The 72,089-nt window shown below is 36.3% G+C and overlaps 2 pseudogenes; both read right to left on the minus strand.

The window, feature by feature from the left end:
- Window positions 1-819: 819 nt before the first annotated feature.
- On the minus strand, window positions 820-1,919 carry LOC140532140 (protein FAM50A pseudogene; annotated as a pseudogene).
- A 13,654-nt stretch (window positions 1,920-15,573) lies between these two features.
- LOC140531597 (splicing factor 3A subunit 3 pseudogene) lies at window positions 15,574-17,138 on the minus strand (annotated as a pseudogene).
- Window positions 17,139-72,089: the final 54,951 nt, after the last annotated feature.

The raw sequence follows: 72,089 nt of genomic DNA on the forward strand, positions 1-72,089 counted from the left end.
TAGTTCTGACAATGTGAGCATCAACCTTATCGTCAACATGCACATCCCTGGAAAGTACGCTACCACAGCTTTCAAAACTTCTCCGTTTGTTGTAACCAATGGTTCCAAGTATAGGGAAAGCTGTGGAGAAGTTCATTTACCTTGGTAGTTATTTTGTACTATATGATTTATAGTATGTGGTATATGATACATACCATTGGAATATATAGCACATGTGACTGGACTGGGACCTAAATAAATTGTACAAATAATTGGAACTTTATGATATTATAATAATTAAATTTTTTTGTTTTTCTTTGAAATGACTGAGGTGATGACAACAACTACATTCAGTGAAATATGTATGGGAGAACAAATGTTAGATGTGCTCTTATTTTGAAAATCTTGGCAAATATTAGTAGAAATGGTGGGAAAGAAGCTCATATTAGCTTTTTATGACCTTTGCCACAGGTATACTAAAGAGAATATGTTCAGAATGTCTTTCCTTTTTTTCTCACACAAAATATTATTTATTCTAAATAAGAAACATTTAAATTACAGTAGAATTAGGGAGTAGAAATCCAAGGACCAGTTCTGCCACAGCCTCACCTGGTCTGTGCTAGTTCCAAGTTCTGCTTCTTAGTTGGATGTGTGGACCCAGGGGGCCCAAGGTAAGGGAGGGAAGAAAGGTTAGGTGGAGTGAGGGCAAAGAAAGGATATCTAAAGGCAGCTGCTAACTTTCTCTGTCAGGCTTAACAAATGAGAAAGAGTAGGTGGGTAGATAGATGGGAATGGAGGAGAGGTGAGGTGACAAAGATCACATACTGTCTTTTACAGGTGCTAAGCAGATCTTGTACTTGTCTCACTTTTCTCTGGGTCATGGGGCTCCCAGTAGCTGGCTGGGAAAGCATGTTTGTTCTTCTACCAACTCCTTAGCACCACTTTTCCTGCATGTGACTCATCCTTCTCTATTTTCATCAAAGAGCATCTGAATATCATCATGGACATCAGTTAAAGAGTGGATCATTCTTCTTTCTGGATTTGGTGATAATGAAATCATAGAAGCTGTGATGATGAGGTATAATCAAATCCTCCTTGATGTACTTGAGCTGCTTCACTCCTGCCAACCTCAGTTCAATGAAATGTTTCCACAGGATCTCCAAGGCATTCTGCAAGAACTGTTGCATAGTATTCCCCTTCTTCATTTTTATTGTCCTTTGGTGTCTCGAGTCATCCTAGTAACTAAACGTGAATACACTTCCTTCATTCTTAACCTTCTCCTTCTTGACCTCCCTTTCCTACCAAAGTTCCTCTCAGAGCCTTTTTCCCTCTTCCTCTCAGTCATGGTCCGGAGGAAAGCTTGTGTTCACATCTGAGTTCTTCCCTAATTTTCTCTTCTTTGAAGGGATCTTTCTTCCAGTTAGACTGCTAACTGTCTGAAGGTAGCAACCACATCTGTTCTTGTTCATGTCTACATTACCTTCCCATTCTAGATTTTCCTCATCCATACCTTCCTCTTCTTCTCCCTCAGGTTTCTATTCCTCATCCAAGGTAAAGGATAAGCTTTACCTTATCCAAGGTAAAGGATAGATTTTCTGCTTCTCTTCCTTCTTGTGTTCATTTACTCAAAGTTTCTCTAGCTTTATCTGGTGTTCTTTAGGTTGCTCTTTTTTAGCCAGCTACTTTTCCCCCTCTTTCACCAACTCATCCTGCTTGGCCTTCATGTCATTCAGGGTTAAAAGACCCACACTATTGGACTTAAGCTCATCCTCTACTGAGTCATAATGAGCTGAGAATTTCTTGTCAGTGTTTGACTTTATAATGTTATCCTCAGTAATCTTCTGATACCTCTACTCCATTTGCTCTGACTGCTTCTCTCACTTCTTTATGAGATGCATGGTGCATCCAGTCTCACTGACCCAGCCTTTGTACTGAGCCATGGTGGTAGTGGAGTTGCCCTGCTGCAGGAGGCTGAGGAAGAAATCTGGTCTTCACCTACTGAAGATGACCCAGGAATTCAAGAATGGGGCTGAAGAGAAGGTCAATAATTTCAAAGGAACTAACAAAAAGTGTAAAGAATGAGATTTAACATTATGAGAGCTTAAACTACATTATAGGACAGTGGTTATCAAAACTATGTAGTAGTAGCTAAGAAATAGATATGTAAATCAGTGGAATAGAATAAACACACAATTTAAAGCAGTAAATGATCATAGCAACCTTGTGCTTGACAAGTGCAAAGACAAGTTTTGGGGATAAGAATTCAGTATATGGCAAAAATTTATGGGAAAGCTGAAAAACATTCTGGAAGAAATAGGGCATAAATCAATGTGTACTTACATTGTATCAAATAATATTCCAAATGAATTCACACATTTCCATTTCACTGAAATACAGTACCAGGTCACGATTTAGCAAGATAAAATCAAAATGGAGACAGAACTTAGGTATAAAGAAAACTATTATTAGGAAATTCAAAGAACATGGAACGTATTACCCATAAGACATATGGATAGGCAAAAAGTTTATGAGTAAACAAGAGATAAAGAACAGTATGAGAGGAAAAATTCATAACTTTTAATACATTTGATTAAAAATGGATTTTATTTTATTTTACATACAAAACAAATATAGTTAAGATCAGTAGGAAATCAGAAAATCAGGGGAAAAGAATAAAGGAGAGTTTCTTTTTTATGTCTCTACACTTTTTTAAAAAATATATTCATTTTATTATTTTTAATGTTCTACAATTACTACCATAAAACTTATATTTTACCCCTACCTACCAGCGACCACCTCCCCTTCCCAAGACGACATACAATTCTATATAGGATCTACACATACATTTCAATTGAATACATTTTCATTATAGCCATGCTGCTTAGAAGAACTATAATAAATGGAAGAAATCATATAACAAACCAAAACATAATACACACACACACACACACACATACACACACACACACACACACACTGATCTGCTACATTCTGCGATTGAATTCCATAGTTCTTTCTCTGAATTTGGAAGGCATTTTGCCTTGGAAGACCATTGGGAATTTTTTTTTTTTATGTCCTTGCATTGCTATAAAGATCCAAGTCTACCAGAAAAAAATCTCGCACACTATGGTCGTTGCTATGCACAAAGTTCTCTTGGATCTGCTCCTTTCACTCAGCATCAGATCTTATAAGGCCTCTCTGAAGTCTTCTTATTCATCATTTCTTATGGCGCAATAGTATTCCGTTACATTCATATACCATAATTTATTCAGCCATTCCCCAGATGATGGGCATCCCCTTGATTTCCAGTTTTTGACCATTACAAAGAGTGCTGCTATAAATATTTTTGCACATATGGGTCCCTTTCCCATTTTTATGATTTCTTGGGGATACAGTCCTAGAAGCGATATTGTTGGGTCAAAAGGTATGCACATTTTTGTAGCCCTTTGGGCATAGTTGCAACCTGCTCTCCAGAATGGTTGGATGAGCTCACAGCTCCACCAACAATGAGTTAGTGTTCCAATTCTCCCACATCCTCTCCAACGTTTATCATTTCCCTGTTCTGTCATGTTTGCCAGTCTAATAGGTTTGATGTGGTATTTCAGAGTTGTTTTGATTTGCACCTCGCTAATCAAAAGTGATTTAGAGCATTTTTTCATATGATTATAGATGTCTTTAATTTCTTACTCTGAAAATTGCTTGTTCATATCCTTTCACCATTGATCAATTGGGGAATGAGTTGTACTGTTGTACATTTCACTCAGTTCTCTATATATTCTAAAAATGAGATCTTTATCCCCGAGATTAGCTGTAAAAATTCTTTCCCAATTTACTACATCCCTCCGAATTTTGGTTGCATTGGGTTTGGTTGTGCAAAAATTTTTCGATTTAATGTAGTCAAAATTATCCATCTTGCACTTCATAATGCTTTATATCTCTTTTTTAATCAAAAATTCTTCCCTTCTCCATAAATCTGATAAATACACCATCCCTTGATCCTCCAGTTTGTCCATGGTGTCAATCATTATATCTCGATTGTGTACCCATTTGGAATTTATTCTTCAGTAGGGTGTTAGGCAAAGGTGTATGCCTAGACTCCGCCACACTGTTATCCATTTATCCCAGAAATTTTTGTCAAACAGTGAGTTCTTATTCCAGAAGCTTGGGTCCTTGAGTTTATGAAAGAGGAGATTGCTATATTCCTTGACTACCGTGTCTTGAGTACCTAGCATATTGCACTTGTCTATCCTTCTGTTTCTTAGCCAGTACCAAGTGGTTTTGATAACAGCTGCTTTATAATACAATTTGAGATCTGGTAGTGCTAGACCACCTTCCCTAGAATTTCTTTTCATTCGTCCCTTTGATATTCTAGACCTTTTGTTCTTCCAGATGAATTGTTCTATTATTTTATCCAGCTCTAGAAAATAATTATCTGACAGTTTAATTGGCATGGCACCAAATAAGTAAATTAATTTAGGTAGAATTGTCATTTTTATTATATTGGCTCGGCCTACCCATGAGCAACTGATGTTTTTCCACTTACTTAGATCTGACTTCATTTGTGCAAAAAGTGTCTTGTAATTGTGTTCATATGGTCCCTGGCTTTGTTTTGGCAGGTAAATTCCCAAATATTTTATATTGTCTACCATAGCATTAAATGAGATTTCTCTTTGTATCTCTTGTTGTTGGACTTTGTTATTAATACATAGGAATGCAGAAGATTTATGCCAGTTTATTTTGTAACCTGCAACTTTGCCAAAGTTGTTGATTACTTCAAGTAGTTTTTTACTTGAATTTCTGGGATTCTCTCAGTATATCAACATATCTTTTGCAAAAAGTGATACCTTCGTTTCTTATTTGCCTATTCTTATTCTTTCAATTTCTTTTTCTTGTCTAGTTGCTACAGCTAACATTTCTAGTACCATCTTGAATAATAGTGGTGATAATGGGCATCTTTGTTTCACCCCTGATCTTATTGGAAAAGCATCTAGCTTAACTCCATTTTATATAATGCTTGCTGAAAGTTTTAGGTAGATACTGCTTATTATTTTAAGGAAAATTCTCTTTATTCCTACGTTCTCCAATGTTTTCAATAGGAATGGGTGTTTTAGTTTGTCGAAAGCTTTTCCTCCATCTTCTGAGGTAATCGTATGTTTTTGTTGGTGTTGTTGTTGATGTGATCGATAATACTGATAGTTTTCGTAATACTGAAGGAGCCCTGCATCCCTGGTATGAATCCTACCTGATCATAATGTGTTATTCTCGTGATAAGATACTGTATTCGTTTTCCTAAAATCTTATTTAAAATGTTTGCATCTATATTCATTAGAGAAATTTGTGTATAATTGTCTTTCTCTATTTTGTGTCTTCCTGGCTTAGGTATCAAAGTTATATTTGTTTCATAAAAAGAATTTGGGAGGACTCCTTCTTCCTCAGGTTTCAAAAATAGTCTATATAGTGTTGGAATTTAGTGTTCTTTAAATGTTTGATAGATTTCACTTGTAAATACATCTGGTCCTGGAGATTTTTTCCTAAGGAGTTCATTGATGGCTTGTTCAATTTCTTTTTATGAAATGGGGTTGTGTAATTATTCAACTTCCTCTTTTGTTAATCTGGGCAATTTATATTTTTTAACATACTCATCCATCTTATTTGGACTGCATAATTTATGGGCATAAAATTTGGAAGAGAATTTGTAATTATAGTTTGAATTTCTTCCTCGTTGGAGGTGAGTTCACCTCTTTCATTTTAGATATTGCTAATTTGATTTTCTTCTTTCTTTTTTTAAATCAGATTGGCCGATGATATATCAATATTATTACTTTTTTTCATAAAACCAACTATTGGTTTTATTTATTAATTTAATAGTTTTCTTAATTTCATTTTTATTAATCTCTCCTTTGGTTTTCAGTATTTCTAATTTGGTATTTACTTGAGGGTTTTCAATTTGTTCTTTTTTTAGGTTTTTCAGCTGTATGCCCAGGTCATTGATATTCTCTTTCTCTATTATATTTATTTAGGCATTCAAAGATATAAAACTTCCCCTAAGTACTGCTTTTGCAGTATCCCACAAGATTTGGTAGGTTGTCTCATTATTGTCATTCTCTTGATTGAAGTTATTGATTGTTTCTGTGATTTCTTCTTTAACCCACTCCTTCTTTAGGATTGGATTATTTAGTTTACAAATGATTTTTGGTTTATCTCTCCATGACCTTTTATTACATGTAATTTTTATTGCATTAGGATCTGGGAAGGATGCATTGATTATCTCTGCCTTTCCGCACTGGAGTGTGAGGTTTTTATATCTAAGTACATGGTTGATTTTTGTATATGTGCCATTTACTGCTTTAAAAAGGTATATTCTTTTCTATTCCCATTCAGTTTTCTCCAGAGATCTATCATATCTACCTTATCCAGAGTTTCATTTACCTACATAACCTCTTTATTATTTATTTTGAGGTTAGATTTATCAAGTTCAGAGAGAGTGTGGTTGAGGTCCCCCACTAGTATAGTTTTGCTGTCAGCTTCTTCTTTCAGGTCCCGCAAACTCTCCTCTAAAAATTTGTTTGCTATACCACTTGGAGCATACATGTTTAGTAATGATATTCCTTCATTGTCTATGGTACCTTTTAGCAGGATGTAGTTTTCTTCCCTATCTCTTTTGATTAGATCTATTTCAGCTTTTGCTTTATCAGAGACTAGGATTGCTACTCCTGCTTTTCTTACATCAGGTGAAGCAAAATATTTTGTGGTCCATCCTTTGACATTTACCCTGTGTGTATATCCCCGTTTTAAATATATTTCTTGTAAGCAATATGCTGTTGGATTATGGGTTTTAATGCATTCTACTATCCTTCTCGGTTTCATGGAAGAGTTCATTCCTTTCACACTCACAGTTATGATTATAATCTGTGTGTTTTCCTCCATCTTCTTTCCAACCATTTGTGCTTTTAGCTCTCATGTCTCCCTTCTGCTCCTCAATGGTTTTCCCTTTTCGCCACCACCTCCTGCAGCCTTCCCTTCCTTCTTTTAGCCCCCCTTCATTTTACTCCCCTTTGCCCTTACTGCTTCTTCCCTCTCTTTTAGCTTCCCTTCCCTTTTCTTCATCCTTCTCCTCCTACTACCTGGAGAGCTACTTGGAATTATATACTTAAGTGTGTTGTTCCCTCCTTCAACCAAATCAGATGAGAGTACCTCTCAATGCTCATCTCCCTCCCCTCTTTTCTCTACTGTAATTTTGTACTTCCTCCTGTGATGTAATTTACCATTTTCTGCTTCTTCTTTTTCACACCTCTTGTTACAATCCTTTCACATGCTTAAATAATATTTTAACATGACATCATTTACTTTATACACATTCCCTCTATGTATATCCCTTTTTTATTTCATAATAGATATACAATTTTCAATATTAACAGGTATCATCTTCCCTTATAGGGAGGTAAACGATTTGCCTGAATTGAGGAACAAACTTTTTGCCCCCTCCCCCCCCCTTTTACCTTTTTATGCCTCTCTTGAGACCTGCATTTGAAGACTGAATTTTCTATTATGTTCTGGCGTTTTTGTTAGGAAGGTCTGGAAATCCCTCACTTCATTGAATGATCATCTCCTTGCCTGAAATGTTATTCTGAACTTTGCTTGGTAGTTCATTCTTGGTTGTAGGCCCATCTCCTTTGCCTTATGAAGTATCAGATTCCAGTTCCTTTGATCTTTTAATGTAGAAGCTGCAAGGTCCTGTGTGATCCTGATTCTAGCTCGTTGATATATGAACGATTTCTTTCTGGCTACCTGTCATGTATCCTTCTTCATTTGATAGTTCTAGAATTTGGCAGCAATATTTCTTGTGGTTTTGAGTTTGATATCCCTTCGGGAGGTGAAGGGTGGATTCTTTTAATGACTATTTTGCCCTGTAGATCTAGCACTTCTGGCCAGTTTTCTTTGATGATTTCCTGGAAGATATTGTCCAGACTCTTTTTTACATCATGGCTTTCTGGCAGGCCCGCAGTCCTTAAATTTTCTCTCCTGGATCTATTTTCCAGGTCTGTTGTTTTTCCAATAAGATATTTTACATTTTTTCCCATCTTTTCATTCTTTAGATTTTGTTTAACTGATTCTTCCTGTCTCATAGAGTCATTAATTTCTACCTGCACAGTTCTTATTTTTATGAATTTGTTTTCTTCAGTTAAATTTTGCATCTCATTTTCCATCTGTCCAGTTGTTCCTTTTAAGGAGTTGTTTTCTTCAGTTAATTTTTGTACTTCCTTTTCGATTTGTCCAATTTTCCCAATTAGGTGTTGTTCTTCCTTTTCCATTTGTTCAGTTTTCCTTTCTAAAGAGATGTTCTCATCAGTTAATTCTCTTTTCATACTTTTAAACTCATTGGCCAGTTTTTCTTGTATTTCCTTCTTCAGCTGTTCCAGGAGAGCTGTTTGTGCATGGGAGCATTTCATAGTTCCTTCTTAAGTTTCAGGTGGAAATATAGTCTCACTAATGACCTCTTTGGTATTTTTGTTTTGGTCCTTGTCCCCATGGAAAGATTCTATGGATTTTTCATGCTTGTTTTGCTTTTTCTTATTCATGATGTTGATTTTGTGTTGTGGCTTCTGGTTCTTTCAGTTAGAAGCTGCAGAACTTGGTGCTGAACTGACTTATGTGATAAAGCTAAGAGCAAGTGTCTTTTTTATCTTTTTTGTGTGTGTTTCCCTGATCATCCCTGGAGTTAGCTTGTTAAGTGTGGTCACAGTTACTGGTCACAGGAGATCTCCTCAGCTGAACTGAGGCAAAGGCAAGATCAAGGCGTTATGATCCCTGCTGCCCTATTTTCTTCCCCTTTCCCCTGGAGTGCTGATGAATGGCTAGATCCTGGTGATAGTTTTCAACCTTCTTAGGGCTCCTCTCCTAGTGCTGAGGCTCACCTGGGTCTTAGTGCAAGTTTCTACCACCCTGGGGTCCCTCTCTTTCTGGTTTGCCTCTGCCACAGTAAGAGGAATCTCCCTTAGCTTTTATCCTAGCCTCAGGTGTTATGAGACTATTTGCCCCTTCTGCTGTTCCCACTGATCCAGAATGTGGAAATACTTTATGATTCTCTTGAGGTTATCAAGGGGGGAGGAGAAAGCATTTATTGATTACTCCACCATCCTGGTTCCTGGATGTTCAAGTAGGTGACTTGCAGAGGTTTAATCTGCAGGCTAAAAGTCTCAGGAGCTGCTGTGGCTGATATTTGGTGCTCAGTTACTGTCACTTGCTTGTCTCTGCTGGTCTCTCACCCTGGGCTGCCACTCAGTTGGTTCCTCCTGCTGCTGTCTCAGGTCTCCCCAGGGCCCTCCTGCTCTGCTGCACTGGATGCACTGCACTGTGCGCTGTGGGCTCACTCCCACAGAACAGATCCTTCCCGTCAACCTTCCAGTCTGTCCTGGGCTGTGAATCAGCCACAGTCTGTCTCCTATTGAATTCTGCACCTCCAAAATTTGGTCAGATTCTCTTTTTAGAGGTACCTGAAGGAGTTTGTCTAAGAGCTTAGGAGAGTTGCTGCTTTCACTCCACCATCTTGGCTCTGCCCCTTGTCTCTACACCCATGGGCAATTTCTTAAAGGCCTCATATCTTCAATATGTGAAGAACTTTGTCAAATCTATAAGAATTTAAGTCACACCCCAATTGATAAATGGTCAAGGGATATGAATATGTAGTTTTTTTTTATGAAGAAATCAAAACTATATATAATTATATAAACAATGCTCACCCCTCTCTTCCTCTTGAGTTACTTTGGTTACAGGTCACAGTTTCTAGTTCAGGGGTGGGGAACAATAACAGTAAGCACCTCAACATACACAGAGGGGCCTGCCATCACAGGTTCTTAGATTGCATTACTAAAAGGAAAGCCACTTTCAAGAGGTTAACAATCACTTTAATCAAGCTCCTGTATCATTCCTTTAACCAAGCACATATATCGTTCACAGAGCGAAGGGGAATCAGCACCTTGAACTCCAAAGAAAATGTGCAGAAATCAAAGATCAACGAGCATGACTTCCTCTGCGTGAATTCAACAGGCAATCCTACTGTCTGACCATAGTTATCAGAAAGGGAAGCACTGACATCTGGGTTTTCATAGCAGGGGTTCTATAAAGTGGCTTTCCAGAGTCCTCATCTGCCTCTCACACCTTCTTATAAAAGCTAAACTCCAAAGTAATACCTCAAGGCAGAGTATTTATACCTTTTTTAGAGCAAGAGGTCATCACAATAGCCAGAGCCTCATTAAAAAAAAAAAAGAAAAGAAAAAAAAAGGTTTGGTCCTTCCCTCAAATCCTCCCTAATAAAACTTCCCTTAAATGGTAGGACCATTAAATAGGTGAGGAAGATCTCCAATGCATTAAAATAGTTAGCAAAACAAATACATATACTGTTTCCAGTTAAGGAAACTTTCTTCATTGAAATTAATTCATGTATATTTAATCATGTGTCTGTGTGCATATTATTTAACCACAAAAATGTGTAAGATTTTTTTACTTATTCTTTAGTCAACAATTTCTTAGTGCTATGTCTGGCATATGACAAGTTGATAAAAACATCTTCTTGAATGAAACTGGAACCTACTTGTATTACAAAATAGCTACAATGAACTAGAATAGTTGTGAAGAAAAGGATCTACCAAATGCATATCTCTTGCAGAATAAATTTGTGCCTTTCTGTTTAGATTATCCATTTCTCTCTATATTGATTGACATGATTTTTTTCTCAATATCCCACTTTCATCAAGTAGATTTTTTCTCTCAGATTTCATTTTTGCCTTCATAATAATAACTGAGTTCTTTAATTGACTCTATGGTAATGAGTATCAAAGGCTCAGACAAATAATTCTTGAGCATATTCTGGATCAGTGGAGTAGATGCAAGAATATCTGACTTTGTTACCACATTTCAATCTCTTAAGTAATGATTTCATTTATTTGATGATACATGTGTACTTGGAATTCTCTAGAACATGATGATTCTTTTTCCTCTCTACCTCTCTGCCTATTAAATTTCCACATATATTTGAAAGACCATTTCAAATGACCCCTCTTCCATAAAGCTGTCCCTCCTCTCCTTATCAGTAACGACCTTTTCCCCTTTGACTCCATTTTGCATTGTTTGTACTTTCCTACTTCACTAAATATGTAATGTTATGAATTGTTTTCTTTGTGTTCATGTGGCACATAAACAAACATCTTTTAAGAAAACAGTGATCACACCCTATCTAAACATTTTTGAGCACTAGTACCTAATGCAGAGATGTACATATAGTGCTTAATAAATATTTGATGTTGAGATTTAGTTTTTTTTTCCCCTTTTAATATTTCAATGGGACTTAAGTGAATTGGTCAATAGCTATTCTTTATATAACTAGTGTCAAGTGATGTACACATTATATCAAATACATCTACTTTCAATCAGTATTACTTAAAATATACTCTATTATCAATTACATACTTTTAAAGTAGTAATATTTACTGCTACCTGTCTTTTCCAGAAATTCCACTTCTATCTCCATCTTGCATTTGTTACCAGGGTTAATGAGGAAGGAGTAGTATCCTTCCAATGGAATTTTTTATACCATGACCTAAAAGGAAATACGCTGTCAGCTTTATAAATATTTAATTTCATTTGTTACATTCTTTAAAAAAGCTCCCATTTGTCATTTCTTTCCATGTTGAAATCAGCATTAATAATTGGTAATATTATATTGGTGTCTTTAATTACCATGGGATATGAGGGAATATATTTTCAATGGTAAACCAAGCTCTGTGTATGTGTTCACATCAAAAGGAAAAATTTCTTTTATATACGTGATATCACATATGAAAATGAACATATTTGTGAAAACATTGTCATGGTCACTTCAACCTTGTGAAACAGATATCTGTTTCATTTGTAATACCCTAAGCAGAATTTTGTCAGATCAAGTTAACTAAAGAAAGCTGATTAGAAGTCTTCTATATGAGTTTGCTAAGTCAATACTTTGAGATTTCTACTAGTGACTGTGGTAGTCATAATGCATCATATGTTACTTCTGAGTGATTAATATACATGCAATGACTAATAATTATATTTACAGAAAATTGATGGATTTAGAAAGGAGACTAAAAGATTTGTTATTCATAAATATATAATTTGAAACATTAAACTAATAGGGTCATAAAGTCAAAACATCCAAATAAATCTAAAGCTCTACTTCAAAATGAAAACTATATCTGGCAATAAAGAAAATTAATTACACGTCTTCAGTGGTAGTTTCACAGCCATAATGGTATGGAAAGCACTGAAAAAAAAAACAGTCAAACACAAGGTGGGGGAGGGAAACTTAATAGTAAGCAACCTTTTATAAGAAAACAATTTAAAATTCTTGGAGTGGAAAGAATAAAGAAGATAATAGAAAAGACTGAAACTTCCCTTCAATACAATAGTTAGTAATTTTTAATGACAATAAAGTTAGTTTTTTTGTGACCCTGGGACAGGTAACATTTTCAGAAATTCCTTCTCTGGATTTATGATTTCACTGACACAAATGTTACATCCAGAAGTTTAGATTACAACACGTCTCTTTTTTCAACCTCTGTGTCTCTGGAGAGGTCTATCTGATACTGGAGACCTTCCAATGTGGATACTAATCAAGTACATAGGCTACCTATATGTTATTATTTGTCCTCGTATTCTGATAGGTCCAGTTCCTTTTTTTTCAGCCACAGAGATTTGCATATCCTTCCCTTCCCCAGTTCTTCATTGTTAATTTGTCAGTCTTCTCACACCAAGGATGGACTTTTTTTTATTCTTCACTTGACCCACAACGTAAATTATTTAGTGATTCAAAAAACTAAAAATAATATTCACTTTCTCCTTTCTTACATTAATGTAAACTCCATGAAGTTAAGGTTGCTTTCAGGTTTCCTTTCTGTATCTTGTATCTAACATGGTACTTGGTGATAGAAAACCTTTAATGCTTTCTGTGTTTCTAATTATCTCAATTTGTGGTTCAACAAATATTTTTAAAGTTTTCCATTTAAAATGCATTTTTTTCTTTTTTAAAAATTCCGTTTCTTACAACGTTTACAATCATCAAATAATCAAGACAGATAGAAAAAAATAAAAGGAGTTGGAAGTCTCTTATAAACTAATGGGAAAAGTGAGTAAACTTTGTTTAGAATGATTGCATTTCACTTTCATTTGGAAAATTGCTTGATTGTATAGTAAATCACTATTGGTAACTATTATAATGAATAATTGAGTTAGACTCATTCAATAGATGCAAGACAGTTAAATAGTGAAGTGGGTAGTGTTTGGGTTATGTCCTGGACACGGTGTGTATTCAAATCCTGCTTCAAATACTTAAATACTGTGTGATTTGGGGCAAATTACTTAACCTCACTTAGACTCAGTTTCCTTATTACAAAACGGGGATGATAATAAAACCACTGTAAAGGATTGTTTTGAGGATCAAATGAGTAAAAATGTAGAGTGCTTCAAATATGTAAAGTGCCTCACAAAATAAAAAAAATGTATCAAATGCTAACTCTTATTATTGCTATCTGCATGGAACTGATTAAGATTGTATTAAGATTGGCTTTTTGGGTCTCAGCCTAAGAAACAAGCAAATTTTGCTGATTTTTTAAAAATCTAGTTTGATTTCTCTACAACCATTTGAAACAAAACTGACTGCATGTAAAGGTCTTGTTAATTGAGCTCTGCTCTTTTCTTCAAGAATGTTCAAAAGTCCTCTGTTTAATTATCCTTCTTTTTTACTCTAAAAGAATAGATTCAGTTTTTTTGGGTAGGTGATCCTAAATCCTATCTTCTGTCATATGCCAAGCCTTTTGACCCTTTAGTTAAGAAAGCCTTAAATCTTGTGTTATCTTTACTGTCATTCCATGATATCTGAATTATTTCTTTCTGGCTGCTTGCAATATTTTCTGCTACAGGCGAAACCTTTGAAGTTTGGTTTTAATATTCCTAGGAGCTTTCTTTTGGGGATCTCTTTCAGGAGGTGATCAGTGGAACCTTGTAGTTTCTACTTTGCTTTTTGCTTCTAAACTATGACAGAAGTTTTACTTATAATTTCTTAAAACATGATGTCTAGGCTCTTTTTATTATTGTTGTTATTTTCAAGTAGTGCAATAATTAAATTATCACTTTTCAATTCATATTCCAGGTCAGTTTTTTCCCATATCAGATTTCCATTGTTTTGAATTTATTTTATTGTTTCTTGATGCCTCCTGGAATCATTAGATTCCACATGACCACCTTTAATTTTGTACCAATTATTTTCTTCAGTAAGTATTTATACCTCTTTTCCATTTGACCGATTGTGCTTTTATTTTTATTTTTTTTAAATTCCCATGGACAGCGTCTCAGGGCTGAGCACTAATGTGGTATCATGGGAAAGAGGCTTGACTGGTAGCAGCTCTAACCGAACTAGACAATTCAAGACACATTTGTTACATGCCTACTGTATCCAAGGTTATCATGTTAGGAGCTGAACCAAAGCAAGGAGAGCAAGTTAGCCTCATCTTGGAAGGAAAGATAAGAAGACTCTTATAAAGCTTTGCTGAACAGCCTCTAGGAAGATGAGCAGGCAAGGTCAATTGGTAGTTTAACACAGCAGCCTGTCTTTCAAGATTATCAATGCGGTACCTTCCAGTGAGAGTGAGGGAGGATTGGAGATTACAGATCTTACTTCCAACACGAATGGAAGGTAAAGAAAATATTTCCATGTCCTGAAAAAGAAGACATGTTTGTCTGTCATGGGCAAGGAACCACAAATTGTCCTCAAAGTGTAGCCTGGCCACACTCCTAGATAAAGGGCAGAGGCTGGAGGAACACCTCTCCTCTCTGAGTCATCGTAGAATGAAGTGTTCCTTGAGGAAAAAAAGTTGCACAATGAAAATAAGGAAGAAAGCATCTGGGAAGCCAGAATAGAATTTAGACCTACGTCAAGAATGTCTAACATTTCACTTTTTGTACCTGTATCTCCCAGACCCAGCACACAGAGAAACTTTAAATCCAGACTGACTCACTGAATGTGGAGATAAGCAGGACATTGAAAACGTAGATTTAAAGACCTCTGGCTCCTCCTGTACTTGGAGAACTGAAGGGAAAGCTGCCGCTGGCACTCCAACAACAAAGCAGGCACCATCAGGCAGAGGTCCGTCAGCGAAAAGGGGCAGGAGACAGAGAGAGCAGTGCTGCTTGGTGACTCCATGAGGAGGGGCACTGAGGCAGCTGTGTGGGCTTCACATAAACAATAGAGAAGTCTGCTCATTTCTGACATTCCGATAGCGTTCTTTCTTCTTTTCAATCTCTGGCCTAGTCTGGGCAGCAAAGTGACAACAACTAATGGCCTGAAGAGCTGGCTTCCCTATAAGACATTATGACAAGTCAAATTCAAGTCAAGGCCAGCTTTTTTGTGTTTTTTTAGAACGTTTTTAAATATAGAACAAAAATTTAAATATATTTCAAATCTTCACTATGTCTACAATTCTTATCTTCACAAGACACATGCTAGAATGTTAGAACATGAAGCAGTGTTTGGGAACATGTGCCTGTGTAGAATAAAAAAATGCCAAATCCTAGGATGCTCAAACAAGTCACAGAGTTGGCTTTGAGACACTAGAGTAGTCCCTGGCTTTTCAAGTCCTCATATGTTTTCTTATTCACATTTCCACTGGAATCCTCATACTCCTCCTCAGTGTCAGACTGCCACCGTTCAGAAGCCTTCTGCAGTTTCAGTTTGGCCCACAAAGAGACAACAACTTCAATCTGGGTCACATTAGCAAAGTGAGCTGTATTTGGAATTCCCAAGCATCTCATACGATGAGCATGATGCCACTCTGCAAAATGTCACTGGAAGGCCTTGGGTCCTTGGTAGGTATAGTTGCCACAGATCTCACGGTTATAGTTATATTTTGTAGTTACAGTTACAGTTATAAGCCATGCAGCTCATACAACTAGTAGGGAATGGGTTTGCCATCCCCAACCATGGGCAGGTTTTTGGGATTGTAGATAATCTCATTCTCTTCGTCTTCACTTTCACTCTCACTTATTTGCTCCTTGTCTCCCTCCTCTCTTTCTTCTCCTGTCTGTGCCTGTTTGTGCTGCACATTTTCATGAGTGAGATGCTGCTGTTCCCCAAGAATTTCTACATATTTATAGATCTGAGTTTCAAGGAAAGCAATGTCTTTATTCCTCTCGGTGTCCCTCTTGGTTTCCTTTGATTTGTGATTCTTGGCAAACAGAGAGGAGTCAAGTGATTCCAGAGATTTCCCCTTAGTGCTGAACAGCGTCTGGTCTTGTTCTTCCAGTGTACCACCACATTTCATTCCTAAAGCCAAAAGGGCAGATTTCAGTCTGTTAAGACCCAAGGAGGCCAACTCCTCCCAGGAGGAAAATGCAGAGAAATCAAGATGGGCTCCAGCATGGGTCAGTGCACTGCTTGTCTCTTTTGGCCAACCTGGGAAGGTACTATTGTCTCACTTCTTCTCAAATTCATTCTGAATCTTCCCAAACAGTTCATTCTGGTCTTGCCAGGGCTTCACCCTGCCTGTGTAGTCTTGGCGGTACTTAAGCAGAATCTCCAGGTAACTCTTGCACTCTGCATTCTTCCTTTCCTTGGGAATATCAAATAACTCATCAAAGATAGGCAGATATGTGATATGATCCAGGTTCTCAAATGCTTTTAAGCTAGTGTACTTAAGGTAGCAGGCATGAAGATACAGGTAACAATCATATCCTTCTTGATCTGGGAACTCCACCAAGTTTTGTGCCTCTTTACTAGGATTTTCTCTGGCTTTCAGGAGCTCCTCACATTCCACTGACACTGGCACGCAAATCTCATTTGGGTGCTTCCAGTGGAATCCTTTTATCTGTTTGACTCCATTATGAAATTCTGCAAATTCATTTGGTCCTGAAATAGCACTGAGTTCCTCCTTTCTTAACTCACTCTTGTAATCATACAAATCTCTCAGATTTCCACTGACTTTCATATGCCTGTTCGGCATAGCCCAAGTGCAGTGGTCCGAGCTGATCTGGTCCTTGGGCGTGGACTTCTTAATGAGCATCTCCTTGGCCATGACGTCCATTAGTCGCTCCTTCTCTTCATAATATCTCTGTTGTTGCTTGAGGATGGTCTGCATTTTGTGTTTTTTAAATTCTTATTTTATTAATTATATTTTGTACCTTCTTTACTAATTTGTTCGCTGGCTTTTCATGATTTTCTTGCATCATTTTTCACTTATTTTTTCCAATTTTTCTACCTTTTTTTTGAATGTTAAAATCTTTTGGTCAGAAAAGGGAAAAGAAATAAGACTATAGAAGGTTACTTTCTTGGTGAACAGGCATTTCCTCCCTTCCTTTCTGATGAGGAAGAACAATGCTTACCATCAGGCAAAGACACAGAAATCAAGGCTTCTGTGTCCCAGCACACTCAATGGGCTCAGGCCATGGAAGAGCTCAAAAAGAATTTTGAAAATCAAGTTAGAGAGGTAAAGGAAAAGCTGGGAAGAGAAATGAGAGACATGAAGTCAAAGCATGAACAGCAGATCAGCTCCCTGCTAAAGGAGACCCAAAAAAATGTTGAAGAAAATAACACCTTGAAAACTAGCCTAACTCAATTGGCAAAAGAGGTTCAAAAAGCCAATGAGGAGAAGAATGCTTTCAAAAGCAGCATTAGCCAAATGGAAAAGGAGATTCAAAAGCTCACTGAAGAAAATGGTTCTTTCAAAATTAGAATGGCACAGATGGAGGCTAAGGACTTTATGCAAAACCAAGAAATCACAGAACAAAGAGAGAAGAATGGAAAAATGGAAGTTAATTTGAAATATCTCATTGGAAAAACAACTGACCTGGAAAATAGATCCAGGAGAGACAATTTAAAAATTATGGGACTACCTGAAAGACATGATCAAAAGAAGAGCCTAGACATCATCTTTCATGAAATTATCAAGGAAAACTGCCCTGAGATTCTAGAACTAATGGGCAAAATAAGTCTTCAAGGAATCCACAGAACACCGCTTGAAAGAGATCCAAAAAGAGAAACTCCTAGGAACATTGTGGCCAAATTCCAGAGTTCCCAGGTCAAGGAGAAAATATTTCAAGCAGCTAGAAAGAAACAATTCAAATATTGTGGAAATACAATCAGGATAACACAACATCTAGCAGCCTCTACATTAAGGGATTGAAGGGCATGTAATATGATATTCCAGAAGTCAAAGGAATTAGGACTAAAACCAAGAATCACCTACCCAGCAAAACTGAGTATAATACTTCAGGGGAAAAAATGGTCTTTTAATGAAATAGAGGATTTTCAAGCATTCTTGATGAAAAGACCAGAGCTGAAAAGAAAAGTTGACTTTCAAACACAAGAATGAAGAAAACCATGAAAAGGTGAACAGCAAAGAGAAGTCATAAGGGACTTACTAAAGTTGAACTGTTCACATTCCTACATGGAAAGACAATATTTGTAACTCTTGAAACATTTCAGTATCTGAGTACTGGGTGGGATTACACACACACACACATGCACACAAGCACACATACATAGAGACAGAGTGCACAGAGTGAATTGAAGAGGATGGGATCATATCTTAAAAAAAAATGAAATCAAGCAGTGAGAGAGAAATATATTGGGAGGAGAAAGGGAGAAATGGAATGGGGCAAATTATCTCTCATAAAAGAGGCAAGCAAAAGACTCATTAGTGGAGGGATAATGAGGGGAGGTGAGAAAAAAACATGAAGTCTACTCTCATCACATTCCACTAAAGGAAAGAATAAAATGCACACTCATTTTGGTAGGAAAACCTATCTCACAATACAGGAAAGTGGGGGATAAGGGGACAAGCAGGATGGGGGCGATGATAGAAGGGAGGGCATCGGGAGGAGAGTGCAATTCGAGGTCAACACTCATGGGGAGGGATAGGATCAAAAGAGAATAGAAGTAATGGGGGACAGGATAGGATGGAGGGAAATATAGTTAGTCCTATACAACACAACTATTATGGAAGTCATTTGCAAAACTACACAGATTTGGCCTATATTGAATTGCTTGCCTTCCAAAGGGAAGGGGTGGAGAGGGAGGGAGGTAAAGGAGTTGGAACTCAAAGTGTTAGGATCAACTGTCGAGTAATGTTCTTGCCACTAGGAAATAAGAAATTCAGGTAAAGGGGTATAGAAAGCTATCTGGCCCTACAGGACAAAAGAGAAGACGGAGACAAGGGCAGAGAGGGATGATAGAAGAGAGAGCAGATTGGTCATAGGGGCAATTAGAATGCTTGGTGTTCGGGGGGGAGAGGGGATAAAAGGGGAGAAAATTAGTAACCCCAAAATTTTGTGAAAATGAATGTTAAAAGTTAAATAAATAAATTTAATTATAAAAAAAATCTTTTTTGAGCTTATCAAAAAATTCATTTTTTTGGCTTTCTGCCCAATTCACCTTTTTCTTTGAAGTTATTCATGTAACTGTTTTGACTTAATTGTTTTTTGTCTTGCTTTGCCCTCTCACTGTAGTAACATTCTATGGTCAAGTTCTTCTTTTACTGTTTGTTAATTTTGTTGTCTGTTTCTTGACTTATAATTTTGGTAAGGTTAGGCTTTGCTCCTGGGCTTTAAGGAGCAATATCCCAAGTTTCAGCTTTGTTGCTGGTATATTCAGTGATAGCATTAAGGTCCTGTAGCATTTTGATTCTTCTAAGGTGGTATAATCTAAGGAAAGATATGCTCACTACTCTCCAGGTCTGTTCTCTGACATATGAGCTACTACAATCAATCTTCTCCACTGTAGAACTGAAATCAAGGTCTCTGCAACTCTTCACTCACAAGCACTAGTGAGAGAATGCTTGTGAGTGAATAATCAAAAGACTATAAAACTCCAGTTCTAACACTAAAAAGAACCTGACCAGAGAATGTATATAAGTATGCACATGTTAATATATATGTATTTATGTATATATATGTTTTTTGTGTGTATATAGGTTTATATATTCAAGTTTAATTGTAGCCTTCTTGGGGGAGGGGGAAGAAAGGGGAAAAAAAGAACAAAGCACAGCAGAGAACTAAAGAAAACTTATAAGGAACCAAAGAAAAGATGGACATCTGGGAACTTAATGTACAGTATTTATTATACAGACTTCCTTAAAATGGTAACTTATTGTTGCATATTTTGAATCCTCTAATGTTCTTCTGTGCATATGGCAAAGCTTTTTTTCTCCTTTTCTTAATCTGTATTTAAGTTTACTACAGTTCATTTTTTTCTTTTCTTTCCGTAAATCTAAATTTTAATATTTAAAAAGAGTAAAGTAGGAATATTATCATAAAAAGTAAAATGCTATGGAATTATTACAGTGTAATAATTGTATTAATTTAATAACCCCTGCAAAATTTCTGCCTAAAACAAGTCTGGCCAAAGCCAAAACGATGGAATAAAGGCAACAACCTAGTCAAACTCGCAAACATTTCCCTAGAAATAACTTTAAAATAATGCCTCAAATTATATTTTGGTGCACCAGAGTGAATAAAAAATTGATCAAGGTGAGTTGCTTTTGTGTGCTTGTTATTAGTCTAAGATTATGTAAAAGACATCACAAGAGCGGTTTTTAATAACAAGATCTGGGCCTTGTAGGCAGTCACAGCAATAGTAGTAGCATAAGAAGTTGTCAGCCTAAAGACATTAAGGTGGTTAACCACAGGTAAGAAAGTGATTAGAGGTGGCCCTTTCCTAGAACTGGGTGCAACTGGTGCTGATTGGCAACTCTATTGCCCATAGTGGGTCACAGTTTTGGGGCAGAAAGGAGTGTTTGAGATCAGTCACAAAAGAGCAGAGAACATTGTCCCAGTTTCAAGCTAAGAGAAACACTAGTGATTAAGGCAGCAGAAGACTAGGGATCTAGTCACAGATCCATGGCCACGAAGATCAATAGCAATTTCAGTTGCAGGGGAAAACAGATATTCCTGGGTAAAGACCAAAATGCAGACTAAGAAAGCAGTGACCACTGCCCCCTACTCTCTTGATCATTTCACTTTGGAAGCATTGAAAACTTGCTAATCACCAGAATTACCTCTGAAAACAAAAATGTGAAAAAGCATCAAGCATGAGACAATGCCTCACCAGTCTCAGATGAGCAGAAATCAACTTTAACATTAAGTACAAAGCTAAGAAATAGACTGGAAAATGATGAAAAAACAACAAAAAAATACAATCAAATTTTACTGTGACATATAAAGATAAAAATGTGAACACATCTACAGGTAAACTCTTAAAGGAAAAAAAGAAATGCTCATGGAACACTAAATAAAAATCTTAGAAGAAGGAAATAAACCTGGTAGAGGAAAATAAACAAGAGCGATGCAAAATAAATATGAAAAGAGAATTAACAGCTCAGTAAAAGAGTCACCTAAATTCAGTGAATAAATGAACTTCTTTAAAAGCAGAATAGGCGGAATGTAAAAGAAGTTATTAAAGTTCACTGAAGAAAATATCCTTAAAAATGGTTCAGGCAATTACAGAACAATGATTCCAGGAGACATCAGGAAATATTAGAATGAAATAAAAAGAATTAAAAATGGGGGAAAAAACCCATGAAATATCTCATAAAACAGTTGATGTAAAAACAGTTTGAAAGGAGCCAAGATGGTGGAGTGAGAGCAATGACTCACCTAAGTTCTTAGACAGACTGCTTCAGATACTTCTGCAAAATTTAACTGAAGAAAACAATTGGATAAAAATTAGAATTGGGCAAGTAGAAACTAATGACTATGAGACAGCAAAAATCATTTAAACAAAATCTAAAGAATGAAAAGATAGAACAAAATGTAAAATATCTAACTGGAAAAACTACTGACCTGGAAAATGGATCCAGGAAAGAAAATTTAAAAATTATGGGTCTGCCAGAAAGACATGATGAAAAAAAGATTCTGGACAATATCTTCCAGCAAATCATCAGGAAAACTGCCCAGAAGTGCTGGATCCACAGGGCAAAATAGTCCTCAAAAGAATCCACCCTTCACCTCCCAAAAGGAATTGCAAACTCAAAACCACAAGAAATATCATTGCCAAATTCCAGAACTGCCAAGTGAAGGAGAAAATAGTACAGGTAGCCAGAAAGAAACCATTCAAATACCGAGGAGCTACAGTGAGGATCACACAGGACTTTGCAGTTTTCACATTAAAGATGGAAGGAATTGGAATCCGATATTTTGTAAAGCAAAGGAGCTGGGATTACAACCAAGGATCAACTACCAAGCAAAGTTCAGTATAATATTTCAGGCAAGGAGATGGTCATTCAATGAAGTAAGGGATTTCTAGACCTTCCTGACAGAAACGCCAGAATTTAATAGAAAATTCAATCTTCAAATGCAGGTCTCCAGAGAAGTATAAAAAGGTAAACAGGGAGGAAAAAAACAAAAGAAAACTTGTTACTCAATTTGGGCAAACTATTTACCTCCCTAAAAGGGAAGATGATATCTGTTAATCTTGAGAATTGTACATCTATTATGAAATATAAAAGCGATATACACAGAGGGAATGGGTATAAAACAAATGATGTCATGTTAAAAATATGATTCAAGCATGCTAAGGGATTGTAACAGCAGGTGTGAAAAGGAGGAAGCAGAAAATGGTAAATTCCATCACAGGAAGAAGTATAAAATTATAGCAGAGGGAAAGAGGGGAGGGAGATAAGCATTGTTTGAGAGGTACTCTCATTTGATTTGGTTCAAAGAGGGAACAATAAACTTAAGCATATAATTCTAACTAGCTCTATAGGCAGTACGAGGGAAAAGGGGAAGAAACGGGAGAGGAAGATAGAAAAGAGGGAAGAAGTAGTAAGGGCAAAGGGGAGTAAAATGGAGCGGGGCTAAAAGAAGGAAGGGAAGGCTGCAGGAGGTGACGGTAAAAAGAGAAAACTATTGAGGAGGAGAAGGGAGACGGGAGAGCTAAAAGCACAAAGGGTGGGAAAGAGAATGGAGGGAAATACACAGATTGTAATAGTAACTTTGAATGTCAATAGAATGAACTCTCTCAAAAAACGGAGATGGATAGTAGAATGGATTAAAAGCCATAATCCAACAACGTATTGTTTACAAGAAACACATTTGAAACGGGGGGATACACACAGGGTAAAGGTCAAAGGTTGGAGCAGAATATGCTGTGCTTCAGCTGATATAAGAAAAGCAAGAGTACCAATCCTAATCTCTGAAAAAGCAAAAGCAGAAATAGATCTAATCAAAAGAGATGAGGAAGGAAACTATATCCTGCTAAAAGGCACTATACACAATGAAGCAATATAATTACTAAACATGTATGCTCCAAGTGGTATAGCATTGAAAGTCTTAGAGGAGAAGTTGGGGAAGTTGAAAGAAGAAAGTGACAGTAAAACTACACTAGTGGGGGACCTCAACCACCTCCTCTCTAAACTTGATAAATCTAACCTCAAAATAAACAAGAAAGAGGTTAAGGAGGTAAATAAAACTCTGGATAAGGTAGATATGATAGATCTCTGGAGAAAGCTGAATGGGAATAGAAAAGAAAATACCTTTTTTTCAGCAGTACATGGCACATATACAAAACTGAACCATGTACTAGGACATAAAAACCTCACAATCCAGTGCGGAAAGGTACAGATAATCAATGCATCCTTCTCAGACCATAATGCGATAAAAATTATACGTAGTAAAAGGCCAGGGAAACATAAAGTAAAAATCATTTGGAAACTAAATAATCTACTCCTAAAGAAGAAGTGGGTTAAAGAAGAAATCGTAGAAACAATCAACAACTTCATTCAAGAGAATGACAATAATGAAACAGCCTACCAAATCTTATGGGATAATGCTAAAGCATTTCTTAGAGGAAGGTTTATATCTTTGAATGACCATATAAATAAAAGAAGGGAAAGAGGAGATCAATGACCTGGGCATGAAGCTGAAAACCCTAGAAAAATAACAAATGGAAAATCCCCAAGTAAATACCAAATTAGAAATACTGAAAACCAAAGGAGAGATTGATAAATATGAAATTAAGAAAACTATTGAATCAATGAATGAAATCAACAGTTGGTTTAATGAACACACTAATAAAATTGATAATCCTTTGGTCAATTTGACTAAAAAAAAAGAAAGAAGAAAATCAAATTACTAGTATCAAAAATGAAAGGGGTGAACTCCCCTCCAAAGAGGAGGAAATAAAAACTATAATTATAAACTATTTTGTCCACCTTTATGCTCCCAAATTCGACAATCTAAATGAGATGGACGAGTTTTTTTTAAAAAATACAAATCTCCCAGAATAACAAAAGAAGAAGGTAAATGCTTAAATAACCCCATCTCAGAAACAGACATTGAGCAAGCCATCAGTGAACTGCCTAGGAAAAAAATCTCCAGGGCCAGATGTATTTACAAGTGAATTCTATCAAACATTTCAAGAACAGTTCATTCCAATACTATGTAGACTATTTTTGAAAATTGGGGAAGAAGGAGTCCTCCCAAACTGATACATATAATGTTTTGAAACCTAAACCCAAAATAGTCAAAATAGAGAAAGAAAATTATACACCAATTTCTCTAATGAATATAGATGTAAAATTTTTTTTAATTTATTTATTTAACTTTTAACATTCATTTTCACAAAACTTTGGGCTTGAAATTTTCTCCCCATTTGTCCCCTCCCTACACCCCAAAACACTGAGCATTCTAATTGCCCCTATCACCAATCTGCCCTATCTTCTCTTTTGTCCTGTAGGGCCAGATAAATTTCTATACCCCTTTACCTGTATTTCTTATTTCCTAGTAGCAAGAATAGAACTCGACAGTTGTTCCTAAAAATTTGAGTACTAATTTCTCTTCATTCCTCCCTCCCCACCCATTCGCTTTGGAAGGCAAGCAATTCAATATAGGCCATATCTGTGTAGTTTTGCCAATGACTTCCATAATAATTCGGGCTGTGTGAGACTAACTATATTTCCCTCCATGCTATCCTGCCCCCCATTGCTTCTATTCTCTCTTTTGATCCTGAATCTCCCCAAGAGGGTTGACTTCAAATTGCTCCCTCCTCCCATTGCCCTCCTTTCCATTCTCCTCCCTACCTTGCTTATCCCCTTCTCCCCCACTTTCCTGTATTGTAAGATAGGTTTTCATACCCAAATGAGTGTGCATTTTATTCCTTCCTTTAGTGGAATGTGATGAGAGTAAACTTCATGGTTTTCTCTCACCTCCCCTCCTTTTTCCTCCACTAAAAACTCTTTTCCTTGCCTCTTTTATGAGAGATAATTTGCTCCATTCCATTTTTCCCTATCTCCTCCCAATATATTTCTCTTTCACTGCTTGATTTCATTTTTTTAAGATATGATCCCATCGATCTATGGGGGGGTGGAGACAAGATGGCGGAGTGAAAGCAACGACTCACCTAAGCTCCTGGAAAAACTCCTCTGGATATCTCTGGGGGGAGAGTCTGACCAGACTTTGGAGGTGTAAAATCCAGTGGGTGACAGACTTTGACGGATTCGGAGCCCAGGCTGGACTGGAGGGTCCACGGGAGGGATCTGTTCCGCGGGGGTAAGACCCCGGCGCACAGCGCAGCGCGGTCGGCGCGGCAGGGTGGAGGGGACCAGAGGAGCCCGAGAGTGGCGGGCGAGACCAGAGGAGCAGGAGATAAGCCAGGCCGAGCCGGTGAGAGCCGCTGAGTGCCAGACATCACCGCAGCAGCCCTTGAAATATTCAGGCTGAAGACGGACTTCGGTGGGTCACTACTTGAACTTCCAGGAACTGGGATGGCAGAGTGATCAGTAAGTGCTCTCTCCTCCCCCCTGACCGTGAGGGAACCATAAAATTCTTCCCCAGATTAATCCTGGATCAGCGGGAACAGCAGAAGGGGGCGGGTGGTCTCATAACACCAGAGGCTGGAAAAGTGGCAAAGGGGGATTCTTCCTACTGTGGTGGAGGCGATCTGGAGGGACAGACGACCCAGGGCAGAGAAAATTCGCACTGAGACCCAGGCAAGCCTCAGAGCCAGGAGACGAGCCCCAGGAGGGGCGGGAACACGGGTTAGCTTCTAGGCGTGCCCCAGCCCTCCAGGGGAAAAGGGAAGACAATAGGGAAGCTGGGATTACCATCCCCTGACTTTGCCTTTGCCTCAAGTCAGCTGAGGAGATAGCCTGAGACCAGACCACACCTCCCACACACCTAACAAGATAACCCCAGGATTGATCAGGGAAACAAAAAACAAAAGCCTGCTTTTAGCCCAGACACACATCAGCTCAACTTAAAGATCTGTACCTTCTGACTGAAAGAACCAAAAGCTACAACACTCAGCCAACATCATGAATCGGAAAAAGCAGACGAAAAGTGAAAAGACCATAGAATCTTTCTATGGGGATAAGGACCAAAACACAAACACCAAAGAGGTTAGGGCTGAGACTGTACTTCCATCTGAAACCTCAGATGGGACTATGAATTTCTCGCAAGCACAACTAGATTACCTGGAACGTCTGAAGAAGGATATAAAAGAAAAACTGGCCAATGATTTTAAAACTATAAAAAAAGAATTCACTGATGACAACATCACCCTGAAAAAGAAAATTGAAGAAATGGAAAAGGAAGTTCAAAAATTAACTGGAGAGAATAATTCCCTAAAAGGAAGAGCTAATCAAACGGAAAAGGAAACCCAAAACCTAATTGGGAAAATTGAACAGATGGAAAAGGAAACCCAAAACCTAACTGGGAAAATTGGTCGATTGGAAAAAGAAGTACAAAAATTAAATGGAGAAAATAGCTCCCTAAAGGGAAAAATTGGTCAGATGGAAAAGGAGATGGAAAAGCTAACTGAAGAAAACACTATGATGAAGATTAGAATTGGGCAAGTAGAAACTAATGACTCAATGAGGCAACAAGAATCAGTCAAACAAAATCTAAAGAATGAAAAGATAGAAGAAAATGTAAAATATTTAATTGGAAAAACAACTGACCTGGAAAATAGATCCAGGAGAGAAAATCTAAGAATTATTGGCCTGCCAGAAACCCATGATGAAGAAAAGAGTCTGGACAATATCTTCCAGGAAATCATCAAGGAAAACTGTCCAGAAGTACTAGACTCAGAGGGCAAAATAGTCATCCAAAGAATCCACCGTTCCCCTCCCGAAAGGGATGCCAAACTCAAAACCCCAAGAAATATAGTTGCCAAATTCCAGAGCTATCAAGTGAAGGAGAAAATACTACAAGCAGCCAGAAAGAAACAATTCAAATATCAAGGACACACAGTCAGGATCACGCAGGACCTTGCAGCTTCTACGTTAAAAGATCGAAAGAATTGGAACCCAATATTCCATAAGGCAAAGGAGTTGGGACTTCAACCAAGGATCAACTACCCAGCAAAGTTCAGCATAACATTTCAGGCAAGGAGAAAGTCATTCAACGAAATAAGGGATTTCCAGAGCTTCCTGACCAAAACACCAGAACTCAATAGACAATTTGATCTTCAAATGCAGGTCTCCAGAGAATCATAAAAAGGTAAACAGAGGGGAAAAAACAAAAAAAAAAAACTTGCTACTCAATTAGGGCAAACTGTTTACCTCCCTATAAGGGAAGATGATACCTGTTAATCTTGAGAACTGTGCAGCTATTATGATAAAAGGGATATATGTAGAGGGAACGGGCATAAAGTAAATGATGTCATGTCAAAAATATGATTTAAGTATGAGAAGGGAATGTAATAGGAGGTGCGGAAAGGGGGAAGCAGAAAATGGCAAATTATATCACAGGAAGAAGTACAAAACTATAGTAGAGGGAAGGAGGGGAGGGAGATGAGCATTGTTTGAGAGGTACTCTCATCTGATTTGTTCAAAGGAGGGAACAATAATCTTAAGTAGATAAGCCTAACTAGCTCTATAGGTAGTAGGAGGGGAAGGGGGAAGAAAGGGGAGGGTGGCTAAAAGGGAGGAAAGAAGCAATATGAGTAAAGGGAACTAAAAGGGAGGGGGGTCAAAAGAAGGAGGGGAAGGCTGCAGGAGGAGGGGGAGAAAAGTGAATACTATTGAGGAGGGGAAGGGAGACGGGAGAGCTAAAAGCACAAATGGTGGGAAAGAGGTTGGAGGGAAATACACAGATTTGAATCATAACTGTGAATGTGAATGGAATGAACTCTCCCATAAAACGGAGACGGATAGCAGAATGGATTAAAAGCCATAATCCAACAATATGCTGCTTACAAGAAACACATTTGAAACGGGGGAATACACATAGGATAAAGGTCAAAGGATGGAGCAGAATATATTGTGCTTCAGCTCATGTAAGAAAGGCGGGAGTAGCAATCCTAATCTCAGACAAAGCAAAAGCAGAAATAGATCTAATCAAAAGGGATAAGGATGGAAACTATATCCTACTAAAAGGCACCATAGACAATGAAGCAATATCATTACTAAACATGTATGCTCCAACTGGTATAGCATCCAGATTCTTAGAGGAGAGGTTGGGGGAGTTGAAGGAAGAAATTGATAGCAAAACTATACTAGTGGGGGACCTCAACCTCCCCCTCTCTGAACTCGATAAATCCAACCTCAAAATAAACAAGAAAGAGGTTAAGGAGGTAAATAAAACTTTGGAGAAGGTAGATATGATAGATCTTTGGAGAAAATTAAATGGGAATAGAAAGGAATATACTTTTTTCTCAGCGGTACATGGAACATTTACAAAAATTGACCATGTACTAGGACATAAAAATCTCACAATCCAGTGCAGACAGGTAGAGATAATCAATGCATCCTTTTCAGATCATAATGCATTAAAAATTACATGTAATAAAAGGCCATGGAAAGAGAAACCAAAAATCAATTGGAAACTAAATAATCTAATTCTAAAGAAGGGTTGGGTTAAAGAAGAAATCATAGAAACAATCAACAATTTCATTCGAGAGAATGACAATAGTGAGACAACATACCGAAACTTATGGGATACTGCAAAAGCAGTTATTAGGGGAAGTTTTATATCTCTGAATGCTTACATAAATAAAATAGAGAAAGAGGAGATCAATGACTTGGGCTTGCAGTTGAAAAAGCTAGAAAAAGAACAAATTGAAAATCCCCAAGGAAATATCAAATTAGAAATACTGAAAACCAAAGGAGAGATTAATAAAATTGAAATTAAGAAAACTATTGAATTAATAAATAAAACCAATAGTTGGTTTTATGAAAAAACTAATAAAATTGATAAACCTTTGGTCAATCTGATTAAAAAAAAGAAAGAAGAAAACCAAATTACTAATATTAAAAATGAAAGGGGTGAACTCACCTCCAATGAGGAGGAAATTAAAACAATAATTAGAAACTACTTTGCCCAACTTTATGCCCACAAATTCGATAATCTAAATGAGATGGATGAATATTTTAAAAAATACAAATTGCCCAGATTAACAGAAGAGGAAGTTGAATACTTAAACAACCCCATCTCAGAAAAAGAAATTGAACAAGCCATCAATGAACTCCCTAGGAAAAAATCTCCTGGCCAGATGGATTCACAAGTGAATTCTATCAAACATTTAAAGAACAGTTAATTCCAATACTACATACACTATTCTTGAAAATTGGGGAAGAAGGAGTCCTCCCAAATTCTTTCTATGATACAAATATGGTTTTGATACCAAACCAGGAAGAGACAAAACAGAGAAAGAAAATTATAGACCAATTTCCCTAATGAATATAGATGCAAAAATTTTACATAAGATTCTAGCAAAACGAATACAGCATCTTATCACGAGATTAATACATTATGATCAGGTAGGATTCATACCAGGACTACAGGGCTGGTTCAATATTAGGAAAACTATTAGCATTATCGATCACATCAACAACAAAGCTAACAAAAACCACATGATTATCTCAATAGATGCAGAAAAAGCTTTTGACCAAATACAACATCCATTCCTACTAAAAACATTGGAGAATGTAGGAATAAAGGGAACTTTCCATAAAATAATAAGCAGTATCTATCTAAAACCTTCAGCAAGAATTATATGCAATGGGGATAAGCTAGATGCATTCCCAATAAGATCAGGGGTGAAACAAGGTTGTCCATTATCACCACTATTATTTAATACGGTACTAGAAATGTTAGCTGTAGCAATTAGACAAGATAAAGATATCCAAGGAATTAAAATAGCCAAAGAAGAAACTAAGTTATCACTCTTTGCAGATGATATGATGATTTACCTAGAGAATCCCAGAGATTCAAGTAAAAAATTACTAGAATTAATAAACAACTTTGGCAAAGTTGCAGGGTACAAAATAAACCCACACAAATCTTCTGCATTCCTATATATTAGCAACAAAGTCCAACAGCAAGAGATAGAAAGAGAAATCCCATTTAAAGTTAGGGTAGACAGTATAAAATACTTAGGAGTCTACCTGCCAAAACAAACCCAGGGATTATATGAACACAATTACAAGACACTTTTTGCACAAATAAAGTCAGATTTAAGTAAATGGAAAAACATTAGTTGCTCATGGGTAGGCCGGGCTAATATAATAAAAATGACAATTCTACCCAAATTAATATACCTATTTAGTGCCATACCAATTAAACTATCAGACAATTACTTTCTAGAGCTGGACAAAATAATATCAAAATTCATTTGGAAAAACAAAAGGTCCAGAATATCAAAGGGACTAATGAAAAGAAATGCTTGGGAAGGTGGCCTAGCGCTACCAGACCTCAAACTGTACTATAAAGCAGCAATTATCAAAACCACTTGGTATTGGCTAAGAAACAGAGAGGTAGACAAGTGGAATAGACTTAGCACTCAAGATGCAGTAGGCAAGGAATATAGCAACCTTCTGTTTGATAAACCCAAGGACCCCAGCTTCTGGGATAAGAACTCATTGTTTGACAAAAATTGCTGGGAAAACTGGATAACAGTGTGGCGGAAATTAGGCATAGACCCATACCTGACACCGTACACAAGAATAAAGTCCAAATGGGTACATGATTTAGGTATAAAGATTGATACCATGAATAAACTGGAGAAGCAAGGAATAGTGTATTTATCAGATCTATGGAGAAGGGAAAAATTCTTTACTAAAGGAGAGATAGAATGCATTATGAAATGCAAAATGGATAACTTTGATTACATTAAACTGATAAGTTTTTGCACAACCAAACCCAATGCAACCAAAATCCGGAGGGATGTAGTAAATTGGGAAAGAATTTTTACAGCTAAGCTCGGGGATAAAGGCCTCATTTCTAGAATATATAGAGAACTGACCCAAATGTATAATCATACAAGTCATTCCCCAATTGATAAATGGTCAAAGGATATGAACAGGCAATTTTCAGAAGAAGAAATTAAAGCTATCTATAATCATATGAAAAAATGCTCTAAATCACTATTGGTTAGAGAGATGCAAATCAAAACAACTCTGAGGTACCACATCACACCTATAAGATTGGCAAACATGACAGAACAAGAAAATGATAAATGCTGGAGAGGATGTGGGAAAGTTGGAACACTAATTCATTGTTGGTGGAGCTGCGAGCGCATCCAACCATTCTGGAGAGCAATTTGGAACTATGCCCAAAGGGCTACAAAAATGTGCATACCCTTTGACCCAGCAATATCGCTACTAGGACTATATCCCCAAGAGATCATAAAAATGGGAAAGGGTCCCACATGTACAAAAATATTTATAGCAGCACTCTATGTAGTTGCCAAAAACTGGAAGTCAAGGGGATGTCCATCAATTGGGGAATGGCTGAATAAATTATGGTATATGAATGTAATGGAGTACTATTGTGCCATAAGAAATGATGAACAAGAAGACTTCAGAGAGGCCTGGAAGGACTTATATGACCTGATGCTGAGTGAAAGGAGCAGAACCAGGAGAACTTTATGCACAGCAACAACCACAGTGTGTGAGAGTTTTTTCTGGTAGACTTAGATTTGTGTAATAACACAAGAACTTCTTACCAAAAAAAAAAAAAAAAATCCCAATGGAGGATCTCAAGGCAAAATGCCTGCCACACTCAGAGAGAGAAATATGGAAGTCACTCACATATTGTAGCAGATCATGTTTGTGTATGTGTATGTGTTTGTGTATCATGTTCTGATTTGTTATACGATTTCTTTCATTTATCTTAGTCTGACTACATAGCATGACTATAGTGAAAATATACTCAATAGGAAAGTATATGTAGAATCTATACAGAATTGTATGCAGTCGTGGGGAGGGAGGGGGGGAGTGGGGGGTAGGTGGGGGGCATAAAATCACAATCGTATGGCAGTGATTGTTAAACATTACAAAATAAAAAAAATAAAAGATATGATCCCATCCTATTCATTTCACTCTGTGCTCTCTGTCTGTGTGTGTGTGTGTGTGTGTGCGTGTGTGCGTGTAATCCTACCCACTACCCAGATACTGAAAAGTTTCAAGAGTTACAAATATTGTCTTTCCATATAGGAATGTAAACAGTTCAACTTTAGTACGTCCCTTATGACTGCTCTTTGCTGTTTACCTTTTCATGCTTCTCTTCAATCTTGTGTTAGAAAGTCAAATTTTCTTTTCAGCTCTGGTCTTTACATCAAGAATACTTGAAAGTCCTCTATTTCCATGAAAGACCATTTTTTCCCCTGAAGTATAATACTCAGTTTTGCTGGGTAGGTGATTCTTGGTTTTAGTCCTGGTTCTTTTGAATTCTATAATATCCTATTCCACGCCTTTTGATCCCTTAATATAGAAGCTGCTAGATCTTGTGTTATCCTGATTGTATTTCCACAATACTTGAATTGTTTCTTTCTAGCTGCTTGCAATATTTTCTCCTTGACCTGGGAACTCCGGCATTTGGCCACAATGTTCCTAGGAGTTTCTCTTTTTGGATCTCTTTCAGGTGGTGTTCTGTGGATTCCTTGAATACTTATTTTGCCCTGTGGTTCTAGGATCTCAGGGCAGTTTTTCTTTATAATTTCATGAAAGATGAGGTCTAAGCTCTTTTTTTTGATCTTGGATTTCAGGTAGTCCCATAATTTTTAAATTGTCTCTCCTGGATCTATTTTCCAGGTCAGTTGTTTTTTCCTATGAGATATTTCATATTATCTTCCATTTTTTCATTCTTTTGGTTTTGTTTTGTGATTTCTTGGTTTCTCATAAAGTCATTGGCCTCCATCTGTTCCATTCTAATTTTGAAAGAACTATTTTCTTCAGTTAGCTTTTGAACCTCCTTTCCCATTTGTCTAAGCCTGCTTTTGAAAGCATTCTTCTCCTCATTGGCTTTTTGAACCTCTTTTGCCAATTGAGTTAGCCTATTTTTCAAGGTGTTATTTTCTTCAGCATTTTTTGCGTCTCCTTTAGCCAGGTGTTGACCTGCTTTTCATGCTGTTCTTGCATCTCTCTCATTTCTCTTCCCAGTTTTTCCTCCACCTCTCTAACTTGATTTTCGAAATCCTTTTTGAGCACTTCCATGGCCTGAACCCATTGAATATTTATTTTAGATGTTTGGGATACAGAAGCCTTGATTTCTATGTCTTTCCCTGATGGTCTTCCTCATCAAAAAGGAAAGGAGGAGATATCTGTTCACCAAGAAAGTAACCTTCTATGGTCTTATTTATTTTCCCCCTTTCCTGGGCATTTTTCCAGCCAGTTACTTGACTTCTGAGTGTCCTCTCCACACCCACCTCTCCTCTAGCTCCGCCCAGCCAGTACTTGGGGTCTGAGATTCAAATGGTGCTTCCCAGCCTCAGGGCTTTCGGCAGGGGTGGGGTCGCCATTCAGTGTGACATTAAGTTTAGGTGCTCAGGTCGGGGCCAGGCTACCACTTTGGGCTCAGTTCCCTCAGGGGACTTATGTGGAGACCTTCTACAATGTATCAGAGCTCCTGCCTGCCTTGTAGGCTCTTATCCACCGCCGCCTCCACTGCTGCCTCCTGAGGGGGCCTGAGCCATGGCGACACTCCACTCCCCTCTTGGGGAGCCAAAAAGACCTTCTCACAAACCCTTGGCAACTGTGGATGGAGGGACCTGTGCGGCTGCTGGAGATTCTGTCCCTGAAGCCTGCCTGGATCTGCTCCTCTTGGTGCCATGTGGCCAAGGCAGGGCTGAGCTCTGCTCTGGGTCTGGTGCCTGACAGACTTTTTGGGTCAGTTTTTCAGGTCTCTCTGGAACAAAAATCTCCTCCACTCCGCTGTTCAGTGTCCTCTGCTGCTCCAGATATTGTTGGGAGTGTTTCTCTACATGTAATTCATGGGCTGTGGGTTCGGAGCTAGCATATGTGTATCTTTCTACTACGCCATGTTGGTTCCTCCCCCTGATGCAAAAAAAAATTTTTAAACAAGATTTTAGCAAAACAAATACAGCATCTTATTATGAGAACAATATATTATAATCAGGTAGAATTCATATCGGGAATGCAGGGTTGGTTCAATATTAGCACAACTATTAGTATTATCGATCATATCAACAACAAAACTAACAAAACCACATGATTTTCTCAGTGGATACAGAAAAAGCTTTCAACAAAGCACAATACCTATTCCTATTAAAAACACTGGAGAACAAAGGAATAAAGGGAACTTTCCATAAAATAATAAGCACTATTTACCTAAAACCATCAACAAGCATTATATGGAATGGAGATAAGCTAGATGCTTTTCCAAATAAGATCAGGGGTGAAACAAGGATGTCCATTATCACTGTTATTTTTCTGTATGGTACTAGAAATGTTATCCGTAGCAATTAGACAAGACAAAGAAATTGAAGGAATAAGAACAGGCAAAGAAGAAACTAAGCTATCAGTCTTCGCAGATGATACGTTGATATAATTAGAGAATCCCAGATATTCAAGTAAAAAACTCCTTGAAATAATCAAGAGCTTTGTCAACGTTGCAGGTTACAAAATAAACATGCACAAATCTTCCACATTCATATATATATTATTAACAAAATCCGACAGCAAGAGATAGAAAGAGAAATCTCATTTAATGCTATGGTAGACAATATAAAATATTTGGGAATTTACATATCAAAACAGACCCAGGGACTCTATGAACCCAATTGCATGTCATTTTTTGCACAAATAAAATCAAATCTAGGTAGGTGGGAAAACATCAATTGCTAATGGGTAGGCTGAGCCAATATAATAAAAATGACGATTCTATCTAAATTAATTTTCTTATTTAATTCAATTTATCAGATAATTATTTTCTAGAGCTAGATAAAATAATATCAGAATTCAACTTTAAGAACAAAAGGTTCAGAATATCAAATGGTCGAATGAAAAGAAATGCTAGAGAAGGTGTCCTAGCGCTACCAGATCTCAAATTGTATTATAAAGTAGCTGTTATCAAAACCACTTGGTACTGGCTAAGAAACAGAAGGGTAGACAAGTGCAATATGCTAGGTACTCAAGACAGTATGCAACGGATATAGCAATCTCCTGTTTGATATTCCCAAGGACCCCACCTTCTGGGATAAGAACTCACTGTTTGAAAAAATTTCTGGGAAAACTGGGTAACAGTGAGGCGAAAACTAGGCATAGACCCATGTCCGGCACCCTACACAAGAGTAAATCCAAATGGGTACACAATCTAGGTATAAAGATTGATATCATGGACAAACTGTAGGAGCATGGGATAGTGTATTTATGGGAGTTTTGAAAAAGGGAAGAATTTTTGAATAAAGAAGAAATACAAAGCATTATGAAGTGCAAGTTACATAATTTTGATTATATTAAACTGAAAAGGCTTTGCACAACTAAACGCAATGCAACCAAAATTCGGAGGGATATAGTATATTGGGAAAGAATTTTTACCGTTAATCTGTGGGATAAAGGCTTCATTTTTAGAATATATAGAGAAGTGAGTGAAATGTGCAAATATACAAATCATTCCCCAATTGACCAGTGGTGAAAGGATATGAACAGGCAATTTTCAGATGAAGAAATGAAAGATATCTATAATCATATGAAAAAATGCTCTAAATCACTTTTGATTAGAGAGATGCAAATCAAAACAACTTTGAGGTACCACAACACACCTATTAGATTGGAAAACATGGCAGAACAGGAAAATGACAAGTGTTGGAGAGGATGTGGGAGAATTGGGACACTACTTCATTGTTGGTGGAACTGTAAGCTCATTCAACCCTTCTAGAGAGCGGTTTGCAACTATGCCCACAGGGCTAGAAAAATGTGCATACCCTTTGACTCAGCAATATTGCTTCTAGGATTGTATCCCCAAGAGATCCTAAAAATGGGAAAGGGAACCACATGTACAAAAATATTTTTAGCAACACTCTTTGTAACAGCCAAAAACTGGAAAGGGGATGTCCATCAACCGGGGAATGGCCAAATAAATTATAGTATATAAGTGTAATGGAATACTATTGCACCATAAGAAATAATGAACAAGAAGACTTCAGAGAGGCCTGGAAAGACTTATATGATCTGATGCTGAATGAAAGGAGCAGAACCAAGAGAACATTGTACATTGCAACTACCATAGTGTGTGAAAGCTTTTTTCTGGTAGACTTGGATCTTCATAGCAATACAAGGAGAAAGCTACTTCACTCAGGAGAAGGGAACGTGGTGTGGACCGCTAGCAGGAAGCACTACAGTGGTAGTGTCCATTTTTCTAATCTTCCATCTAAAGCACCTGGGGGAATTGAGGCAAAGATCTGTCTCTCAGCCCGGGAAGTGGCTCTGGGATAAGGAAGAGCTATGGTATGGTGGAGCTGGAGGAGGTTATAGAGAGGGAATTCTACTCACAAATTCTGGGCATAAAAAGTTTTTGGTTCCTACCAGACCAGTGTGCAGTCCCGGAGAGGAGTAAACTGATCTCCCTTAATTGTGTCACCTTGGAAGAACTGAGCACGTACAGGTCCCCAGACTATACTCACCTCTTGAAAAAGGACTCAAAATTCAAGTAACTGGCTGTAAAAATGTCCCAAAAAGGGAAAAAATGAGACTATAGAGGGTTACTTTCTTGGTGAACGGGCATTTTCTTCCATCTTTTCACATGAGGAAGAACAATGCATACCATCAAATGAAGTTAAGGCTTCTGCATCCAAAACCTCCAAAATAAATATGCAATGGTCTCAGGTCATGGAACAGCTCAAAAGGGATTTTGAAAATCAAGTAAGAGAGGTGGAGGAAAAATTTGGAAGAGAAATGAGAGTGATGCCAGAAAATCATGAAAAGAGAGTCAACAACTTGTTAAAGGAGACCAAAAAAAGTACTGAAGAAAATAACATCTTTAAAAATAGGTTAAGTCAATTGACAAAAGAGATCCAAAAAGTCAATGAGGAGAAGAATGCTTTAAAAAGCAGAATTAGCCAAATGGCAAAGGAAGTTCAAAATTTCACTGAAGAAAATAGTGCTTTAAAAATTAGAATAGAACAGATGGAAGCTAATGACTTTATGAGAAACCAAAAAATTACAAACCAAAACCATAAGAATGAAAAAATGGAAGATAATGTGAAATATCTCATTGGAGAAACAACTGACCTAGAAAATAGATCCAGGAGAGACAATTTAATAATTATGGGACTACCTGAAAGTTATGATTAAAAAAAGAGCCTAGACCTCATCTTTCATAAAATTATCAAGGAAAATTACCATGATATTCTAGAACCAAAGGGCAAGATAAATATTGAAAGAATCTACAGATCACCTGATGAAAGAGATCTAAAAACAGAAAGTCCTAGGAATATTGTCGTCAAATTTTAGAGTTCCCAGGTCAAGGAGAAAATATTGCAAGGAGCTTGAAAGAAAAAGTTTGCATATTTTGGTAATGCAATCAGGATAACACAAGTTCTGAGAGCTTCTACATTAAGGGATTGAAGCCCTTGGAATAAGATGTTCTACAAGTCAAAGGAACTAGGATTAAAACCAAGAATCACCTATCCAGCAAAACTGAGTATAATACTTCAGGGGAATAATGGTCACTTTTGAAATAGAGGAAGAACTCTCAAGCATCCTTGATGAAAATACCCAGAACTAAATAGAATACCTGCCTGTCAAATACAAGAATCAAGAGAAATCTGAAAAGGAGGTAAACAGGAAAGAGAAATCATAAGGGACTTTCCAAAATTGAACTGTTTACATGCCTACATGGAATGATAATATTGGTAACTCTTGAAACTTTTCTTAGTATTTTGATAGTTGGAGGGATTATACACATACACACACACACACACACACATACACACACATGTCTATATAGGTATATATATATATGTAGATATAGATATATATGTAGATATAGATATACACAGAGAGCACAGAGTGAGTTAAATAAGAAGGGATGATATCTAAAAATAACAAATTTAAGGTGTGAGAGAGGAATATGTTGGGAGGAGAAAGGGAGAAATGAAGTGTGGTAAATTATCTCTCATAAAAGAGGCAAGGAAAAGCTTTTTAAATGGAGGGGAAATGGGAAGACGTGAGAGGGAAAAGTGAAGCTTACTCTCTTCACATCTGGCTTAAGGAGGCAATAACATGCTCATTTAATTTGGTATGAAAATCTATCTTACAGTACAGGAAAGGAGGGGAGAAGGGAACAAGTTGGGTGGGGGAAGATGATAGGAGGGAAGGCAGATGAGGGGAGGGAGCAATTAGAAGTAAACACTTTAGGGGAGAGACAAGGTCAACAGAGAGAACAGAATAAATGGGGGCAAGATAGGATGGAGAGAAATATAGTTAGTCTTTCACAACATGAGTATTATGGAAATCTTTTGCAAAGCTACAAATATATAGCCTATATTGAATTCCTTGACTTCTCAGTGGGGATGGGTGGGGAGCGAGGAAGGGAAAGAAGTTGGAACTCAAAGTTTTAAGAATCAATGTTGAGAATTGTTTTGCATACATTTAGGAAGTAATAAAGACAGGTAATGGGGAATAGAAATCTATCTTACTCTAAAAGTAAAGAGAGAAGATGGTGATAAGGGAAGAAAGGGGTGTGATAGAAGGGAGGGCATATTGATGGAAAAGGTGATCAAAATGCATGGCATTATGGGGCATGTAGAGGGTAGAGATGAGGAGAAAATTGGGAACTAAAAATTTTGTGGATATGTTACTGGAATTCAACCCAGATCCACCAGGGTTTTGTTTTGTTTTGTTTTGTTTTGTTTTGTTTTGTTTTAATTTAGTAAGGAGAACACAAACCTTGAAAGAGAAGGAGGGAAACTAGGTTGACCTAGTATAGAGATGGACAGGAATTGTGATGGAAGTCTGGTTTTCCCCTAAGATAGAGTGAAACCTCTGATCAGGGTCATACATTTCACAAAGGAATGGAATCCAGAACGCCATTGGGAGAAAGATTAGCATTATGACCAGAGAACAGAAGACATGGAAAGGAGACAATAGGAATTTTCTTAAGGTAGCACGTGAGATTTCTTAAACGGTTGCACAAGCTGTCGTATACAATTGTGATGGAACAATATTGTAGTATAAAAATAATGAACAGAGTGGTTTCAGCAAAAACTGGGAAAGCTTATGTGAATTAATGGAAAGTGAAGTGAGCAGAAACAGAAAAACGTGTACAGCAATGGCAACACTGTGACTATAATCAACCATGAAAGACTTAGTTGATAGGCACAATAATCAAAGACAATTCTGAAGGACTCACAATGAAAAATCCTCTCTAAATCCAGATAAAGAAATGATAAACTTTCAGTGCAGATTGAAGAATATTTTGTTTTTTACTTTATTATTCTTTGTTTCTCTGTGGGTGTTTTCTTTTGAAACATGACTAATATGGAAATGTTTTGGATGATTTCATATGTGCAATCAGTATCATAATGTTTGTCTTCTCTAGCAGTAGGGGCAAAATGGGAGAGAGGGGAAAAAATTTAAAAATGAGTGTTAAAATTTTTATATGTAATTTTAAAACATTAAAAAATACATAAAAACATTTTAAAATAATTTTTAAAAAGCAAAAAAGAAATCATTTTTGAACTCTTCCATAGTCTGAAATCAAGTCATATTTTTAGAGGTTTTGGATGCAGGAGCTTTGTATTTGTTGTTTTCTTCTAGTTGTGTGTTTTAATCTTCCTTATCATCAATGACATAAGAAAATACCTCTTCAAGGAGGAAGTAAAAATCTATAGTCTATTTCTTTCCCCCCCATTTGTTCATGTACACAGTCAATTACATGACTTTTGAGCTCTTTCTTAACTGGAGTGCTCCAGATGCAGCCCCAGCTTCAGCAGAGGTTAAAACTGCCTTGGCGCTAAGGCCAGACTATGCTCCCTTTTCAGCCAAGTGAGAGACTCTTTCACTTGATCTTCAAAGCTGTCTTTAGCATTCGTGGGTTGAGAAGTATGAAATTGTAACAGCCACTAGTGATTCAGTCAATATTAATGTTTTTAAAGCAATTTTCTTTGATAATGACCTCATTCTTCAAATATATTAGTTGGTTGCTGTCCTTCGTTCTTGAAAAGGATCAAAATGACATCACCATGATAAAGTGCAGTTTCAATGTGTACCACTGTGACTTATCAGAACAGTAAGAGCTCAGAATTCTCTACCACAGATTGGGCAAAGATAGTCTGTGTGAACATTTGAGGTGCTTGCTAAAAATTTGTGCATTCTGTGTTTCCTTTGTATTGTTTCAATTCTGCTTTGCTCACAGAGCACAGCACCATTTCTGATGTGGGCACGCCCTGCTGAGTGATCCTGTGCCAGTGTCTCCCATGTCCCACAACCAAATCCAAAGTTTTTGAGAGAGATATTGAGAGTCCCATTTTATTGCTTCTTCTGACCACCATGTGATTGCCTCCTTCATGCAAGTTCTCCATAAAATAGTCTTTTTGGCAAGCATACATTTTACATTAGAACAACTTGTCCAGCCCATTAGAGTTGCACTCTGTGAAGAATAGTTTGAATTGATGGTGATGGTTTCAGAAAAAAAAAAAAGTGGATGACCTGTATTAAGTGATGCAAAGTGAAGTCAACAAAACCAGGAGATCATTATATGTAGTAAAAAAAAAAAGTAGTAATGATGTTCAAATATGAAAGACTTAGCTGTTCTGATCAATTCAAAACTCAAAGAGAAATCCAGAGCAATTATGAAGATGAGGGTTACCTATATTCAGAGAGAAGAATTAATGAACCATGAATAGAAATTGATTTATTGTTCCTTTCTCTTTATTTTTCTTGCTTTTTGGTGTTAAGGTTGTTATGGAAATATGTTTTGTATAATTTCACACAGTTTGTTGCTTGCCTATTAATTGAATGAGGAAAAAGATGTAAAGGAGGGAGATAATTTAGGACTCAAAATTTTAAAGAAATGTATGTCAATAATAAATATAAAACAAATTTTAAAATATGATAGAGCTCTAACAATCAACAACATTCCTATTTAATAATAACAGCATCATTAGGGGGTGGGGAGGAGCCAAGATGTTGGAGTAGAAAGATGGTCCTGCTCTAGCTCTCCCCCAATAGCCCATAAAAATAGACTGTAAAAAATGACTAAACAAATTCTAGAGTAACAGAAGTCATAAAATGACAGAGTGTAACATATATCCTGCCTCAGACGGCCTGGAAGGCTAACACGAAAGGTGTACAGCACTGCAACTTGGAGCAGAGCACAGCCCAGCCATTGCCAAGTGTCGAGGACAAGACTGGAGGGTGCTTCAGGGTGAAGAATCAGGGATAACAACTGCGGTTCCCAGATTTCTCAACTCACAAACGCCAAAGACAACTTCAGAGGTCACTAAGAAAGCTCTTTCATCAGGATGAGAGTGGAAATAGGTCAGGCCCAAGCCCTGGCCCCAGGGCAGAGGCAGCCACTGAAGCAGCAGCATCCACTTTTGGAGCTTTCAGTGTAAAGATGCTGGGGCAATCCAGCAGCTGATCTGGGTCTCACTTCTGAGTGGCAGTCCTGGGGTGAGGAAGAGCACTAGAATGGTAGAACTAGTGGTGACTGTGGAGAGGGAATCTTACTCGCAGTTCTGAGACAGAAAAGAGTGCTTGTTGTTGCTCAGAAACAAGAGCCCAGATCAGGAGACTAGTGAACTACTCTGCCTTGATTGTGACACCTTGGACTAACTGAGAACTTATATGACCCTAGAGTATACTATGCATTTGACAAAGTACTAGAAAAGTCAAGTAAATGGCTAGGAAAATGTCCAGAAGAAGAGCAAAATAACTATAGAAGTTTACTTTCTTTTGAAAAGGTATTTTCTTTCATCCTTTTGGTTGAGGAAGAACTAAGCATACCATCAAAGGAAGATCAAAATCAAGGCTTCTACAATCAAAACTTACCAAAAAAAATATGCAATGGTGTCAGGCCTTGGAAAAATTCAAAAAGGATTTTGAAAATCAAGTAAGAGATGTTCAGGAAAAATTGGGAGGAGAAATGAGAGTGATGCAAGAAAAATATGAAAAGGCAATCAACAACTTGCTAAAGGAGACCCCCAAAAAATGCTGAAGAAAATAACACCTTGAAAAATAGGCTAACTCAATTGGCAAAAGAGGTTCAAAAAGCCAATGAGGAAAAGAATGCTTTGTAAAAGCAGAATTAGCCAAATGGAAAAGGAGGTTCAAAAGCTCACTGAAGAAAATAATTCTTTTAAAATTAGAATGGAACAGATGGAAGGTTAGGACTTTATGAGACACGAGGAAATTATTTTTTTTCCTTTTTTGTTACGTTTATTTACTTATTTTTAGTTTTCAATATTCATTTCCACAAAATTTTGAGTTCCAAATTTTCTAACAGTTTCTCCCCTCCTCCCACCCCATAATGCCTTGCGTTCTGATTGCCCCTTCCCTCAATATGCCCTCCCTTCTATCACACTCCTTTCTTCCCTTCTCCCTTTCTTCTTTCTTTTCTTGTAGGGCAAGATAGGTTTCTTTACCCCATTACCTGTATTTCTCTTTTCCCAGCTGTATACAAATATAATTCTCAACATTCATTCCTAATACTTTGAATTCCAACTTCTCTCCCTTCCTCCTCCCTCCCACCCATTCCCGCTGAGAAGGCAGGCAAATCAATATAGGCTGTATAAGTATAGTTTTGCAAAAGACTTCCATAATAGTCTTGTTGTGTAAGATTAACTGTATTTTCCTCCATCCTATTTTACCCCCCTATTTATTCTATTTTCTCTTTTGACCTTGCCTCTCCCCAAAAATGTTTATTTCTGATTACTCCCTTCTCCCATTTGCCTTCCTTTCTATCATCCCCCTCACCCCACTTGTCCCCTTCTCCCCTACCTTTCTGTAGTGCAAGATACGCTTTCATACCAAACTGAATCAGCATGTCTTTCCCTCAAGCCTAATGGGAAGAGAGTAAGCTTCCCTTTTTCCCTCTCTCATCCTCCCTTTTCTCCTCCACTGAATAAACTTTTCTTGCCTCCTTGATGGGTGATAATTTACCGTATTCCATTTCTCCCTTTCTCCTCCCAATACATTCCTCTCTATCCCCTCAATTTTGTTTTATTCTTTTTAGGTATCATCTCTATTTATTCAATTTACTCTGTGTTCTCTCTCTCTCTCTCTCTCTCTCTCTCTCTCTCTCTCTCTCTCTCTCTCTCTCTATATATATATATATATATATATATATATATATATATATATGTATGTGTATATATACATATAAATAGACATTGTTATATACATACATATGTATATAGACATACATACATGCATATATACATATACATACACACACATATACATATACCACAGCACCTTCTTTGATGAGGGCATGCCTGTGACTCCCATGTTACCCAATTTATTCCAAAATTCTTCAGCAAGGCCTTGAGAGTGTCCTTGTGTCACTTATTCAGACCACCATGTGAACACTTCCTTTGTACAAGTACTTCATAAAATAGTCTTTGAGGCAAACACACATTTGAAATTTAAATTACATCATCAGCACATCTGAGCTGTGGTCTCTGCAGCTTAGTTTGAATGCTTAGTAGTTTAGTTTGAGAATGTACCACAAGGTCTGGTAACTTATCCTGCCAGCTTATCTTCAGAATCTTTCTAAGACCATTCAAATGGTAATGATTCAGTTTCTTGGCATGACATTGGTTTATTGGCCAGGTTTCATGGACGTACAACAATGAAGTCAGTAGAACAGCTCTGTAGATATTCAGTTTCATAGTCAGTCTAATAATTCTTCTCTTCCAAATTTTCCTGAGCTGTCTCTGGCAATGTGCTCATCAATGTGCACATCCTTGAAAAGTGTACTACCAGCATAAGTGAATTTATCCACAGTATTCAAAACATCTCCATTTGTTGCAACCCATCACTCTATGTATGGATGGTGTGCTGCTGAATAATCAAGTTCCTGTACTTTCTTGGTGTTGTCACTCCAAAATGAGCATAAGCAGCAGGGAATAAATCCATACTTTGTTGTACCTCAGTTTCAGAGAGAGTATTGAGTACACAACCATCTGAACAAAAAATCATGCACCAAAGAACCTTCCATGTTACTCTTGCCTTGTAGCCTTTTCAAGTTAAATAATTTACCCTCAGTGTACTAGCTGAACTTGATACTGCCTGCATCCTCTTTAAAAACATTTGACAGTATTGCAAAAAACACTATGCTGAAAAGCATGGAAATAAATACACAAACTTTTTCATTCTCATAATGACTGTGAACATGCAAGAGCACCATCTAACATACAAAATCTGAGCAAGAATGCCGTCATGAAACTGACATAGAATACTAATGAACTTCTCTGAGCAAACAAATTTTGGCATAATTTTCCGTAAGATCTCATGGCTGACTGTATCAAAGGCCTTGGTCAAATCAATAAACATTTTGTAAGGATGTCTAATCTGCTCCTGACTTTTCCCCTGGAGTTGTCAGGCAGCCACCACAGTATTGGTCATTTTTTAGCCCTTTCTGAAACCATACTGACTCACAGATAGATGATCTTCTTCCAAATGAAGGATCAGCATATTAAAGAGGACTCTGGCAAGAATTTTATCATCAATTTACTAAGAGAGGCACCATCCACTACTTAATTTTCACAAGACAACCTATTTCTCTTTCCTTTGTAGAGTTGAAAATGGAGGAATTCTTGAACGCCTGGAGAATAATGCCCCCTTGCCATATAACCTGGAAAAATTCAATCAAGTTTTGTATGAGCAATGCACCCCCTTGTACTCCTTGTATCTTGTACCCTTACCTTGTAAATTTCAGCTGGAAGAGAGTCAGAGTCAGGTGATTTGCTACACAAAACGAGTCTAATGGCATTCAAAAACTTTTCTTATGTTGGAATTTCAGCTAGAAAGGGATTGACTTCAAATTGAAGTAAATGATAAGTGGCATCAGCACTGACTGATGACGATTTTTTGAGAACATTTTGGAAATGTTCAACTCTTCTCTTTAGGTTAAAGTACTAAGCAATGTAGCTCCATCTTGTGAATACTTGAAATGCACCATAGGTCTTTGGTCCATAAATAGCCCTGAGGGCATCATAAAAGCATTTTGGGTTGTTACTGTCAACATAAAACTGAATTACATCAACCTTCTGTAATGGTAATTTAAATGGGAAGATCTTTCCTATTAATTAATAGATCCACGTGACCTGCCTAAGCAGCCTGAGTCACATGAGTCTGTGATGGGAGGAGATTGCTGAATGGGTAGAATAGGAAGGGGTGGAGCAGAAAGGGTGGAGCAGAACTGAGAGAGCAGTTAGAGTGGAGGGAGGAGAGAATACAAACAAGCAAACAGCTAGGCTCGTAAGTGTGTGTTTGTGGTAAGGAACCAGCAGAGGTGGTGGGGGTGGGGGAGGCTTAGAAATGGCTTTTTCCTCTGCAACGCTAATGTGTATTGACTTATTGCTTACTATGATGAGTTTGGCTTTCTGATATTGGGATTTGGCTTTCTGGTGTCTGAATAAATGTTTTTCTTGTGCTTTCTATAGGAGAGACTGTTATAATTTACAATTCAGAGCTATGCAGACATATTCATATTCACTGTTGGTGCTGTGCATATAGCATGGGTATTACACATTCTTACTAAGCAGAGAATCCTGCATGTCTCTTAGCTTTGCTTGTACTTTACTTTTGAGGGAATTTAATGCTGCCAGCTTAGAGATGGTTGAACTATCCTGCTGGTCAATCTTGTGGAGTTCCCATTTTTCAGTTGGCAGCTTTAGAATTTCTCCATCATTTTTATCAAACCAGTTTTGGTGTATGCAAGTGTTCTGACCCAGATGAGCAAACACAGTACTGTACACCAAATCTCTGAAACCTGCACATTCCTTTTATGCTTAACTCTAGCCAATTGTGTGTTGATTCAACTTACTCTCCAAGTTAGCAACAAATTGTTCCAGCTCAGAGAAGCTCTCTAATCTGTTGGTATTAATTCTTCTGGTAGTCATTTTTGCTTGGGCACACCACTTTTATTGAATGGAAATATTTAGCTTGGAGGGTGTAAGTCTATGTTCAGTCCAGTACTCTGCACTACACATTATCTTCATTACTCTTACATCCTGATCCTACCACTGATCAGACCCATGAATGGCTACTGTTCTTCCAGTCTGGCCTAGGTGAGATAAAGAGTACTTGTACGTGTCAAGTGATATCACAAAGCAGAAGAAAATCTCTGTTGCAGGGTATTGCTTTCTGGAAGTGGTTGAAATCAAGGAGTAATTTAGGCAATAGAAATATATAATTATATATCCTTAACACCCCCCCCCAAACACACACACATACACATATACAAAATGCATTTACCCATTATAGCAAATTCTCCCCTTGATTTTCTCTTAACACTCTAAATCTACTAGGTTTCAGGGTCATGATATTCAGGACTGTAGATGTTCTCAGGGTGACTGGAGAATAGGTTAACATATTTATTGGCCATCCCTAAATCACCCCCTTCTCCACACACATACTCAAGTATTGTGCCAATAATTTGATGGCACATTAGTTTGGGTCATTTTAATGCTAATGAGAATTCAATATCTCCAACTATTAAAGGGCCTGCCCATGAAGGGAAGCTTGAATAGGGGAGGCTCACACCTTTTCTTAATTTATAATGCACTGGTTCTGAAGGGTTGTGATGTCCTCTGGCTCTGAAAAGAGTATAAATAATCTGAGGTGAGGTTTTACTTTGGGGCTTACTTATTGGAAATGTTTGTTTGGTAAGACAAAACTCCGGGTAGGCAGTAAGGAGCCCTTTCAGCTTTGACAACCCAGATGTTTGTACTTCTCTCTCTGGTAACTATGTGTGTGTGTTCGTCCTTCGTTGTGAAGAAGACCATGCCATCAGAGAAATAATGACATGACTTGCACTTGACTTTGTTTTGAGTGAGGGAGGGCTGTGCAGGTCACCAGTCTCACTTCTCCTCCAGAACTATCTGAATCCAGTGACCAGATATTCATCAGAATGACTGGAGATGACCCAGGATGAGGTAATTGGGGTTAAGTGATTTGCCCAAGGTCATGCAGCCAGTGAGTGTCAAATGTCCTAGGGGAGATTTGAACTCACACCCTCCTGACTCCCAGACTGATGCTTTATCCACTGTATCAACTACCTGCCCTGGTAACTATGTATGTATAGTCAGACAGTTGAATCTATCTGTTGATCTGTCAGCTTATGGTCAGACAGTTGGAAGCCCTGTCTGTTGGTTGACCTTTACTTCTCTATTTGTAGTTTCTCTGAAATTTAAGATGCTGACTTTTTCTCCTGAATTAAGTGAATGGTATATTTTCTTGATTAAAGTGATTGTTAACCCCTCAAAAGTTACTTTCCTTTTAGAAAAGCAGATCTAAGAACTGTATAGAAGGCCATCCTGGATATGTGAGGGTGCTTGCTTTTAAAGTCAGCCAGAAATAGGACAGGGTTGAAATGGTAAATAAAAAGAAAATGCTAGGCTTAGAATGTGCTGAGTTTAGAATAATCACAGATCACTGGATATTTCAATAGAAATGGTACTCTTTGTCTTTTTCACCATTTGAATGTTTATTTATTTATTTATTTTTTTACAGATTACCATTTTCTAGGGACTTGTGGTTTATACCTGACTTTAAAACTGCAAGCGGGAAAGCATCAGAAATCTCTCAAATTTCGGTCTTCCTAATTCAACACAAGTTGTTGTGTGTGTGTGTGTGTGTGTGTGTGTGTGTGTGTGTGTGTGTGTGTGTGTGTGAAAGAGAGAAAGAGAGAGAGAGAGAGAGGGAGGAAGAGAGAGAGAGAGAGAGAGAGAGAGAGAGAGAGAGAGAGAGAGAGAGAGAGAGAGAATGCAGTGACCAAATCTGAATTCCTCCCTGATTCCTTAAATATACCCGTTTTACCACTTTCACTTCCAGCTGTTTGACTTTGAGAAAGTAACCTTCTCTCTCTGAAAACAAGTTTCCTCATCTATAAAATGATACAGTTGAATGAAATGGCTTGTGAATTCCATTCCAACTTTGAATCATTGATCCTTTTCAAAGATGCAGTTTAGAATGATGGATAGAACATTGGCTTTGGAGTCAGGAAGACATAGGTACCTGAATTGCAGTGATATCCCAGAACCTAACTAGCTATATTACCCTAGGCAAACCATTAAAATTTCTTTAATCTTCAGTTTCTGCATAAGTAAAATGGGCACACTTTTGTTACTAATATTTACTAGGTTGTTGCTAGGATCAAACGAATTAAGCTAAAATGCTACTGTGTAAACTTGTGCGTATATATGCACACATGTATGCATATATACATACCTGTACATATACACATATACAAACATATATGTATATAGAGATACATAGACAGTGAGAAGAACTTTTTTGTGCCTTGCGATACTTCTTCAAGATCTTCAAAATGTAACCAACCAGAACACAATAATTTCTAATTACCAATTCATACAGAACTATTGAAATTTAATCATACCCTTTTATTATTACTTACATGGCTAAGGGCTTGTGCATCAGGATAAGTATGTATCTAGATTCTCATGAAGCTGTTTTGTATGGCCTATTATATGTTTTTTATAGTCTCAATATAATCAAAATTAGTTAAGAAAGCCTAGTAACACTTTAAAATAATTGTGCAAGGATTAATGACTAAAGAGAACAATTAACTTTTCATTAGCATTTGAGATAATAAACATTTAATGAGATTTTATAACATTCTTAGATTATATCCCATCTTTAATTGCTCTTTTTATATCCAGTTTTAGTTTCTTTGAATATTTCCTTTTGATGAGCTAAGAATTAACTGTAACATATTTCTTCCAAGGGGCAAAGCTTTCTTCAATTGGGCGGCATGGAAAGTTCAAGCCATTGTTACCTTGAATGAAACACTCAGATGCTGTGATAAACAAGAAGGACCTGTGTCTGTAAAGAAAGAAAAGTGATTACTCTTGGGGTGAAGTTAATTCCATAAGGAAGGAATTTTACCCAGTAATGACACTTCAGTCTTTAAATCAGGTTTAGTTGTGTTTACCCAAGATACTTAAGAGAACAGGCTATGGGAATTATTGCATAGCTGTAAAAATTCAGCCTTGAATTATTTAACTATAGTTCACTTTGAGCAGAAGGAATCAAAGTCAGAATGGACTCTATATTTATGGCACTGGTATTCTATTCTCATAAGGACTTGTGTTTCTCTTAGGCCATGAATTCGGAACATAGTAGAGGTAACATTATTGGACTCTGTGTGTGTGTGTGTGTGTGTGTGTGTGTGTGTGTGTGTCTTTAGGAGTCACTTCACTTTTCTATGGAATAAGAGCTCGTTGTGGTTATCCTCAGAAGTACAAGACCACTACTTCATAATATAGCTCTGCTCCCACCAGATGAAGGAAAGTAAAATATAATATGTCTAGAAAGATAAGGTAAACTAAAGTTATGAAGAACTTTTAAAGCTAAAAATAGTTTGTATTTTATCCTAGGGGTAATATGGAGCTATTAGAGTTTATTGAATATGTGATTGACATAGTCAGATTCACCCTTAGTAAAAATATTTTGGTACAGCTGAAGCTGATGGGAATCAAAGAATGGAGACCAATTAATATGTCACTGCAATAGTACTGGACAAAAATGCTCAGAAACTGAACTAAGGTATTTGTAGTATTTGTAGAAAGAATTTTTTTTTTATTTGAGAGATATTGAAAAAGGAAAAAAGATTTGACAACTTGTTATGAATTGTGTAAAGGTCATGAAACAGGGAAACTGGAAGAATTGTGGCATCTTCAACATAAATAGGGGGGATGTGTGTGTGTGTGTGTGTGTGTGTGTGTGTGTGTGTGTGCGCGCGCATGCTGGGGAGGTAAAGAAAGATAATTATTTGAGGTATTTTGAGTTTAAGATGTTTCCAAGATTTGTTGTTTAAAATGTCAAAAAATCAATTGGTGATGTGAGATTGAAGCTCATCAGAGAAATGAAGACAGGATAACCGACTACTGAATCATCTACATAAAGAAAATAATTAAACTCATCGGAGCTAGAGGAACAGAGACAGAGAAATAGACAGAGTCAGAAACAAGAGAGATATGAAGATAAATAGAGAAATAAAGCTAGAGAAACAAAGACAAGAGAGGAGAAAGAAGAGGGTGCAAGATATTGTTTTGGGGAACACTCATAGCTAGGGCGTTAAGTTAGGGATGATGATTAAACAAATGAGACCGAGGGGTAATCAGACAGTTAAGAAGAGAGAGCATAGCAGAAGATCATCTCAAGAAAACCTTGATAGGTGAGACTATCCAGGAGAGATCATGGTCATTAGATTTTAAGAAATATAGGAAGTGATGAAAGAATATCAAATTTGGTAATTGGGAAAAAGCTGATAACTTCAAAGAGAAGTTTCAGTTAAGCAATAAAGTTATCTAGCCTTCTGATTTTCAGAAAAGTTCAAACGTTGCCTTCACACTAGAAAGCAGCACTACTTTTACAGATCAGTTTAGATGTCCCATGAACTTACACAGGGCTTATCTGATGAAGTGCTTTACCAACAGTACATAATGTATTTTGTCCTGGTATTTAATCATAAGGAGATTAGACTCTAAGATTATAATAGTTGCGGTAGTTAGAAGATATTACTGGTTTGGGGGACTTGAGTTGATGGAGTTTAGCACTCAGAAAATTCTGGTAATCTTGAAATTTCATAACTCCAGTGTGCTGTACTGTCAGCATATTTGATATATTTGACACTTACAATGGCATTTTATACATTTTATATTTCTGTGGACAAATATGTAACTACAGTTATGAGAATAAGCATTTCATGAAATAGAAGGAAAATAGTTCTTTCATAAGATCTGATACATACCTAGAAATATTATGAAATCATTCATATAGATTCATTATGTATGAAAAATTTTACTTTGACTACACAACATTTAATTCTAAGACAAGTGACTCCTCAAGAAAAATTTACTTTGATAATTTGTTTTGATTGTGCTTTTGATTTCCACATAATCACAGAAGAGCTTATTTTCAAAGTGCATGATTATGACATGAAATATGACTACATCAGTTGAAACGATGCTTTTCTTCATTTCTGGTTGATTATGGCTATTCTTTATACATCTTAAAATACTGATTAAAATCTACCTCCTTCCTCCATGCCTTTGCAAATCTCTTTCCTATAACTAGAAAGTTCTCCTTGTTCATATCTGTTTCTTTGAATCCCTAGTTTCCTTCAGGCCTCAACTCAAGTACCACTTCTGATAGCTTAGTTATTAGTGCTATCTCCCTGAAATCATTTTTGTGATAGTGATATAAGTAGTCTGTGTAATTTAGTATTTATCTAATGTGACACTTGAAGCATTTCCGAAGTACAAGCAACTAACTTAAACTTCTTAACCTTACAGTAAAACCAGATGTCTTTTTAGTAATTAACCAATAAGGTACTAAAATAAACAGTTAGCCTACCTGACGGTACAATGCTCAAGCCATTGTCGCAAAAGTCTTGTCAAAACCTCTCTGAATTTAAATGCAATAGAGCTTTAGGATACCTATGAAAGCTTCCCATTCCAACAAGTTGCATGGCTTCAAATGATAGAAAAGAAACTCTTACTGACCAGATTCTGAATTCTAGCCCATGGATGAAAAATGAATATCCTGTAGAAATTTAGTTTATTTACCAGAAAAAGGGATCAATATTCCTATAACAGATTGATAGTCTATTCTAATGTCACTTCCCAGACCTATACTTTATGATAAGAAAGATAAAGTTGAAAGATTCATCTGTGTTATTTGTTAAACTCATAAACAGTAAAAGCAGATAGAAAGCAAGTTTCTTGAGATCCTGAGCTGTTTTATATCTCTGGTACTTATCACATTTATGTTTGCCATATGACAGGCACTTAACATATATTCAGTGAATAGAATAGGATAAAATAAAATTCATATTATTATCAATAAAATGGTAAAACAGCAATTTAAAGACCTTTCTCATTCATTAATAGGCACCTTTCTAAATCACGTGGAAGTCTAAGACACACATGGTGGGAGGAACTTGATGAACAGGTGGAACAGGAAGAAAGGATCAGAACTGGGAGGAAGTGAGTTAGAGTGGTCCAAGTGGAAGACAACAGATACAAGCAGCCAGGGGTAGCAAGGCTGAGGTTTGTGAGTGTTTGCTTGTTGTCATTGTTGTTTGCTTATGAGGTGGCCCCAGCAGAAGGGGTGAGGCTTGGGAACGGCTTTGCTCCCTGTGGTGATCATGTTTACTAACTTCTTATTTTGCTTTCTGGTTCTGGGATTTGGCTTTCTAGTGTCTAAATGTTTTATTCTGGCTTCTATATGCAGAGTCTTCTATATTTTATGATTGAGTACTATGCCAGGATATTCATAGTTACCACCAGTGCTATGAATATTGCTTTGGCAATATAAATGACAAGCTCTAGAAGGAATTGTCAGCAATTCACCCCAGGTTTTTCTACAAAACCCAAATATTCTAACTGTCAGACTATTCAGTTTCTAATTGAATTTTATCACTTCATATTGCTAATATGCAACGAAGACCTTTGGGGATTACTATGAAGCTTCTTCCAATATCCTCATGCTTCAATTTTGTTTGACATGTAATATAGAAAAGGGAAACAGTCACTGTTCTTTCTGGCTATTTGTGTTTTCAGTATCTGTTATTCCTGAAATAGGGTTCTCTGTATGACTTTTACTTCCCTTCTACATAAGTGCAGCAGTAGACTGGAATGTAAAAAAGCATAAGTTTGGATTGATAAGAAAATATATTTCTTTTCCTTAAAGGCCTTTCTTTCATGGATTGTGATTGATCTTTCTGTTGAACAAAAAACATTCTAGGGGATAAAAATATTATTTTTTATGTGATGTCTCCCTTAAGGAAAGTATTTGTTCTAACCGACCTGTAGGTACTAAAGAGTTTGAAAATCATTTGACTCTTCACATTCTCTTGTACCAAATATTTTAGAAATAGCACAGGCTGCCTGTCTTTTAATGTAATAGTTTAGAAATCAAGATAAAAAATGGAAATGACTTTTTTCCACACAGACATGTTATATAGCTATATATTATTTTGGATTCAAAAACAATAAATGGACAATATTAGCCATGTATAGATACAGTACTCATTAGTCTTCCATACTATTTCACAGGATCAAGAATTTACCGCTGGAAGATGCTTTAGAAGTCATTTATTCCAATCCCTTCATTTGACAGCTAAGGAAACTCAGGTGGAGAAGGGTTAAGTGGCCTACACAAAGTCACAAAGTCAACAATCTGCAAAGCTGGCCTTTCAACTCAGATCCTTTGACTCCAAATTCAGTTCTATCTCCTTTGTGCTAGAGTGCTTCCTCATCATTATTATTGTGATTATAATTTGACTTTCGTCATTAGCTTAATTGCCTTGCATAGGAGGCAATGTGAATATCAAATGGAATAATAAGCAAATTAGAGAAACATGAATGTTTGCTACTACTAGAAAACCAGTTTGAAAATAATAAAATTACATTATCTGCTTATTTTAAAGTTGGTGAAATTAGTATTAAAGGGAGAAATGAGAATAAAGTCATATGAATGGGTCATATGTTACAATTTTTAAAACTAAATTCTTTATCTTTGTGCTGCTATATTAGAAATATGAAGTTTTTTTTTTTTTTAAGTTATAAAATGCGGAGGAGTTAAGATGGCAGAGTAGAAAGATACACACATGCTAGCTACCAACCCACAGCCCATAAAAGAAGAACTCCCAAGAAATTCTGGAGCAGCAGAAACCACAGAACAACAGAGTGCAGGAGATTTCTGTTCCAGCAAGTCCGGAAAAACCAACACCAAAGATCTGTCGGGCCCATACCCAGAGCAGAGCCCAGCCCTGCCTTGGCCGTGCTTCACCAATAGGAGCAGATGTGAGCAGGCTTCAGGGACAACATCTCCAGCCGCCACACAGGTCCCTCCACCCACAGGCTCCGAAGGTCAGTGAGAGGGTCTCTTTGCCTGGCCAAGAGAGGAGTGGGGTGTCCCCAAAACTCAGGCCCCCTTGGAAAGCAGCAGTGGAGGCAGCAGCAGACAGGGGCTCCCAAAGCAGGCAGGAGCTCGGATCCATTGTTGGAGGTCTCTGCATAAACCTCCTGAGGGAACTGAGCCCCCTGTGGTGGCCCTGCCCGTACATGAGCACTAGATCTTAATCTCACACTGAATAGCAGCCCCGCCCCCACCCAAAGCCCTGAGGCTGGGGAAGAGCATTTGAATCTCAGACCCCAAGCACTAGCTGGGCAGATATGGAGGCAAGGTGGGTGTGGAAAGGAAACTCAGAAGTCAAATAACTGGTTGGGAAAATGCCCAGAAAAGGGGGAAAAATAAGACCATAGAAGGTTACTTTCTTGGTGAACAGGTGTCTCCTCCCTTCCTTTCTGATGAGGAAGAACAATGCTTACCATCAGGGAAAGATATAGAAATCAAGGCTTCTGTATCCCAAACATCCAAAATAAATATTCAATGGGTTCAGGCCATGGAAGAGCTCAAAAAGGATTTTGAAAATCAAGTTAGAGAGGTGGAGGAAAAACTGGGAAGAGAAATGAGAGGGATGCAAGAAAAGCATTAAAAGCAGATCAACACCTTCCTAAAGGAGACCCAAGAAAATGCTGAAGAAAATAACACCTTGAAAAATAGGCTGTCAACTGGCAAAAGAGGTTCAAAAAGCCAATGAGGAGAAGAATGCTTTCAAAAGCAGAATTAGCCAAATGGAAAAGGAGGTTCAAAAGCTCACTGAAGAAAATAGTTCTTTCAAAATTAGAATGGAACAGATGGAGGCCAATGACTTCATGAGAAACCAAGAAATCACAAATTAAAACCAAAAGAATGAAAAAATGGAAGATAATGTGAAATATCTCATTGGAAAAACAACTGACCTGGAAAATAGATCCAGGAGAGACAATTTAAAAATTATGGCTCCACCTGAAAGCCATAACCAAAAAAAGGGCCTAGAAATCATCTTTCATGAAATTATCAAGGAATATTGCCCTGATATTCTAGAACCAGAGGGCAAAATAAGTATTCAGGGAATCCACAGAACACCACCTGAAAGAGATCCAAAAAGAGAAACTCCTAGAAACATTGTGGCCAAATTCCAGAGTTCCCTGGTCAAGGAGAAAATATTGCAAGCAACTAGAAAGAAACAATTCAAGTATTGTGGAAATACAATCAGGATAACACAAGATCTAGCAGCATCTACATTAAGGGATCAAAGGACGTGGAATAGGATATTCCAGAAATCAAAGGAACTAGGACTAAAACCAAAAAATCACCTACCTAGCAAAACTGAGTATAATAGTTCAGGGGAAAAAATGGTCTTTCATGGAAATAGAGGACTTTCAAGCATTCTTGATGAAAAGACCAGAGCTGAAAAGAAAATTTGACTTTCTAACACAAGAATGAAGAGAAGCATGAAAAAGTAAACAGCAAAGAGAAGTCATAAGGGATTTTACTAAAGCTGAACTGCTTACATACCTATATGGAAAGACAATATTTGTAACTCTTGAAACTTTTCAGTATCTGGGTAGTTGGTGGGGCTACATAAATACACACACACACACACACATACACACACAGAGAGACAGAGAGCACAGAGTGAATGGAATAGGATGGGATCATATCTTTAAAAAATGAAATTAATAGGTGAGAGAGAAATATATCGGGAGGAGAAAAGGAGAAATGGAATGGGGCAAATTATCTCTCATAAAAGAGGCAAGGAAAAGACTTTTTAGTGGAGGGATAAAATGGGGAGGTGAGAGAAAAACCTGAAGTTTACTCTCATCACATTCCACTAAAGGAAGGAATAAAATTCACACTCATTTTGGTGTGAAAACCTGGAGAAGGGGATATGGAGAGTGGAGGGGACGATGGAAGGGAGGGCAATGGGAGGAGGGAGCAATTTGGAGTCAACACTCATGGGGAGGGACAGGATCAAAAGAGAGAATAGAAGCAATGTGGGGCAGTATAGAATGGAGGGAAATACAGTTAGTCTTACACAACACGACTATCATGGAAGTCATTTGCAAAACTGCAGAGATATGGCTTTTATTGAATTGCTTGCCTTCCCAAAGGGAATGGGTGGGGAGGGAGGGAGCACGAAAGGTTGGAACTCAAAGTTTTAGGAACAACTGTCGAGTACTGTTCTTGCTACTAGGAAATAAGAAATACAGGTAATGGGGTATAGAAAGTTATCTTGCCCTACAGGACAAAAGACCAGATGGGGACAAGGGAAGGGAGGGATGATAGAAGAGAGAGCAGATTGGTGATAGGGGCAATCAGAATGCTCAGTGTTTTGGGGTGGGGGGAGGGGACAAATGGGGAGACAATTTGGAACCTAAAATTTTGTGAAAATGAATGTTAAAAGTTAAATAAATAAATTTAAAAAATAAAGTTATAACATGGCTGTTTCCAAGTATAAGAAACAAATAGATTCCTTACACTCTAATTCTTTACATTTGTAAAATATTCTTTCAAGAAAATATTTTTGCCTGAAGGAATGAGAGCAAACTAACAATGAAAGTTATGAGCATTTAAAGGTATATCCTACTCTGATACCAAAAAATAGCTGATTTGCCTCCCTCCACAATCCTTTGTAACCCAAATGGGTGTCTGACTTAATAAGCATGGAACATACTCATTAATATTAATGAAAGTTTGAGGGCAAAATAAATCACCAAACCTTTGCTCTATGAAACAGCATGAAACAGAGAAGTTACCAAACTCTGAGAGGTATCAGGCATATTGCAAAGTTATTAGTAAGAGCAGTCCTGGGGCACTGAGAAAGGAAAATTGTTGGCCACAATCTGAGTTTGAGAATTTAATGTGAGGAAAACCTGTGCCTGAAAACCTGAAAAATAAACAGAAAGGAAAGCTGGTATGACAAGATAAAGAGTAATTTAACTGGTTTCACTTCCTGAAGAGACAGTTAAATTCAGTATCAAAACAAAAAATCTCTTGATATTCTACTCCGAATGTTAATCAGAGTCAACTATTATTTACATTTGACTTATACTATCTATGTATATGGAGGGCAGTGTAATCAATTACTGGAATGGGAGAGGGTATGTTTTTTATTTGAAATTATATGGAAGTTGGTTGGAGTCTTTAGTGTCCTCTTTTAAAAATTCCTTCTTTAGATATGGAAGGAATTCCTTCTTTCTATAACAACTTTGCAAATCTAGAAGTAACAATGACTGATTTTTGTTCCTTCTTCCCTAGATTGAGTTTTTCCTTGACATTTTCCCTAATTTTAGGGAAGTTCACAAATGCATTGATCCTACCACGAGAACTATTCCTGTGAGTAACAGAGGTATGCTAATTAATCAGTCAACAAATATTTTTCAGTCACATACTCTATGATGTGTATTGTGCTTCTCTAAGAGTTTACATATACAAAATGAATCAAGCTTGTCTCAAAGAGCTTGCCTCAACTATGTTCTATTTCTTCCTATAGTACTGTTGTCAATATATAATCTCATTGATGGGGCTATTCCTTTAAACTGTCTTGATTGCAGCCTACTCACAACCTCCATTTCAATACAAATCTTGTTTTAGTCTTCCCCAATTTTTTTTTTTCCTCAACAGAGGTACCACACAATCATTTGAGGTCTTTATTTAGATTTTTCGAAATTCTGCAGAGGCCAGTTTAGAATGTTTGTGGCACTATGCAGCCTAGATTCAGGAAGACCCAAGTTCCAATCTGGTCTCAGGTCTTCCTAGATGTGTAACCCTGATCAAGCCATTTAATCTTTATTTGCATCAATTCTCCCAATTGTAAAATGTCAATAATAACCATACATACTTGACAGGATGGTTGTGGGGATTAAATGACATCATTGTAAAAAATGCTTAGTACAGTAGCTGGCACATAGCAGGCAGTATATAACTACTTATAATCTCTGTCCTTCTTTTCTAGTTATAATATACTTGATGTGATTCTTTATTTTAATCTCTGTTCTGTTTACTATTCATCTCCAAACATTGTTACCAAAATAAAACTGAAATTTTATATAGTAAATCAAAAAATATTTATTAAGCACTCACTGTGTATTAGACACTATAATAATCTTCGAGTATGTCAAAAATTAAAAAAGTACCTGCCTTCAAAAAACTTAGATTCAAATATCATCATTTGTTATATAAAGAAACTATATAATTATCAAAAACGTAGCATAGCTTCTCAATGGCCATCTAGTTCTTTTCTTCCGTTTCAATTATAACCCCAGTTTATTATGTATCTGCAGTGTCCATACTAGATATACGTTCTGATGTTCAATCAATTGTTTACTACATTGATCATTATAGGTTGGATATGTTCTGCACCAGGCGATAGAAAAAGGCATTATTTTTTTTTTTTAAATGGGAAAAGCAGCCACAGTAGATCAATTACACACAAAGGAAGTGATGCTAGAGAAGACATAATTTTAAGAGCATTGCTTAATTATCAAGATACCTGAAAGAAAGCCGATGGAGGGAGTGTTACAAAGAAAGGCTATCAAATGGTTAGAAAAAAATCATAACCCTTATTACTCCTGAAAAAATAAGTTATTTTAACAATTCAATGTTTTTCTGATTTCTCTAAAGCATGAAAATAGACTATGTAGGTACGACACCCAATGGAATGCACAAATTTTTAAGGCAAATCTCACAGAGCACAGCTACTTCAAATTCATGGTGGTTTGTGGCTCCTTATTCATTACAACTATAAGTCTCCACTGTTTACCATCGCTAGCCAACCGGAACATTTGATTAGTAAGCAACAAAACAATTTCATCTAATGGTATGGTAAGAAAAGTGGAAACAAAACATTTGCTTTTATAATATAGGGGTAGGCCCTGTTAAAAATATATAACATCAGGGAGAAAACTGAAAATATGACAATACACACTAAAAGTCACATACATAGAAATTCACAGTGTATTCTTTACAATAGCCTAGCTACACATGAAGGGACATACACATATCAGGTTCATGTACTGAAATATTCATACATAAGGAACAACACACCCATGACAATTAAGTGTAGTGACACACAAATAGGGAAAGGAAATTTCTGGGGTATACAAATACAGTCACACACAAAGAAAACATATAGGGCCAGGGAATACAAGTAAAGATATATGCAAATAGAGGATTATGGCAGAATCACTGAAAGTGCTCATAGAATTGAGCTGCTAATGTCTTCTGTTGATGACATAACAGTGCTCCCACCAGGCCTGCTCCCATATCACCTCATGACTTATCCCTACTACTGCTTCTTAAGATTCATTTCCGTACGTGTAAACTTTGTTGGTTATGAAGGCTTTCCTCAATACTGCCCTCGATACTCAATGCTACTGATATGTAATCTCAAGTTTCTTTCTTAACTAAAATTTTTGGCTGTCTTTTCAAGAGATAGTCATTTTGAGCTCAAATAAAACCATCAGACTTTAGATTTTTTAGAAGAAGAAGAAAACATTTGGCTCAGGAAAAGAATGTAAATAAAAACAAAATATTACAAAACAAATCCTTTTCTGTCTTGCCCCCACCGTGTCTTAGCAACAGAAACTTCTCATTCCTGCAGCAAGAGATTCAAAATCCAAGACTCTTCACGATAAATCACAGAATATTCTCTTTGTCATTTTCTTGTATTCCTATTTTTGGTCTAGGACTTTGGATCCCTCAGTAAGATACTTAGCCCTAATGCATAATATTTTGGACACACACACACACACACAGTCACACACAAACAAACAAAAACAGTATAAGCTAGGTAAAGGTTATTAGCCTTATACTAAAATCTTAAGAGACTAAAAATTCATACATATACAGATATGAACATTTATGGACAGAAACGGATCTATGAATCTATGAATGTATGTATGTATATATCTGTCTATCTATCTATCTATCTATCTATCTATCTATCTATCTATCTATCTATCTATCATTTTTCTACTGTATAAGCTACATAAAGGTTACAGCCCCGTAATTGCCAAATACCTCTGAGATCCTCAGGCTTTGAATCCTAAGTCTATTCCAGTTTCATATACATATACATACATGTGTGTATATGTGTATAGGCAAATATGTGTGTGAATATATGCATACACACATGCACACACATATACATGCATAAACATGTATGCATATATGAAGATAGAAGGAAATGAAGCAAGCTAAGACTAGGAGTCAAAGACTTTGTTTCTACTTACTGATCTAACTGCATTCCTTTAAAAAAAATAAAATATGGAAATGAATTTGGCAAAGGTTCTAAAAGTGATATGACTTAAATCATTACTCATATATTAAGACAAGTCTTGATAAAGGCATTAGAAGGGGAAATGGCTTTTTAAAATACTATTCTATAGTTGACCATATTTTTACAATAGGAATCTACTAAAGGATACAAATAATAATGAAAAAACTATGTATTTATTTTTGTTTGACTATTAAAATTGTGAAATTGATTTAATAGAGGGAAGTATCACAATAAATCCTTTCTCCAAAGCTTTGTATTCCACTTTAATAGCAAAATTTTGTAAGATTTCTTGAAAGATGTTAGCTGCAGTGATAACTTTGTTCAACAGCTCTCTAATATAAAGAAAGAAATAAAAGAGGAGATATATAACTGCTAACAATCAGGAATATGTCAGTAAATGATTAACTGATCTTCTAAAAGAGAAACAAAAAATTTTAAGTTTAATCTCCATTTTCACTATCACTTTATTCAGTGTAGACAATTAACAAAATAAGAAATCAAGCCCTAATTTGTGGCATTTGATGAATTCCCAGGTGTAATTGCTCTCAGTAAAAATTTTACAATCAACATAGTGGAGCTGGCTCTGGCACATCCTCACAACGGTCTTAAACATCATCAAGAATATCCCAATACAGTCAAAAGTCAAGAGGGATTCCCCAGAGAGAGCAAAACTCTGTAAATGCTCCTATTTGTGAATGTAATTCTTTTGATAGAATAAAATTTTGGAACAATATTGAGTTTCCTAAATAAAATCTCTGAAAAAAATAATTTGACCTATCTAGGGAGATTATTAGACTATGAAGAATTCTTATTATCCAAAAATAGGGGAAGTGTTAAATAAATACTTGTAGAATTGAACTGAACAAACACATAACACTGTATTTTGCATAAAACAACAATCCAAGTGCTTTTTATTTAGAATCCATTTGAATTCACCGAAAAAGGGCCCCAAAACAGTAAGCAAGGCACCAACTAATTCTCAGACTTCATTTTATGATTTTCCAATTAGCAAGTAATTCAATTACTGATTTTAACATTTGGAAGTCAAATAACATTAAAGAAATGACTGAAAATTAAAAGATATGTAGTATAAAGATTAGATCATCTCTACCATATAAAATTAAATTTGTGATTAAAAAGTTGGATTTTTTTTCTATTCATATCAAAGAAAGTAAAGATCATACTATTTAAAAGGACACTTTTTATTTTAAAATAAATTTACTAAGTATAGTTAAATGGTAACATCATTTTATTTTAGTTTCTCCAATGACATCAATTTAATAAGAGGAGTCACTGATATTTATGTACTGGTTAAACAAATATTCTTAGAATGAGATATTTTTAAAATGGAATAAATTTTTTAATGTTTTTCTTAAAGCAATTGCAATATAGGCTCTATTCTTTTTTCTTTCACACTCTTGGATAAGTGGTTAAGAACAGTTTCCTGGCATTTGATTTCTACAGGCAGTTGCCAAGCTGCAAAAAGTAACTAACTCATGTTGAATTGGTCAATTTTCCCCTGAGAGCATTAGGTAATTTTCTCTATGTCACTGATGGAATATTTGTAATAGACCTAATCTTGGAGTGAACAAGGGCAGTAAAATATCATTTCAAAATGGTGCTTTACCTTAGTGAATAACTGGATGATAAAGACTCTCTGAAGTTTAATGCTACCTCACATAAAAAGCAACAATCTGTTAAGACGACTAGATGGCAAAGATCAGGAGAGTTTTTCTGTACAGAAACTATTTTATTAGGATTTTTTGTGTTATTTATCTACTGACCAGTTTATTTTGCTGTTTATATTCCTTATAAATATGAAAATTGTCTTTACATTATCTTCACAACAGAAAGGCAACATCAGTCCTTGTTAATTTTTCTCATCAAGTGATTAAATATCAAGCTGAATGAAGAATATGACCTACTTTGATTTCTGGAAACATCCTGATCTGTGTTTCCACTGGGGAGGAAAAAATATTTCAACTTTCAATCTTAACAAAATTGATCCATTTCCAATGAAAAAGTCTTTATTTGATGCATAGGAACATATTTGTTTTCTTTGTTGTTCTAGAGGATAAATCTGGAGCAATATAATCAAGTGTGTTTCCTGTGATCAAAATGACATCTTTTGTAAATGCTGTCCCATAGTATTATAATATTTGGTTAAACATTCATGATGCAACTGTGAAATTAATCTTATCTTATTAACACCATTTTATTGTTCTTGTTCTTCTTCTTCTTATTCTTTTGGTTCTTTTTTGTCCTGCTCCTTCTTCTTCTCATTTTCCTTCTTCTCCTTTTTCTTCTTCTTCTTCTCCTTTTTTTTTTAATATTCAGGCACACATGTATTTTCTTTTTACTATGGTTCATACTCTGAATCTAAAGCTAATGTTTTGTCAAATAATGTTTTCAGGTAATTTATAAGTAGAGTTATGGTACACTCTTTAGTTTAATTACTTTTCTAGTCTGTTCCAATGATCTTTCCTATTTATAAATCAGTAATAAATAATTTGATCATGATGGCTTTATAATAGACTTTGAATTTTGAGAATAGATTGTCTTTGTTTAGTGAATGTCCAATTGAAAATAAGTAATTAAATTTCAGTGGACCCAGTGTTATATTACTTCCTCCAGCTGTATTAGGCATTATGTAAATAGAATTGAATGAATCACATGATGGAATAATGAAGGATTGGGTTTAGAAATCATAGCAAATAAAAGGACAAAGTTTCAAATGATTGGAAATTAGAGGACAATGAATAACTGAACTAGTTAACTGTTATGTCAAGATTAGGAAAGGGGGAAAGTAACTTGAGAGAATCATTTATAGAGTTCCTGAGAAAGCACAAAGTGGTGGATGGATAGAAAATCATAATGAAGTCAAAGGATTGGTTTGGTGACAGGGTAAGGCATAGAAATTACCACAGTAAATTAAGATGAAATTAAAGAATTTCAGAAATCCAGATCAGAGAAGTAGAACACTTGCAGGTGATGGAGAAATCAGTAATGTGAACATTCCTATGTCTTCCTGAGGTGGAATGGAAGAACAGTTAATGAAATTTGAAGAAAATGAGGAAATGAGAGCATAGGATATTTGAGTAAATATAAACATGCATAAGGAATGGAGTAGGGAAGGTAAGGAAAATTGAGTGATATATCAAACCCCTTGTGAGGAGGATGAGAGAATAGCAAGAAACACAGTAGATAAATGTCACCTAGATCTGATTTGGGTAATAATGTTGAATACAGGGAATCTTAAAGAAGAAAAGCTAGCTGAGTGATGGCAGTAGAGTGAGGACTTCGAAGTCACAATGTGGAACAAACAGTAATTCTGCAGTATACCCCACCCCAGAATGAGTATTTGGAGAGAGAAGGGACAAAGAGTAACAGAAATTATGGACTGGAATCCAATGTCATTTCTGAAAAGTAAGCTCTCACGTCATTTGAATGATTTAGGAAGTGTTCAAATACATTCCTTCTCTTAAGACAGGACCACTAGATCTTTCCATTTGACTCTCCACCATGCTCTCCATATGCCTTTGGATTGCAATTTCATATAGTTCCTGAACCCTTTTGAATATCCAGCCTTTCCATCTGTTCTATAGCTATATATTATGTGATCCTACTTACAAACTCTAAACTCTTTGACAGCAAAGATGGTTTCACTTATTTGTACTCCTAGTTCTTGGAATATAGTAGGTTCTTAACACAGGCATTTTATTCATTCAATGTGAGATGATGCTAAGGGAAAGGGGAGCGGTATTCAATGAAATGAAATTCCTTAATATTAGAATAAGAATTCCAGAAAGCATGATGAAATGGAAGGTCTCAACAGGAGTGTAGCAAGAGAGAGGTAATGTTGAGGTGGTAAGGATAAGAAATAGAGAGTGAGGAAGGTTTAATCTTAGGCGATCATAGTTTTAACATTATTAGAATTAAGAGAGTAAGACAAGGTAAGTGTTTGGTAAGCATAGGGAATGGATACATTTGCAGAACTGAGAACAGTTCAGCTGAAGATAGGAGATAATTAAATTACTCCCAAAGTTCCACTATGATATGATAGGTCTTTAGTGATTATTGAAAAATAAGGTTAATATTATATTTTCTGCGTCTTATGGAAAACTTGCAAAAACTGGATCATATGCAAAATCGTAAAGAACTCATAAATAAATCCAGAAAGGTAAAAATATTAAATGTGTCCTTTGAACTTTATAATTGAGTGAGAAATGACTAAAATATGGACAAAGATTTCATCACGATTGAATTATGTTATGGATAAATCAAAATATCTCATATATATATATATATATATATATACACACACACACACACACACACACACACACACACACCTGTATGCATAACTATATATTAAGGTGATAATGATGCAAATGTAAATTAAAAACAAGATAATGATAAATAAACCCTTAAAAGAGTGCATGTATATGAATATTACATAACAATTACAAGGCAAAATTTCAAATTAATCTCAAAAGATGAAATTATAAAAGTTATAATTTGTAAACAATGAAAAAAAGCACATTCTAGAAATTGAAGAAAAATATTATTGGAAACAAAAGTTTAGTTGATACAAGCATGGCTTTTAAATGAATAATAAAAGTAATAAAATTGGCTACTTTGATTTATTTTTAAAGGAAGGCAATAATATTAATGTAATAAAAACAGCAAAGGAGAATTCATGATCGATGGAAAAGAGAACATAGAAAATTACTAGTGACTAATACGTGTAGTTATAAGCCAACCAAACTTAGAAATGAAATGAATAGACAATCAATCAAGCAAGCAATAAAGATTATTAAGGATTTACTATGTGCCAACACTTAGAGAAATATAAAATTTTTCTATCACCAAATTAAATAATAATTTAAACTGGATAGGACAAATGATAACACAAAACACAGATTATATAGATTATCTTAATTATTTACAATTAAATTTCACAAATACAAAAAAATGAAACTAAAACAGGAAGACTTGGATCATACGGTAAGAAAAAGTATATTCTTTTAATATCTCTTAAGGGCTGACATACAAAATTCTAGGGACCAGACACAAATATATAAACTTAAGAGTAATCCTCCAATAAAAATAAAGAACAGTTATTTTTTACAAGAATTTAATCTATCAACCACTATGTGAAAAAAATTTCGAATCAATAAATATCCCAGCAGAATAAATGAATACGTTCCTAATATATCAGGTTTTACCCACTTACAGAAAGATAATAAATAAGAGAAGATCTATTAGTGAATTATGACAACTAATTAATTTCCTATGATGGAGTAATGAATTGATTCAAATGATCTGTATTTTGGAATCATTTAAGTATAGGTTCTCAGATTGCAAGGTTAACCCATTTTTAAAGTGATCTAGATATTACACCTTTGTCACTATAAGATAAGGATTTATTGACAGCAAGAAATTTCCTATTCAATAGCGTTTAAAATTTTAAAATCAACTGAAATGCCCCAAACGCAAGCAAAATATCTATACAAAATTTGGAAAATGAAGCAGTGAATCACGGTAAAGGAATGTAATAGAATATCTTCAAACTCATAGGAATGATGAAAATATTCACAAACCTCCCAATGAGTTAATACTTGTAAAAATAATGAAAAGTAAAAAAGAGTAGAAAAGTAGTTACAATGTCAAATCAATGAATCTAAATGCATATGCGTGCATATACATATACATGTATGTATATGTATAAATGTATGTGTGTATATAAACATACCCATATATTGTATATGAATATACAATACATAATACATATATGTACATGTGTGTGTCTGTATGCATTAAAATGTTGTAAAACTTAGATCAAACATAAAAGATAATTTTATACATTCTACACCCCTCCCAAAATGACTATGTGTACTATTTATATCCATAAATGGTCATCTACGAAATTGTAAAATGAAATGTAACAGTTGGAAGGAGGATGTTAGGTGTTTTCTCTTATTTTTTTGGGGGGGGGGGGGGAACTGTAGCTCGAAGGAAAATTTTGGAAAAAGTATTTGGTGTACCGAGATCATAAACAATGTCCAAGGTGAAACTCCTCCTGAAGTAACAAAAACCCACATCTATCTGAAATAATTTACAAACATTTTATCTATTTATTTGTATGTTTTAATGAAACTTTCTCACAAAAGAAATATGTGTCATATCTCATATTTCTAATTCATTCTAAAAATGCATAAACTACAATCCAAACATAAACATGGTGATGTCATGATAACAGAAAATGCCTCCCCCCTTTTACTTTTCTGTATACCAATTCATCATCTCTAATTTAAAAGATTACAAATTATGAGATTTTTGGTCAACTTTTAGGTACCATAAAGTTTGCATTCTTTTTAATTTTTTTTATAACATTGTACTTTTGTGCCTCTTCTCCCACCCTTTACAACGACAAATATCATTTCGTCTTAACTCTCAGTACGAATAATGGCAATCTAAGGCAAACACCTTGGAAAACATTCATAGTGCTAAGTCCTATGTCAATCAAGATATATATTTTTTCAGATGAAAAATGTATTGTTCTAGCTTCATTTTGGTGTTGCTGACTTCCTTGTATATTTCTATTTATGAGACATGACTTTTGCCAACCAAAGGACTTTTTCCCTAACTCTGTGCATTGCTTCATAATTTTATTTTAATGTGTAGCCTACCAAAGTGTCTTTTCATTTGCTTACGTTCTTTATATTCCAATTAACAGAGCGCACATATCCATGTCTTTATTTTTAATAACTTCTAAATGTATATACCACTTCCGAAATTAAATCATAAAATTGTACAGATATGAAGCTTTATATGTAATGATTTTTGTTGTTGTTTCATAGTTTCAAGAAACAAGAGCAACAACAAATTCATTAGGTCATCCTTACTTTCACCTGTAACTGTTTTTTTCAGATGTTTCACTTCTTTGACAAATATAGTTTATGGAATTACAGCTTGGAAAAACAATAACTTCATCCTGAATTCAGAAGTAGGTCCTATTTTCTATAAATAATGAGAAAGGCATGAAATATAAAGGACAGAAACTCATGATGTAAGCTGAAAGAATGTAATACCATGGAATGATCAACAGTAAGAAATAAATTTAGCAAAAAGAAATCAATGAAAGTGCATTGTGATTAAATATGGCCGCTCATCAGTGCACCTATTTGTGTTGAAGAGGTTTTGATATTTGGAGGAAATTTTCTTCAATTAACAAAACACATTTTGTAATGGAGAAAATACTTGGTGAGAATAATAGCTCACATTTCTGCAACAGTACAATATCATACAAATTGAAAACAGGCTCAAAGAGATGAAAGTGACGTGCTTAGTGCCTTAAATCTAATGTATCAGGTATGAAGATACGTTATAGTGTTTATTCCACCATTCTATGATGGTGTGGGTTCTAATCCTTTTCTTATCACCTAATAACAACTTGACATGAACTTTATATGTTTTCCTTTCTCCTCAATTTCTGCATCTTTCAAATGTAGAAGTTTGGACTAGCTTATTTTTCCTAGATGCAACATTAAAACGTTTTTGGTAATAAAAGCACTAAGAATTCTTACACTATAAATTCTTCAAATTTATATGATCATTTTTCATATATTTTCTATAAAATGTATTTTATCTAAACAATGCATTTTATTTTATTTTCCTATTATTTCATTGGTGAAGGAAAATAAGAAATTAAACTCTATCAATGCATATTTGGAACTGCTCAGCTGCTTAGAATCTTAGGGAGTTGCATAGGTGACTGAGAGTTTATATGCCTTTGCCCAGGGTAATACAGCCAATATATGTCAGAGGCAAGCCAGGTCTCCTTGACTTTAAGGCTACTTCTCAATATACCATGCCATTATGCTTCTCAACTTGTTCATAATAGTCACATAATGAATGTCTGCTGAGCTAAATTGAATTAATATATTTTCTGTTCTTTTCACAAAGAAGGCTATACAAAGTGTGCATTTAGGTAAATGAAGTTCACCCTCTTTGGTGGGTAAAAATGACTATGTGTGTTTAAAGCAGGCAGAGGTTCAGTACATAAAAGACTGGTTCACTGGTATCTGAGTAGGCTTGACAATAGTTTGGAGAAACACAGATTTAGAGCTATAAGGTACCTTCAATAACATTAAGCTCATCCCTTTATTTTAGAGTTTGAATTACTTGTCCAAGGACACAGACAAAAAAATAGACAAAGTAAACGGGCATTTAAATACTTAGACTCCGAATCAAATGAGTTAAATTCTACAATTCCAAGGATGACTATACCCAGAATATGAAAATTCTTTGGGGAAAAAATTGCTGGAAAAACACCACAATGTTATGTCTATACCTACCTCTTCTCTGGAGATTTTTCCTGCTTCACTTGACTTCACCAAAGTATATTTCCAATAAATATAATCAATTAAGACATGTGGACTGTGTAAAAAATTAAAACAAATAAATAAGTGGGCAGTTAGGTGGTGCAATGGATAGAGTACCAGTGCCAGAGTCAAGAGAACCTGGGTTCAAATCTCACCTCAGACACTTGACACTCACTAGCTGTGTGACCTTGGGCAAGTCACTTAACCCCAATTGCCTCATTCTGGGTCATCTCCAGTCATCCTGATGAATATCTGGTCTCTGGATTCAGATGGCTCTGGAGAAGTGAGGCTGGTGACCTGCACAGCCCTCCCTCACTCAAAACAAAGTCAGGTGCAAGTCATGGCACCATTGCTTTCTCATCCCTACTTAACAAGTTGAACTGAGAGATTTTGACTGTACAACTAAACAGAAGAAATAAAAAGGAGAACTGAAAGGAGAAGAGAACTGTGATGGCATGATCTTCTTTGGCAACGAAGGATGAACACAAAAAACAAATAAAGGTAAACAGATTTCCTTCACTGAGGAAGGATCTCAACTAGAGAAAAGAGAAGGAAAATTATTATCTTAGAATCTGTAGTACAATATTTCAGCCACACAGATTCTATCCTTATATACCCCCCCATGAATGAAAGTCTCAAGAAGTCTTCTTCCTTGAGAATTGTAACTTTTTATGACATCTGCCTGTCTGTGTTCTGCATTCCCAGGTTCACATGGACTTTACATTTCCATTTTCTCTAGAATATGTTCTTTTTACTTGGCTCAATTAGAGCTAGTATTTCCTCCTTTTTTTAATTCCTACTCATTGAATTGACTTTTCAAGATCATGTAAAACTGTGACCTGTCATTTTTGTTATTGTTTTCTTCCCTTCTTATTCATTCAATGGATTCATTCATTCAGTGTATGAGCATTTAACTCTCCATTATAAGGAGGCCCCCACCCCTTTTTCTTAAATAATTTGTGAAAGACTAAACTCTTCACTAAAGATTCTGGGATAACTTTTGAATTGATTTATAAGACAAATAGAGAAGTTCATGTTTTATCCTATAAGCAATAGGGAGTCACTAGAGTTTGTTGAATAGCAATGTAACATGTAACGTTTTTTATGAAATTTGGTTCTGAGATTTGAATGTATTTTGGGATTTGAAGTTCGAAGAGAAAATATCCCCATGCATCTTTGAGAATTTGAACTAGCAAGATCTTTGAGTCAAAAAGGGAAGGGGTGGTGGTGCTTGAGTCACACATGGGATTTTTTTTAAAGCTTTGTACAGCTTGTAAGAGAGTGGAATAAGAGAACAGAATGGGGAAATTGCTTTCTCATCCCTACTTAACAAGTTGAACTGAGAGATTTTGACTGTACAAGTAAACAGAAGAAATAAAAAGGAGAACTGAAAGGAGAAGAGAACTGTGACAGAGAAAGGGGAAATTAATTAGAATTATTGGGCCTTCTTACCCATCTTGAAACAAACTAATCAGAGCAAAGTTAATAGTTATATTTAATTATGCAAAGACTGAGGAGTTTTATAAAGGGATGTGTTTTTTCAACCTTCCCCTTCCTGTCCCTGCTCATTAACTGATAGCATGATATGTGTTTTCTTCTTTTACCTACACATTTCTTGTACTTTGGTGTTACAAACAATACTAAGAAGGTAGGGGTTATCTAGAGATGCACAAAATTTAAAATTAGAGCTTAGAGTTACAAACATGGATTTTTCAGATCAGGCATTCTGAGTTAATAGTACTGCACTAAGAACTTTTCATCTGCTGAAAATTCCACAAAACAGCAGGCAAGGCACAGTGAGGATGTAAGGGACATATTGTCAGTGGGCTAAAAATCAAGGTAAATGTAGAGAAAGGAGATGAAGATGAAAGAACAGGGAAAGGGAAAAAAAGGTCATGTTATAACCAACTCTCTCACCTCTCAGTGGCACCCCAAGCAAGGAGATAGGCAAGATCTTAGAAGAATTCAACTACATTCTTTTCAGAAAGGAAGTGGGAGCAGAAAGAATTTAGTACTGACCAGCCAATTCTCTACTTTAACAACATTGTAGGCACTTTATAATATCACATTTACAGTAAAGAGGATTAATTGAAACTCAGAGAGACTTGAGGCAAGGCACTTATTAAGAGGCCACTGAAATAAAAAATGGAGGCAATGAGTATTTGATCTAAAGTAGGGGGCTTTTGAAAAGAGAGAAGACATCAGTTATGAGAGATGTTGGGGAAGTAGAAAGTCAAGCTTTGTCAACTAACTTGATATGTGGAATGAAGGAAAGTGAAGTATCCAAAATAACGACATGGTTAAAACCTTGGAGAATAGAATAGCAATGTCTTGGGAAGAAGGGAATTCAGTAGTAAAAAGGTTTGTGGAGGAAAGATAATGAGTTCTTTTTTAGACACAATGAATTTGAAATGCTTATGGAACATCTCTTTTGAAACATCCAACAAACAGATAGTGATGAACCTCAGGAGAGACACTCAATATGAACATGTACATCTGAATTATGTTGAAAGGAAATTCATCATTTGGACTTTCACCCTGATTAATAAGGCAAAACTCAGGAAAAATAGAATTAAAAGGATTTTATTATAAGTATCTCAATTAGCAATCGATCAACAGGCCCATCACTGAAGATTAGTGATAGCTTCAAGGTGGGGACAGCTTTTACAGGTAACTTTTAGACAATCCAGATAGGAACATTTCAGGAAAGGAGGTTGGGCCATTACATCTCAGATCCTCTCCAAGATAGTAAGAATGTGCCAATTTCCGTGTAATAAAACTGATATAAACCAGGTGATACAAAAACTGCAAACTTGTCTTTTTCCCCACCAGAGCCTCTGCACACACTGCTTGATAAGCCTGGCTGGGAATAATGGGTAACTGAGTCAATATTCAACAATATTCTTTATAGATACTATAATTGAAGTCCATTGATGGAGAGAGAGAGAGAGAGACAGAGAGAGAGACAGGGACAGAGAGAGAGACAGAGAGAGAGAGAACCTGGAACAGTGCCTTCAGTAAACCAATAGTTAAGAGCTCTGGTTACGAATGATGAGCCAGCATGGAGATCAAACAGGAGTGGTTCAGACAATTAAGAAAGGC

Source organism: Notamacropus eugenii, chromosome 3, assembly GCF_028372415.1.
Source record: "Notamacropus eugenii isolate mMacEug1 chromosome 3, mMacEug1.pri_v2, whole genome shotgun sequence".
Taxonomy (NCBI): domain Eukaryota; kingdom Metazoa; phylum Chordata; class Mammalia; order Diprotodontia; family Macropodidae; genus Notamacropus; species Notamacropus eugenii.